Source organism: Stegastes partitus, unplaced genomic scaffold, assembly GCF_000690725.1.
Source record: "Stegastes partitus isolate 25-593 unplaced genomic scaffold, Stegastes_partitus-1.0.2 Scaffold9, whole genome shotgun sequence".
NCBI classification, from domain to species: Eukaryota; Metazoa; Chordata; class Actinopteri; family Pomacentridae; genus Stegastes; species Stegastes partitus.
The window spans coordinates 1,281,642-1,335,551 of NW_007577740.1; the positions used below are offsets into that span (position 1 = coordinate 1,281,642).

At 40.7% G+C, this 53,910-nt stretch overlaps 3 protein-coding genes across 3 annotated transcripts; 1 reads left to right on the forward strand and 2 right to left on the reverse strand.

The window, feature by feature from the left end:
- Positions 1 to 2,859: 2,859 nt before the first annotated feature.
- Positions 2,860 to 9,763, forward strand: slc10a1 (solute carrier family 10 member 1). The gene is made up of 7 exons (XM_008285071.1): positions 2,860 to 3,072; positions 3,175 to 3,261; positions 4,561 to 4,673; positions 6,878 to 7,082; positions 7,490 to 7,668; positions 7,805 to 8,004; positions 9,702 to 9,763. The coding sequence occupies exons 1-7, from the start codon at positions 2,860 to 2,862 to the stop codon at positions 9,761 to 9,763; spliced, it is 1,059 nt and encodes a 352-aa protein (XP_008283293.1).
- A 270-nt stretch (positions 9,764 to 10,033) lies between these two features.
- On the reverse strand, positions 10,034 to 16,330 carry srsf5b (serine and arginine rich splicing factor 5b). Its single transcript, XM_008284772.1, has 8 exons — positions 16,224 to 16,330; positions 15,789 to 15,937; positions 14,562 to 14,632; positions 14,366 to 14,479; positions 13,939 to 14,011; positions 12,511 to 12,584; positions 12,225 to 12,332; positions 10,034 to 11,556 (listed from the first exon to the last, which is right to left on the reverse strand). Exons 2-8 carry the CDS (start codon positions 15,912 to 15,914, stop codon positions 11,247 to 11,249), a joined length of 876 nt encoding a protein of 291 aa, XP_008282994.1. The 5' UTR covers positions 15,915 to 15,937; positions 16,224 to 16,330; the 3' UTR covers positions 10,034 to 11,246.
- A 3,649-nt stretch (positions 16,331 to 19,979) lies between these two features.
- On the reverse strand, positions 19,980 to 50,275 carry susd6 (sushi domain containing 6). The gene is made up of 7 exons (XM_008284761.1): positions 50,043 to 50,275; positions 43,983 to 44,171; positions 23,698 to 23,892; positions 22,485 to 22,679; positions 22,231 to 22,369; positions 20,729 to 21,201; positions 19,980 to 20,506 (listed from the first exon to the last, which is right to left on the reverse strand). Exons 2-7 carry the CDS (start codon positions 44,128 to 44,130, stop codon positions 20,481 to 20,483), a joined length of 1,176 nt encoding a protein of 391 aa, XP_008282983.1. The 5' UTR covers positions 44,131 to 44,171; positions 50,043 to 50,275; the 3' UTR covers positions 19,980 to 20,480.
- Positions 50,276 to 53,910: the final 3,635 nt, after the last annotated feature.

Consider the following 53,910-nt stretch of genomic DNA (forward strand, 5'->3'; position numbering starts at 1 on the left):
CAGTGATAAGTGTTTGTTTCTGGGGAATCCACCTGAGAGTTTTCTTTCTCTCTGCACAAAGTGACCTAATGATAGGTGTGCAATTCTCACCTTCAGCTCAGCCAAGAAGTCAGTCTGTTCTGGAGCTCCGCCATGCTGTAGTGTTCATACATGTGCTTCTTTTTCTGAGTGGAAAATAGACATGTGAAATCCTGTGAAAGTAATTTGTCTGCACTCAGCATGTGAGCATGCCAGTAGGGAGGATGTGGTTGTCAACTATGGAGATGGGTGTTGACTTGGCACTGAAGCACCACAGAGCATGAAGGAAGCAAATGTTTTTGTTTCTCAGCAATTTACAGATTAACCAGATTTAAGTGGCTTTTAAAACAGAAATTTGGTTTGTTTACATTATTATTAGCACCTCATGTCTCCTAGTTTTAGGTTAAATATAAAGCCAAGGATTCCCCGTACATGCCCTGAAATCATAAAATAAGAAGGGAAAAAAAGAAAGAAAAGAAAAATAACATAAGTAAGTGAACTGATTAACATTTGTTCCTTTTTTTTGGGAAACAACCCATATGACTTCAACGCCGTAGCCTTGTTAGTGAAATTGATTAAAACTTGCAGTAGTTCTGCCTGGCCATTTTAATCTGATTTATGTAAATGCTTTCATGTTGTAAGCCTTACATTTGTAGAGTGGTTTTAGCTAGTCTTGTATTCATCAAGATGAGGAGCAAGTGCACTGAAAAGATGAGTTCATAACACAATGTGTGCAGTTTATAGTCCTGTGTGTATGCGCCACAAAAACAGTGTTAGATATAAGACATACAGTCGTCCTCAAATGTATTCATACCCTCCCATTAAAGAAGGGAAAAAAGAAAAAAAAACTTCATCCAAATGCCTTAACTGATGGCACAAAACAAGCTCTATGAATGAGTTTCAGACTCTGACACTATGCAGCACATGTGACTGCAGGTGAAAGACTCACGGACCATGTAGTGTGTACTATGGACTGAAAGCTCCCTCTTATCGCAGATCTTGTCTGATGAACGGCTCTGCTTGTCGGCAGTCAGCTGCAGAAGCAGGGAACAGGAAAACAACACAGACAGCATGGATAGGAACATACATCACAACTCTTCATTTACACATTAATGACAAGTATTCAACTCACATGTTCACATAAGGAAAAAAAATATTGTTGTAAATATAATGCCTTTGAAGATTTTCGACAAGTACCCTTTTAAAATTTTCCCCTATCTTTTATTAAAGAGTCTTCATAAAAATGTAACAGTTTTGGCATCATTATTCATAACATATGCTGTTATGGGGCCAAAAATATAATCAACAATGCAAATGAACCCTTAATTGATCTGTAGATGTGCTTAGACAGTGTGGCTATATGCAGAACTTCTTCACCAAACTAGTGATGTGAAATTACATTTTCCTAAAAAGTATCAGGACAAGGGAACTGGACTGTTTTGCTCATTTCTCTCTATATCTTGAAATTGAATTTCCCTTCTGGGATAAATAAAGTATTTTTCATGTCATTTCATTTCATATCAATGAGCAAAAATGGGCTTTGCAGAGTTAAACAATTGCACCAGGTTTATCCTCAGTCAGACAGGTACCCTGAAACATATTTGAAACACAATGAGTGTGTCTGCAGACATAAGCAGGGGTATGTAGCAGGTCATCCATTGTGGCCAATCTTAACTTGGAGAAAGTGAAAAGCACTGTGCTCTTTGAAGGGAACAACACCCAGCCACTGGTTCAGATGTGTGGACAACACCTGGTTCAAGAATCAAAACCTAAGACGTAGAAGCCTTCACAGATCATGTCAACTTGGTGGACAAAGGCACCGGATTCACAGGAAGGATGTCAGGGAAAATAAAGTGCCCGTTTTGGGACTGTGCTGTGCAACACTGATGCCTACAGGAAGTCTACACACACACAGACTAATGCCTGCTGTTTGACTCCCACCACCCACTGGAACATAAGCAGGGGATTATCAGAACCTTACAGCACCGGGCTGAGACCGTCCCTACCAAGACTAAAGGAGAAGAAAAGGAGCACACGCATATTAAGAAGCGCTTACAATCTGTGGCTATCCCAACTAGGCCTTTGTGAGGTCAGCAATGACACCTAAAAAAAAAGAAAAAGAAAAAGGAAGAGCCCAACATCAAACAGACTAGAAGAATAAGCGGAACAACATTGTCATCTGCAGTTGCTGTGCTTGAGAAATTTACAGTTTTCTCCAAACACAACATCCCGATGCACCTCAAACCCTGCAGCACCCTGAAACAAAACCTGGTTCACAGGTTAAAACAGTCAAACACCAGCTGAGCAGTGTCGTATATGAGGTGTGCACACATCTGCTAGGGAGGGCAAGGGTCAATGCTAGAGAGCAGTTCCTCAAGACATGAATCAGCAATCCACCTGCATCTGAAGGACAAGTGACATTCAAAACACAGTTTGACAGAGGATTAAATAAAAAAGAACAGCCATCTCTAAACAGAGGAGGTACTTAACAGTTACTTAGAGTGCAGTCCTGAGACTCCTCACCTGCAGTTTCACAAATGTTTTTTTGGGTCTTGGGTCAATGAGTGATGAGAGGAATTTGATTTGGGTGTAAAAAAGAATAAATACCAGGTACTCCCCACCAGTTAGTTTTTTGAGCGATGAGAGAGAGAGAGAGAAGCATCTTCAAGATCTAAAAAGTCCAGTTGTCCACTGAAGTACTCAGGACTGTCGTAACCTCGTTGACTAAGAATCTACGCAGATGTATTCTCTCACTTGCTTCTCCTCTGTCCTACTTTGTGTCTAAGCTTGTTCCTGTTTGTATTTTCAGGTATAATTCAGGACTTCAGCTGCTGCTCCCACATGGAAGGCACCAAGGACTACACAGTACCTCTGTCTTCTGATCCAGATTTGTGGCAAAATGGCAGCTTCTTGTTCAACTTGACGAACACCAGCTCCGTTCACACTGCTGTTATGCCACCAGCAATGGACAAATCTATCAGTATGATTTTAATAATCGTCGTATTCTTCACCATGGTTTCAGTGGGATGCACTATGGAGGTGTCCAAGATCAAGGTGACTTCAGCAACACTCTGTTCATAGAAATCTGTCTGTTTGATGTGCTCTGTCGATGGTTGTTTTTATGATCATATTTATTTGTGAACTTTTTCTTTGCAGCATCACATAATGAAACCTAAGGGGGTGGCCATTTCCCTGCTGGCCCAGTATGGCATCATGCCTCTCACAGCTTTTTGCTTAGCTAAGGTTGGTACTACTGTAAACCTCCATACAAACGATTATAAACACTTTATTTTAACATGCAGGGAGCATGCAGGGTCTCCTGCAGTCGAGAAACTGCACCTGATACAAACAATGTCATGAATATGTTTGCTTTTATATTTTGTTTTCGTTTGTATCATGTGTGTATTTGTCACAATTTATTTTGGATGTGTTTAGTTTTTTTTTAAAGAGTTAATTCTAATTTAAATTTGTGCTGAAGTGAACAGCAGATCAGACAACAGACAGAAAAACAAAAACTAGTTTAAGTCACTTCTCAAAGAAAAAACTTCTGAAATCTGAGAATCTGCTACTATCCATGTTTTATGTTATTTTAGAAAAGATCCATCCATCCATCCATTATCTATACACCGCTCACTAGGGTCGCGGGAAGGGGGGGGCTGGAGTCCATCTAGCTGCCTTAGGGTGAAGGTCACCAGTCTATCACAGGGCCACACTTAGAGACAGACAACCAAGCTCACTCACATTCACACCTACGGACAATTTAGAATCACCAATTAACCTCAACATGTCTTTAAGAAGGAAGCCAGAGAACCTGGAGAGAACCCACACTGCACGGGGAGAACATGCAAACTCCATGCAGAAAGATCCCGGGTGTCCTCAACAGGACGCGAACCGGCGACTTTCTTGCTGCGAGGCGACGGTGCTAACCACCGCTCCACCTTGCAGCCCTTAGAAAAGATCATATTGTTATATCTCATATTATTCTAAAATCAACAGTTGGGCTATTGGTCAACAAAACAAAAATGTCACTATCTACATGCTGCTTAAAACAAGTATTTATAGATTTACCAAAACATCCAAAACAACCAAAAAGAAGTGCATTTTGCAGCTCAAACGGCGGGGGCATTAAAGAGACAAAAACAACAACAACAAAACACTATCTTCTTCAAATGGCTAAGTATTGGTTGCACAAACAACACTGTCAGCTTCCAAAGTACTAATGTGATTATGATTGGGAAAGAAGACTTGTAAATGATCACATATTGTTTGTAGCTAATCTATTATTTTATGTGCTTGATAGATATTTTTATATGGTTTTTGTATTTCCTATTATTATGGCATTACAAGAATTATTACAGGAACCCTTTCTTTTTTTCTTTTTTCTAGTATAACAATTTCCCCGAGGTTTTACCCCAAAGGGATCAATAAAGTTTTCTTCTCTTCTCTTCTCTTCTCTTCTCTTCTCTTCTCTTCTCTTCTCTTGTTATGAGTATCAGTTGTTGCCAGTACACTGTGTGAGGTTATTCTCGTTGGGTTTTACAGGCGTTCCAGCTGACTGAAATAACGGCTGTAGTGGTTCTGATCTGTGGCTGCTGTCCTGGAGGGGCTCTCTCCAATTTTCTGGCTCTGGCTCTGCAGGGTGACATGAACCTCAGGTACACACAAACTGTTTGTCGTGACATATTTGCGTTGACCAACAAACATCCTCCAAAAACTATAATCTGAGTTGGTTGAGGTTCAAGTGAACTCTGGAGGTGAGCCTCTTGTTAGCACAGTAGCAGATCAGGAAAAGTTTATGAAGTCACATTGCATTGTAAGAACATGAAATCACCAAACATCACATTAATATAATGCACTTGATGAACAATCTGTCACAACATCAGAGGTGCTCTTGAGTAGGTTAAATATATTAGCATGCAAAAAAAATAGAAGCTTTTTAGGATATAGAACAATATTTGCAACAATGACTGTGACCCAGAATTTTGCTGACATAGAGCTCAGTGTGTGGATATACTGGTGTGTGAGTGTGAAGGCACTGATTGACCAGGTGTGAACTGGCTGTCACATGACCCTGCAGTTACAGGAACACTGTGACCCTGAAAAAACACACTGAGCCTCAGTGTGTGACAATAGAATCTTACTGATTTCAAAGTCTGATTTATTTCCTATCTGTTAGTTACTTTGCAAATAAACTAGTTGTTACACAGTTATCATCATCTTAGTGCTGGTAAAACTGTACAGAAATCATAACCCTCCTACTGCAAGTGGTGTCCAGCCGTGTTGATTTTGCCAAGATTTTAGGATATCTGCTTCTGAGGGATCTGCTGTCACTAAATTATGGAGATGAACTGAATGTCATATAGCTACAACAGATATTGTGTCTATCGGAGCACATCCTGTCTTGTTACTTCCCGGGGGAACACATTGTTATAGTTGAATCACCTGTAGGACATCACCAGTCTGTTCATAGAAGATACCAAAACCCTTTTACTTTTAACCACTCGGACATTGACTCCACTAAATCTTTCCTTCATAAGGGAAACAGGTGCGTCCATGGTTCCAGCTCTATCTCATGCTGAGGGTCTTATCTCACCTTCATCTCTCAAGTATGTTGTGACATAACGGCCTGAGACATTAACGAAGGCAATAAAACAGACTACCGTACTTCAAAAGATTGTTTCAGCAACAAGAATTTTGCATCATTTTACAAAATACCTTAAAGAGTAAGGACAAATCCTTGAAAATAGCCCAGCTTTAACATATATAACCTCACCAGGTTCTCTGTAGATGAGGTGGTTAGCTTTGTTTTGACACTAGAAAATCACCACAGCTCATATTTACAGGTAAAAACACAATATTTCTGAGCAAATGTATATGGAGTCAGAATCAGTGTCACATTTTAGAGTTGCCGTTCTTCAAACATGGAGGTAAAGGAATATTATGTCATGGGACAATATAAGGAGCATAAACCTTGCAACACGTAGCTGACAGGCAGGTCTGATGCAGATATTCCTGCAATTAGCAAGTCCCACTGGTGTCCCCTGGAGGCTTCACTGCACATTACATCTCTCAATGTGAAAGTAGTTGCAAAATACTGTTTCAAAAAAAAAAGTCTAACTTTATAATATTCATGGAGAGCCTCCAGCCAAACAGGCTCATGTAGGAGCAAAAAGAGCATAAATGTACTGAAAACTAAATATAGTTGCTCGCCTCTGGAACAGCCTCCCACAAAGTCAAATTTTGCAGTTTTTACAGCCTCCGAGTGTTTATGTAACGTCTCCACTATATCTCTCTCTGCTATTTTCTTTATCTGAACAGCAAAGAGTGATGCTGTTCTCAACAGGGGCAGACTGGAAACAAAAAGAAGCCCCAGTTTGATCAACTTAATATAAACTGACTAAATGTTTATCAAAAAATGATTAATTAATTTAAAAAGAACATAATCTAAAGATTACTGAACTATGTTCATCAAATCTCAGCACACTTTTCCACTTTGTTTGGTACTCTCTCTGCAGGTTTTCTCTTTCTATCCATGTTTCAGCAGCAAAGATAGATATCATGATACAGGCATACTTCTTGTTCACAACAAAATGTGCTGATCAAGGTGGTCACCAGGATACATTTAGATTCATTAACATCCTCAGTGCATTTAACAGGACGACTGTCAACACTGTGATGCTACAAACAGTGCCCAGACGTCAGCAATAGAATCCACAGATCATAAACTACCTGCAAACTCTAAGTTACCCCATCTCAGTGGCAAACCACACTGTTGTACAGTCGGCCTAAATAACTTGCAACTATCTGGACTAAATGATGTGAAAGTCGGTAAAGAGTCCATCCCTGTGTTTTGGCGCAGCATTGTGATGACGTCGTGCTCCACGCTGCTGGCTCTGGGGATGATGCCGCTCCTGCTCTACATCTATTGTCAGGGCTTCTCCAACCTGCAGAGCGCCGTGCCTTATGTTGACATCATCAAATCGCTCATCATGATCCTGCTGCCCTGTGGTATCGGCATCCTCATCAACCACTACAGGCCGCAGTACTCTAAGACCATCACCAAGGTAAAGGCAAAAATACTGAGGTGATCAGAAGGTCAGATATACACCTGTACAGCCAAAACAGTAATACAATGACAACAAGTAAACCATTTTGATAAGTTATCATTTTAGCTATTGATCGAACAAAAATACTAAAAAACCTGCTTCTCAGATGTTAGGATTTGTTTGTTTTTCTGTGAGTCCTAAGGAGTATTTATGGAAAACTACAGTGTAAATTGACTTGTCACAGAGAAAAAGGACCTCAGTAGTTGGTATAAAAGTGAATTCATCGCTGTTTTTGATCATTTCTCTTTGATAGGCAGAAAAATATAGAATATCATCAAACATACGCCTTAATAATAGTTTAGAACAATCATTTAAAAGTGAAATAAGTCTCCAGTCTGATTTGTTTTTTGTGCTGTTGTTTGCAGGTAGGAGTCGTTCTATTCATCATTGCCATTGTGGCGCTGAGTGTCATTACCTGCGTTGGACTTGGAGGTTCCATGCTGACTGTGCTGTCTCCTCCACTCATGGCCATCGCTGCTCTCATGCCCTTCATAGGCTACTCCTCCGGTTATATCATCTCTTCGCTCTTCAGACTCAGCCAGCCGTAAGTCATGCTTATTTTTGGTTTAATTTAACCTCTTATGGATGTTGTGAGCATCAGTCATATGAGGGACGGACGAATCAGAAGCCTTCTTCTATGTGTATATACATGACTTATGAATAAGTGCGTCTCCTCTCAGGGAGCGGAGGACGGTTGCTATGGAAACAGGCTGTCAGAACATCCAGGTGTGCTCCACCATCCTGAAGTTAGCCTTCTCCTCAGCAGTGATGGGCCCTCTGTTTCTGTTCCCCTTGCTCTACGGGCTCTTTCAGGGGATGGAGGCGCTGGTACTCATCCTGCTGTTCAGGTGTCACCAAAGATTCACGAGAAAAAAGAAAGGTAAGACTTCGGGAAGGGATGCAGGTTAACACAGGCTTTGGACTCATCACGCAGGGGTTTATACTTCAACTATGTCTGCGTTACCAGTGAAATTATCAACTGAGTATCAGATGATTCAATGCCAGTGACTTTAATGGTTGGATAACTAATTAAATACAATGTAGTTAGAGAGAGATTTTCTCATTCCCTCTGTTTGTCGTTACTAAAGGGACTATACATTAAGAATGTACAATAGAAGAAGTCCTTTTTGCCTTGGGTTCAGAGAAGTTGGGATTTCTAGAACATCAAAATCAACGACATTTTTACACAAAATGATTAACTGTTAATAACAAGCCTTCAAAAAAGAATGAGCTAATAAATATAATTGAAGAGAAGTCATTAACCTGCATGAGACTGAAGCTCCAGTAGTAAGAGGTGGTGAGGGAAGTATGACCACGACCTTATTGGTGGTGGTGGACCAAATATCAACATGACAGAATTAACATAGTTATGAAGACTTAGGGCTGGAACCTTTTTCATTAATAATCTTTTTTTCAATTTAGTCTAAATATCTGAAAGCCAAAGTAAGTAAATCCCCTGAAAATGACCGATGTGTTATCATGAGAAAAAGAAAAGTAACAAATCTACACATGGAGGAGGCTGAAACTAGTTCCTGTTGAGCATTTTCTGCTTGAAAATGAATGGAAGATTAGCGTTCCTTCACTACATGGAGGGTTTGAAACGTTAGTGGTCGTCATACTAGCCAGCTGCTACAGGGGTGAACGGTTAAACCTTTGTCACAGCAGACATTCCTCCCCCTTCTTATTTTGCAGTTTGTATATCCTTGATTCCTTTCCTCGACTCCTCATGACAGAAAAGAGTACTACACAAATAAGGAGTGACACATATTATAACTGAGCAACATACGCACACATTTGTCAGTCCTGCACTTAGATTGGTTTATTCATACCCTTCCATTAAAGAAAAGGCAAAATTCACAAGTCATTAAAATAATGAGAAACTGAAAAAAGTAATAATAAATAAAAGTTTGCTAAATTCTAATTTAGTGAAATAAGACATTGCTTTTGAATTGTGGTTAAAAAATAATATATATAAAAAAAAAAAAAAAAAAAACTGTCCTGGACAAATGAGAGCACTTTGTGAGCCAAAATCAAAATACCTGTCAACAGGTGCAGAAGTCTGACTGAGAGTTACAGAGGGCGGGGGAGGCGGGAGTCTATCCCAGCTGACTTAGGGTCTATCACAGGGCTACACTTAGAGACAGACAACCAAGCACACTCACATTCACACCTACGGACAATTTAGAATCACCAATTAACCTCAACATGTTTTTGGACATGTGAGAGGAAGTCGGAGAACCTGGAGAGAACCCACACTGCACGGGGAGAACCTGCAAACTCCACGCAGAAAGATCCCGGGTGTCCTCCTCGGGATGCAAACCGGTGACCTTCTTGCAGCGAGGCAACGGTGCTAACCACTGCTCCACTGTACTAACCCTGTGCTAACATGTGTATAATTAGCCAATAACATAATTATTGTGTCATTGGCCAAATAGTGTCAAAAAAACCTTTATAGAAAAACCGCAACAGTATGTTGTTCAGAAAGATGAATCATCTAAAAACCTTGATAGTAACTAAACCAGATGGGGAGAAACTTCTACGTCAGATATGTGATGCATCTGTCTGTCTAACCCACAGAGACGTACAAGCTGGCAACCACTGAAGACTGCCTCAAAGATTCTTCTGCAAGGACTCTATGATGGACGGGCCTCAAACACAGCTCATATATTTTCTACTACAAAACTTAAGTCAGAATGTTTCAAAGACTCCAGATCAGTAGAAAACCAAGCAGTTGACTGTGAGGTCACCCGAGCTATGTCAAGCAAACGAAGACGGTGTGAATCCCTTGGTTTTCATGTCATTCTTGAGACTGTGACTCTTAATATATATTCAGAAAGGAAACTTACACATTCATTTGTAATATATGTCCCTATGAAGAACTAATGAACACAAGATTGATGGAATCAGGGTTTAGTTAAAATTGTTTTATTGGTTAAGTCTACTGTCTTCCTACATCATACAAACATCCATCATATTTTTAACTGAAAATAAAATCCTCAAGTACAAAAATGTATTTTTCCAAACTCTTGTTTACATGTTCATTTGAACCACAGTAACATCAGTCACAGTACCAACAAGTATTCTTGGAATTACATTTAAACAGAAGTCTGCAATCAGTACACAAAGTCCTAAATAAAATAAAATCTCAAAAAAAAAAAAACATTATGATGCTGGAATAAACTGCAGTCTGTAGGAAAAACCGTTGCAAAATAGTGAACTTGAATTTATTTTCAAATGTGTTACATCTCTCAATAACGTAAAAGTTTACCGGTCACTGCATGAATGTAGCGTACATGTAATAAAATGACTGTACAGCTGGTGGAACCATGTGTTTTATTGTCCACAAATGTTGTTGATAAAAGAAGCTGCCAATACAAAAAAAAAAAAAAAAAAAAAATGGTGGTTCGTATTTGGGTTTGAAGCACAAATAAAATGTGTTCAATAATAAGATGCTAAATTTCAATCAGTAAAAAGCCCATGCAAGCATCCTAAGTGATACACACGCACCAGCCGTGGTAGGTACAGTAGAACACAGAAAAGGTGAAAAGGTTTGGAAAACGTGGGCGATAAGGACAAAAACATGGCAAGTGACTAGAAATTCTCCCACCGACAAGAAAAAGTATCACAGAAAGAGTAAAGAAAGTGGTCACACTATTTATCAAAATCGTCCGAGTACAGAATCCCTGTTCAAAGTTTTTCAGAGTGCAGAGATTAACCTACAGGCCCAGCGACAGTGATCCAGGCGCTGCTTCGCTCGGCCATTTTGTGAGAAGAAACATTGGTGCTGCGTTGCTGCACCTGAAACCTAGCAGGATGAATTAACTGGGAGTTATCGAAGGAAAGTATTTAAATGCCCCCCCCCTGAAAAAAAAATACTGGACTAAACATCACTGTCTGATGATGTATTTGCGTAGATGTAAAAAAAAAACAAAACGTAAAAACAGTCACAAGGAAAATCCAAACAGGAAAAAAAACAAACTGTACTCTGGGAGAACTTTTGTCTCAGCTTTCAGTGGAGGTCACAGGAGGATGGGAGCTCCAGCGTGCCAACTCCTCAAAGCTGATTCTACTGATGAAACAAGCTGCTTCTACTGTTCATTCCCAATAAGTTAAACGCAGCTGTTAGCGCTGGCTGTCGGTAGAAGGAGAGCGAGAGCGGGACCGCGAACGAGAGCGCGAACGAGACACGGAGGCTCTCTGAGCAGGTGGAGGGGACGGAGGGGTGGCGGACTTGCTCGTCTTGGAGGAGCGTTTGACGGGCTCCTTTGATTTGGGGGAGGAGGCCCCACCGGCAGGCGAGCCGCTGCGGGAGCGAGACCGGTTGTGGGCCTTGGCGGGGCTACGGGAGCGTCTAGGGGAGCGAGATGGAGATCGACCACGGGAACGGGACCGCGAGCGGGAAGAGCTCTCAGATCGCGAACGACTTCTTGACCTGGGGGGAAAAAGAAAAGAATTAGGACACCTACATTTCTATATTTACACAAGAGCTCAGGCAACTACTTGATTTGTCAATAGATAGAAAATTAACTGGCCTACAAGCAACCATTTAGGTCATGTTTCAAGCAAAAACACGAAATACTTCGCTGGCTGTGGCTTCATAAATGTGAGTTTATGTTTTTCAGGTTTCTGAAAAACTCATCTTGGATTTTGGGAATTTAAATGAGCTTCTTAATTATTTTATTGAGATCAATTATCTGAGGAAAAACAAAAATAATCTGCAGTTTGATTTCTTTCAAATATCTGTCCAACAATTTCCACATTTATTACATGACACCGTAATAAAAAATCTACACCATTTTATATTTCTGCTTATGCATTAACAGTGCAGAGCTACAACTGAAGAGCACATTTTAAACTGTACCAAATCTGTGATGGTACAGTTATAAACATCTGTGCCTTGACATACTTCAGAAGTTGAATTCATGACAGTTAAGTCTTCTAAAATGATCCTGCCACTTCTCATCCAGCTAATGCACTTGGAACGCAGCATGAATCAGGTAATATTGAATGAATGTATTCTTAACAGCATGCTCTTTTTTTGGAAAAAATGTTGTTATTGATGTTATGTGTGGTGAATGGAGCTTCCCGCAGTCAACACACCTCTTCTTGGCTGCTTCAATGAGCTTGATTTTCCTGCCATTGATTTCCTTTCCAGACAGTTTGTCAAGGGCATTTTTCAGATCACTATAAGAGGCAAACTCAACCACCCTAGAAAAACACAACATCAGATCGAATCTTGGTTATGCTTCTTTTTTTTTTTTGTCATAAATTGGATGGTAATTTTGTTCAAGTTACAAATACAGACTTAATACAGTACTGAAAAAAAACATGCTTCATGCTGAGATAATGATCAAGCAGTTAATGCTAACAGAGACAGTGATCTTACCCTTCATTGAGCTTGGGACGATGTGCGTCTGCGAATGTCACCTCTCCAGCTTGTCTCATGAAATCTTTCAGGTCCTACATACGCAAACTTCGGTCAATTTATGGAGAGGCTCGGAAAACAAGCACAGGCTGAGACATAAAAAGGACTGATTTACCCAAAAAGAGAGATGGTTAGATTCTCTGAGAGGACTACATAGACTACTGCAGATAAGGAGAATGAGTCCAAGAACCTCAAAATCTGTTCTACCAGCCAGTTCCTTAACAAGCTGTTTTATTTAAAAAATTAAAAAAAAAAAAAAAACAATTTAAAAAAAGACAAAACCTTAGAAAAAAGGCACAATGTTTTTCAATTTAGATATGAACCAATTCTGAAAGGTGCTATTTCTAAAGCAGAGTCCTCACAACAGTTTTGAGATCCTTGGACACACTGCTCGTTACAACTACAGAGAGATGAACACCATCTGCATGAACTGAACTGCAGAGGCACCGCCTGGGCAGCATTTGGCACTCAGAGCCCCATTTTCCCTGGCAAGGAGGGCACAGGGCTCCGCGCCGGGACCGCCCCTGCCTCGGCACCCCACCTCAGTAAAGAGAGTGAACAGGGTGGAAGAGAGGAAACTACTACCTGAGAGCGAAAACCTTTGGGGTGGGCCGCAGGCTCTCCGAGCCCACCATAACCGGGATAACAGCAGATTATATCCATGGGCACCTGGGAGGAATTCACACTCTCTCGCTCACGATGTGCGGGAACACCAGAGGGGGGAAGGGAGGGGGGATATCGATCGATCGAAGCCCCTCAAATTAACGAACCATCGATCAATACGCCACCACCATCACCATCGACTCTCGCTCTTTCCTCTGCTTTCTCTCTGCCAACTCTCTGTTTCCTCTCTCTCGCTCTCAACCACACATCAGGCGTTGCGAGCGAGCGAAGGGGCCGCCAGCGCCTCTAGTGTGGAGCGAGCGCTCACATGACCAGCAGGCATCAACTAGGAGTAGGACAGACTGGCTGACACCACAGGCTCAACCCAGACAGAAGGACCCAGAAGGGGTTAACTCCACCATAAGCGAGCTCTTCCATATGACACAACAGTCAGGCTGGCAAATAAAGGGGTGAAGAATTGGTTAAAATTTGAAAACAGGAACAAATTAAGTGTTTTGTTGTTGTTACTGCTCGTTGAGTTATTAATTAACTGCATGAAATGCAGAATAAAAAGAGCAATGACTTTTAAAGAACAATTTGGGCTAATTATTGATACATAATAATGAGAAAAGTCTAGTTACTGATGACTAGATTTCAGATTAATTTTTAGCTTCAATTCAACAACTGTATGTGTATATTGGTGGTAGACAGCTGGACGTAACATTTGTGATATTGCAGCTTTTTGAGGCTTATTGTGTAAAGAAAAAAACATGTGGCAATACTAACCTGCCAGCTGACACGAGAGGATAAGTTTTCCACAATCAGACGATTCTCAGTTCGCATCGGAGGAGGGTTTCGACTGACAAAAAAATTAAAAATGCCTCAGTCAAATGAGCAACAACACTGTGGAGCTGAGATACAGACTTTGGCTTGGAGCACTAGATCTTTACAATGGAATTAACACTCTGTGTTGCATTTTAGGTAAGAAGGAAAACATCTCAAGTTGCAAGGAATTGAACACATCATAAGTAAATTGGGTAAGACACCCACGATGACTGTGATCAACGTAATACTGAGCTGCTAATAGAATGTGCCTGTAGAGCTAATAATTTGCATTTGTTCCTTCTGTGTTAAATTGAAGTCGAATAAAACTTAGATGCCATCATAAAACCAGTGAACTGCTACCAATCTAATGGTGATGTGAAACGTTTACCTCCGACTGTTCTGGGAGCCTCGGCCATAGCGGTCAGAGAAACGTCCTCCTCCACCGCCACCACCTCTGCCGCGACCACCTCGCAGACGTACGCGAGCATGCTCAATGGTCACCCTGATATCACAGAGAACAAGTGGACGTTTTCACAAATCTGATTTACTGGGAATCACATTTATCACAATTGAAAATCCCATACCTTTCATTGCACAGCTCTTTGCCATCGAGCTCATATACAGCATCTTCAGCATCTCTTGGGTCATCAAACTCCTACAGCAAAGCAAACATACAAAAGCTTTTACATATAATTTTTCTCCAAATACCAGTCTTGTTATTTTATTTTACTAATTTCCAACTTGAGCAATGTCCTGCCCACACCAGGATCTGACTGGAGTATTGTCAAATAATAACCTAATAGCAACACTTAATACTGAAATGCTTTTTCTTTTTTTAATATTTTACACGTGTATAATTACAGAAGGGCTTTTCACCAAAGATATGTGTCGGAATTTGTGTTATTCCAAATTTCCAATTTTAGTAAAAGTGTATATTTCCTAATTTCCAAATACCTCCTGGGACATTTTATAGATATTTCAATCAACGCGCTTATCAACGCAACTGAGCTCAATTTGTGAGCGACTGTTGTAGAAAGGGTCAGAATATTTCGGTAAATTAGATCATTCATTCATCATTATTCATTTGGTGACCTTGATGAGCGTGAAGCTTAAAAAAAGGGGGGGGGAGTAAATTTAATTCTGCTTTTACTCAATCTACAAGACAATAATGGGTGAAAAAACAGTATGCATGTATGTATTTTCACCGTAAATTAATTTGCTGGTCATTTTTGTCAATACTTTCTTGATTACTCAGTCATTTGGTTTATAAATGTCAGAAAATGGGGAAAAATGTCGATCAGTGTTTCTCTAAGGCCGAGAAAATGTCCTTCAACATCTCATTTTGTTCACAACCCAAAGACAATCAGTTTACAATCACCGAGGAGGAAAGAAACCACAAAAATATTTACATTTAAGACACCGGAAACTGAGAATCATACCTTTAATATCTTTACTTAAATAGCTAACTAAAAAAAAACAAAAAAACGTTGCAGTTCTAGGATGTACCATGTAATTCTGATAGCTATATTGGTGAATTTGGTATACAGAAATCCCTCTTAGTAGCACTTCAGTTCATCCTTTCTGGATGTTGCACCAGATTTCTTCTCAGTTCCTGCCCACCTCTTGTTTGCTGACACTCCCACAAATACACGAGGTAGGCAGGGACTGAAGACAAACCTGGTGTCTTTAGTGGGCATACGTGAACATGGGCAGAACATTTTGCTCTATATTTGAATGCACAGCTGCACAACCTTCTCAGCATATTAAAGTGTCATTGAACGTGTCGACCTATTTCCACTGACGGGACTCACCACAAAACCGAAGCCTCTCTTGAGGTCAATATCTCGGATGCGGCCGTATCCTTTGAAGAACCTCTCCACATCCTTCTCTCTGGCCGAGGGGCTCAGCCGGCCGATGAAAATACGACATCCACTCATGGTGATGGTGGGGGATTAATCAGCTGCAAATAAACAATGGCATTATTCTCACAGATTGAGCTAACACGGCCTACAAATATGCATCATTTATGTAACTTGGCCTATCTGCCGTTTTGTAAACGGTAGGTTTGTAGGTAGGTAGCTAGCTAGCGAGCCAGTCAGCTATGGGGCCTGGATAGCGAATATAACTAAGCCGTGCTACAAGCTAATTTAAACAAATTATACCTGTACACCATAGATAGCGCCAATTTTAAAAATGCTAAACGTGCACAGTGAGACAATAAGTAATGTAAATCCCTACGTACATACCGTTGAGGGTCTGTAGTGGTAATTTTTCTTGCAGGCTGTCGACAGCACCCACAAACTCCAGAATCGAACAAAATGGAGCCTGCGCTGTGTCTCGGGGAGGGGGCTTGAAACCCGCCCATGTGACGTATGACGGGCCGACACTGCAGAAGCCGAGAAAAGCCGAAGGTTTCCGAAGGCAACGTCATCAGTCCGCCGAAGCTTTGATTTTGGCAGTTTCTAAATATGACCACTAGGTGTCGCTCAGACACTAAAGAGAAAATACGATATAGCCTGCCTATGCAATGTGTACAGTAGTTAGAACAGAGGGCCAGTGGCTGTCAGTTTATATATATGTATTAGTTTATATTTATTTATTTATTTTCCAGTGAATCGCTGTGGGTCAGATAATCATTTTCTTGTTTTATGACATATAACTGGTTACATAAAAAAACAAGCTTATTATACTATGTATGAGTTCTCATGTACTTCTACAGACTGGTGTGAGTGACAATTACAGTTTAATGACATAAGATAAGTGCATGTAAGACACATTGTTATTGTGTTTGTGTGGATCCAGCTTTTAGTTTCTGTTTTGGCTGTAGGTTCTTGGTCAGTCTTGCATTGTTGAGTTCGAACCACTTGTCTCTTCAAAGTAGGTAAGAGGCTAAACAAGAGATTCAACAAAATCCACAGCCAAGCCTAAATCATACACACTTTGATGAAGAAAAACATGTACAGCTTATTTACATAGAAAAACAGATACATTTTCATGCTGTCTATACACCTCTCAATTGTAATATTATGAAGTCTTTGAGTTGCTATAAAATCATTGTAAACATTTCCGGGTTGGTCAGAACTATGTAGCTGTATGTGGTTGAATGGGGTGTGGTTGCACTGTTAAAATGCACCTGTATGGGAACAATAGCTGTAGAGAAATGGTTCCGCAAAAAAATTCTGCCAGGATTTTTTTGTTACTGGATGGAAGTCCAGTTCTTAAAGCATGCTCTAACAAGGCTTCACTACAGGTTGTAGTGGGGGGTCTGGTGACTTTGGTCTGGGGTGGCCGTTCCAGCCCTGCAAAGGACATAATAGTAATCTGAAAATTGAGCCAGAAGCAATAATTTTTTGCACAACTCAGGTATACAAAATAGATTTTAAGTGTTATTTCAAAAAATAATTCAGCTTTTAAGGGGGTAGGTTTTTCAGGCTGGCCATTTTGCAGTGTCATCAAACACTGTGACTCAATTCAGGAAACTGTTACGAAGCAGTTGTAAAACAAAATAACTATGACGACCTGTGACCTAGAATATACACACTTCTATTTAGGATTAGCAAATGTTTGACTTTTGAGTTTTTAATTGATGAGGCAGACGTAGTTGTACCTAACACAGGTGTTTGATAGTGACCACAACTTTGGTACGCTACAAGTAACTTTATAAATATTACCTTGAATACTTGCTAGACAGTTCCAGGCAGTATGATTGTGCAATCATTTAAACTGAAGTAGGATAACCATGTGCAAAACAAAGTTCAGGCCCTTGGGTATCTAATCCACAGGAAAATGATTCATATTCTCTTGACTAACACAAGCGGATACACATTGTCATGGTTGGCAGGCACAGCAAATGTCTTGACATGAAAATGTGTATCAGTACGATCAATATTTTCCTAGAATTACACGGTAACAGGGAGGAGTACCAGTACAACACAGTCTTGAAAAAAATGACACATCATCTTCCACATTCAAAAGAAAGCTTTAATTAGAAAGTTATATACACACTGTAAAATTAAATTAAACTTTATACAAATATTAAATTACTATCTCCACACCCACTGCCATGTACAGAGGAAAAACCGAAGCTGAAAGCATTGAAACTAAGAATCGAGATGTGTACTTTGTAACCTGTTTTTTTTTTTCTTTCAGGGAAGCAACACCGTACAACAGTGCTTTTGAAATTAATTTCTTTTTTTTTTATATTCCATTGTATTTTAATGCCTTGTAGTAAAAGAGAAGCCAAGGATTAGTGAAATATAGGTGCTTATAGGTTCATCATCATTATCATCATAATCATCATCATCATCATCATCATCACAGTAGCTGGAAAAGCTAGGGGAGGACAGAGGGATGGACATTCGTTTAGTCGTGTCCACAACAAAAGTAAACTCATTGATAAATACACAAAGACCATTTTATGCATAGAATAGAAAAAAATAGAGTAAGGCCATTGGGAAAACAGAACATGTTGCAATATTGTCAAGCAACCAATGCAGAGGCTTAAGATTATACATCAAAAACAAAACAAAACAAAAAAACAAGTCTAAGGCAACATGTTGTTTGTGTTAATAATGTAGCTGTTGACAATGACAGACCACAAATGCCAAATCAAATTGAGAGCAGAAATTTAGACAGGTTGTTGTGTGTGTGTGTGTTCTTTTTCCCCTAAGCAATAAAGCTTAAAAAGTAATTCTCAGGATCCTTCCGAGTCATGCTGTTTCCAGGGTGACCAGCTCAACCAGCAAAGCTTTTCAAGTGGCAATGAAAACAGAGGATGACTTCAAACAGAATAACATGATTCTCTCTTAGATTTGCACTAGGCATTAGAGGGGTGAGTGAGTGTATGTGACAGGGGTAGGGTGCTTTATAACAAAACCTTTAGTATTTCACTGCAACCAGTTGCAGTTTGTGTCAATAATGCACAAAAGTGGAGAGTTTTCAGCTCATTGTGAAGCTGAACTTAAGCCAGTTCCTCTAAGGAGACTTGTGTTATACAGCCATTCAGCAGAAAATAATAAGTATTCTAGCTTGAGAGCAGATGACTAATACGCATGTTGTGTAATGGATTCGATGTCTGAAGTGACGCTGATTTGCTCGTGTGACCTTCTTAGAGCTGGGAGGGCTATTTTCCTATGGTGACAGACTGGGACATTGTGAAGCCAGCCTCTGATCAGAAGACAGGCAAATCAGGAAATGGCTGTATCAAGGCCTACCATATGAGAACACGTCCTCTCCTGCCTTGCTCACACACAAAGATACACGCACGCACGCACACACATGCACTCAGATTCAGAAATTCAAAGCAAACTGAGCCTCACACCAAACAATAAATACAGTGGGAAGAAAACGGAATTTAAACAACCTTAAATTTTAGCCATGTGCCCAATCATGTTCAACAGCAACTCTCTCTTCAGGTCAGACAAAATGTGACATTATGTCTCCCTTTCCTCATTCAGTTACGATGTGTAGCACAGTCTTGGAACCAAAACACCAATCAATCCCACTCATGCAACAAAACGAGCATCTTCCAGATACTGGGTGCAGCTGGCAACAGAAAAGAAAGAAGCAGGTCTTTTTATAGTCGTGACATGGTGCTTCGTAAAATGCTGCACTCTGCTTTTAGCTTTTGTGAAGTGGTTGTCACTCCTGCTAATCCATACGCTAGACCGCCAACCGGATACACAGATAGCTAGAGATAGAGAGAGAGAGAGAAAGAGATAGAGAGAGAAAGAAAGAAAGAGAGAGAGAGAGAGAGAGAGAGAGAGAGAGAGAGAGTGAGAGAGAGAGAGGAGGCTTCATGNAAAGAAAGAAAGAAAGAAAGAGAGGAGGCTTCATGCTTCATTCAGAGTGGGCCACCGTGCTGTGACAGCAATAACTGAAAACAACATGCAGCATTCACAGAGGGCCGCAAAAACTCAGGTGTCACTCACAACTTTTCAAGTACAGTGGGAAGACAATTCTGATTCTGAGCGCCACAGCATCAGGAGCAAAATTCACAAGTGTTTTTTTTTGTTTGTTTTTCTTTTTCAGTGATCCCAGACAGAGTCAGTGTGTCTAGACTCCTATAGCATTCTCCAAAGAAGCCTCTGTGAGCAATGTTAATATAGAAGACTACACCTGGGTAGAGGCAAGTGTATGGTAATACATAGCCTATAGTACACAACCTTGACTCAGTACATTTTACTCATATACACAGGATCTACAGGATTTATGTTGAGCTGGCACCACCTTGTCTGCCTTGTCTTCAGTTTAATCCAGTAGCTAGGTCCTGTGGTGCTCCATCATTGCTTATGGTGCTGTATTGGTTGTTGGCTTTGCTCTGCATGGGTAGCAATGGCAGAGGAAGTTGCAATGGGAAATGGGCATAGTTCTAGTCTTTTCTCCGCTGGCTGCTGGGGGATAGTCGGGGGAAATAGGTTGACAGCCACAGTCAGTTCTGGACAGCAGCGAGAGATAGACACAGAGGGGCGATGCTGCTGATGCTGATAGCAGGTCAGCAGGTTTCATGCTTCCTTCAACAGAGGAATATCTGCAGGAGAACAGAAGAGTCATATTAGATAGGTGCAATGGCTTCATTCTTGGTGCAGCTCATAACCCACAAGTCACGCAATTCATTACATTCTATATACACTGATCTTATATGTCAAATAAATATAATTTAAAGATATGTACTAGGGAGGCTACCATAAGTCAGTTCTTTAGTCTTGTAATAAGGCAAGTTCATGGATCAATAGAGACTGTCTCCTCTTACCATCAGAAAACTCATCTGTAGAGGTGACAGAAAGCAGACTGTGCTGGTCGCTGCTCTCAGAGTCTCTACGGAGAGGGAGAGGGCCTGCGCATGCACCCCCAGGGTGCTCTCTTGCCCATGATGATGAAGAAGAGGAGGAAGAGGAAGAGGGGGCCTGATGAACCAGCACCGTCTCTGCATGATGGCGGGAGGAGAAGGATGAGGAGGTGGATGGGAGACAGAAGTCTAAGTCTCTGTGGTGGCGGGTTCTGCTGGAGCCTTGGCCTCCTGTGGCCCCCTGAGGAAGCCCCTCAGAAAGCACGATTGGGACTCGAGACTCTGGAGGAGCTGGAGGAGGTGGTGGAGAAAGAGGAGGACCAGAAGCACCACAGGGTCCACTGCTTCCATATACAGCCTCTTCATACGAGGGCAGTGTCACCTGGACACCCTCCACCATGATGGAGCTGGACTGGCCTGACACTCCTTGCTCCCTCCTGATGAACGGAGAGACAAACAAACCAGCTTTAGATTTAGTTCGAAAGTCGTGTGTTGCGTGCTGCTGCAAAACCTTTAAGTGGAGGTGATTAGTGTTGACTGTACAATCCTTTTATAGCAGGTTGCGCTAGGGTGCTGGCCCACTACAATCAACAAGAGTGCCAATGGGCGTTAGGTTGAATCATCCTGGCCTTGTTTTTTTGCTCAGAGCCATCAGAGTGGCTGGTAGTGACTGGATGACATGAATTAGTTTTCATACAATTACTTTTGATTCTCAGGTATTCAAGAAATGCCAACTTGCCAAACAGGTCATACATGAACAACTTTACATAACTGCAGTCGACTAAAACCTCTGAAGAATAGGTGTGTCCATGGCTAAATTATTTGTGTTGTATTGTGACATAGTCAGAAGCAAAGAGTTTCTGCATGAAAGAAAACAAAACAAACACAGAGTAGCATGGACAATGAAGGGTCTGGATCAGGTAGCTGCCTGCAAATAAAAAATTCTCTTCATGACAAAATAAAAGGAAAATGTGTTGTCAGAAAATTATACGTCATTGACCTATTTATTGATGTGGTCTGAGGAAGGGGGAAATCCCATAAGAACAACTTTACAATGAAGTCCATTTGGGCAAGCAGACAAGCAGTAACAGGATCAGAGATGTTCTGCAAGCTGGACTCCAGTTTTGTTATCTGGCTCCAAAAATACACTCTTCAATTTTAAACACATATCTAAAATGGCCATGCAACAGCAATTTGCTGTATGTAAATGCAACTCAAACTTATTGCAGTAAGTACATAATTGTGTAAAGATGGAATAAGTAGACGTCTTCAACATTAACTCTAATAACTCTTGGCATAGGCAGAAGCTACCAATTGTGTCAGCACTAGTCATACTTGTGATAGTAACACCACGTTTTTAGCCATTATTTTGATGATTTAAATAAACTTCATGGTCTGGAGTTAGAATTTGAATGCAGATGATTTACCATATAATGTGAGACTAGAGTAATGTGTGTATATCTTACCTGTTGTGATGGAAGGACTTGAGTTTTGGCTGTACAAGGACAAACAACACCACTAAAAGCAGGATGAGTGCCACAGAACTAGCTGTAGATGCCACAATAGACAGAGCTGGTATACCCAGCGGAGAGCTTGGCTCCTTGTCTGAGGGACACAGAAGACAGAGAGGGAGTGAGAGTGTGGTTCACCAATTCTACATTTCATGCATGAAGTTGTATCTGCTCGCAAAGTCATAATGCATCGAGGGTAGATGACAAACCTTGTGTGAGTCGGCAGCTGATCTGCATAGGACCGTCCCACTCGCCGTTTTGGCAGGTGAGGAACTTGTAGTCTCCCTTCAGTGCATAACCCTCATCACAGAAATACTCGATTACTGTCTTCTGGGTGAGACGGTGGCAGGGAGATGGGTGACAGCGGTAGCCCCCATTCTCTGGTTCAGTAGGGGGTGAACACACTGGAGGAAACAGAAGCAATAGAGATTTTATAGTTGTTGTTGTGTACAAAGGATGTGTTTGGTGTTATTTCTACCTGTGGGCAGATTTAACCCCTGTGGTTCGAATGCTGAGTCTTTAGCTGAAATTTTGTAGTTTTATCTGATAGCGCTCAAGGACAACCTCTGTCACACAATAAATGGCACAGATGTGATATATTGGTTAATACACATCACTGGTGCAGTCATGTGTGTTATGTGAACATGCTCAGCCTCACAAGTCCATAAGGTGACATCGTCAAGGTCATTACTAAAGTGTTTTTAGCACCATGAAGCAATGAAATGTAATCTTTTCTGAAAGAGCTTTACTAAGCTTTAATCATTTTAAGTCAGACAAACAAATTAGGCTTGCATATGAGCATAATCAACTGAGAATAACCAATTTACCAAATTTCACTGCCCATTTACTACTTAAAATTGTATTTAGGTCAGTCTCTTGTCATAGAATAAAGCCCTACAAACTCAACTCAGTGTATCTAAGTCACATATATAGAAGTTTATCTTTCATGAAACCAATCTCATCCTATCCTAAATTGGCTTAGTTGTAACAATACACTGTTGTTTCCTCTAGAATGTACAAATGTATAAAGTCCCATCCTTTTGTCCATGCACCCCGTCCCTCGCTGCTGCTTGAACTCACCAGCTCACCTATGACTCTGCCTAAACTGTAAAGCTATTCTTTGCTACATAATAGTTGACAAAAATATTGGAGTAACTCAGCCTAACATGTTCAAACCAGAAGCTAGGGTTTGCTATGTACAAAGCCCCAAAAGTCAGAATCTGTGTTTTTGAGAGCTTTAAAGTGATAATGCTCAGCCACAGAGCTTACTTTGCTCATATTGTGTCCTCTAGCATATAAAAAACAAAGTATAGACTTTTTAACATATGAACATGATTTTCACCAACAGGGGGTCTTTAAAAAAACAAAGTAAGATGTTTTCAGGGTTTGCTAAATCGTGTTGTATTTTTGAACCTTTCCCACCATTGCTTCTGATGCAGCGTGGCGGTGGATGGGACCAGACTCCATTACTGGTACAGATGATGGTGGTTGGTCCATCTGCGGTGTATCCGAGCTCACAGTCATATGTTAGCAGGGCACCAGGAGGAAAAGATCCCCGGTTGGATTCGGTCTGGTTCAGCAGGTCCCCGTGCTGCACGCCGGGTGGTCGCGCACAACCTAAAGACACAGAAACAAGTGAAGGGCATAATTATTAGTTGGCTGATTAAAATCCTAAATGATGGAGGGCTACTTCTGAACAGGACACAAATAGGAACTGAAGCCTCTTCCTCTCCCTCATGTAGGGAACTACCAGAAGAAGAATTGCCAGAAGGCAATTCGGGATCATGAGCCACATTTTAATAATGTAGGGTACCAAAGTAATTATAGCGTATGTAAGTAAATGTAGTAGAATTGACACTGCCGCTAGACAGGATATGTGTCTTAATTTTCAATTTGTGCAAGGATTTCCTCATATAGGTCAACAAGAACTGTTCGCTTCATATGTGGCTTGGTTCTTTGAAGAATAATGTAATAATGAGTATTTGCAATCACCAACTGCATGTGTTACATCTTGCTCCATTAACGTTTAATAGAGAACCCTGATAAGAGTTTTCCAGTGACTTTACATTTCTTTTAGTCATACATTCAAGTGGTGTTGCAGGAATACTGTGCTGTACTTTCATTACGCTGACATAAACTGTCTACTGGTCTCCTCCTTAGACAGCTGCCACTGGGTCAAACAACATTTCACAGGGAAACTCTGTCAAGTTGACAGGTTGAGCTGATAATTAAAGCTCAGTGGTATTGTTACTTGAAACTAGGCTGCTTTTTACACCAGCAAGAGAGAACCACTGTATCAACATGACAAGTTAGGTGGTGTAGCACGGAGGACACCTCAAATGCCTACACTGGATTAAAATGTCAGAAGGAGCTTCATATAGATCTAATTTCTCTCGATTATCTCCTGCTCATTAAACTGTCTTCATCCTACGCTGCCATTGCTTCTTTCTGTCTGGCGGAGAGACAGAATCTTTAGCGAGGCTCATTTGCTTTGCGCTAATGACAGACTTGAAGCTCTAAGCCAGCCAATAAACATAGGATGAGGCAGAAGACCTGAAGTTAATCGTGCTTTGATCCACCTTTCCATGCTCCATCTATAATATTGCAGTGCCACACCAGCTACTTCTGTCTGTGCAAGCGTTTCATCACAGTATGAGAGTAAAATCTCTATCTGAATTTGTGATGCACTCTCAAAGTGCCCAACAATGTCCACGCACATGCTCTTGTTAGTATACACAGACATTTGGAGCTGCAATCTGGTGTGAGCAGAGCATCTAAATCCAGCAGATCTGACATAACATTGACGCACCTGTGTAAATTGAGACTCGACAGCAGGAGGCTACTTTACTGTCAGTAAGACTAATCTTAAGGACTGAAACAAGCTCTGTGGAAATCAGATACAGACATACCAATTTTATTACCACTGATTAAGCTCATCTGTGACATGATTATGTAAGAATCAGTGGAAGCCAAGCATTTTTCAAATGCCAACTTTAAACACTTAAAAACCCTTCTGGCCATTATAAAAAAATAATCCCCTCATACTAAGCAAGGGATTTCCAGTGTTTTTATCGGCACATCTCATCTGTTTGAGTTAAATAGAATTATACAATACGCAGTAGTTTTTCTCATGACAAGTGAAATTAAAACACTCTCTTTATATACTCTCTATAAAAGCCTTAATACAGCTATCAACGCTGATGACCATATGGCTCATTATTTAATCCTTGGTCTGAGTATTTATAAAATCATATTAGCCATGGTCTATTGCAGTGCTTTATCACTTGGCTGACATAAACAAACACACCAACATCGCAAACAGCCACTTTGTCCTGCGTGTGGGTTTAGAGATTGAAAGAGAGACTATTTCCACAGCGGTGCCTCTAACATCCTCTAATCTCTAGAGAGAAACGTCGCTCTAAGCTGGCAGCACAAGATTAAATGAAAACACTCAAATGTGTGAGCGCCTACTCACACACAAAAACAAAGTCAACACCCACAAACAAAGACACGCCCAGGGCTACGTCGCATGGCACCAAAGGGTGTCTTACTGAATTCTGCTGGGGACAGTGCAAAAAAACTTGTAGTTATTACAGAATTATTATAGAAATGATATAAAACCACGACTGCAAATATTAAAGCTAGCTCGTAGCCCCCCTAAAATTCCATACTTTTGAATCAGAAGATATTTTGTCATACAGATGTAAGTAACTATTGCTTTCATCATTGATTATTCTTTTAAATACTAATATTTTCTTGAAAAAGCAATTATAATTTGGGTACATAAATGACAGGAAGTGGAGAAAATGCTCAATAACTTTCCCTAAAGTCAAGACGGCATCATTAAATTACCTGATGTGCACATTCAATTATCCAAAACCAAAATATATTGGATTAACTATGACATAACACAAAGACATGTGGGAGAATGTCACTTTAAAGAGGCTAAATTAACCACAAAAAGTTTGCCATTTTTGCTTTAAAATTATTTAAATAAACAATTAACATTTAAACAGCCAGATTATTTTTTTGCTGATTGGCCAATTAATCAAATAATAATTATTTAATATATCAAAACGTAATCAAATCTGAATCTCCCATCAAACAAAAAAAAGATTACAGGAACTATTTGAATTAAGTTGTAATTAAAAAGCCCTGCAAACACAAAATTGTGTATGTTAGCTGTAATACACACAAAGATTCCACTTGATGCATCACTGAAAGTGATTAGTAATAACCAGACCCTAAACATGAACTGAAGGTTTATCGTACACACATAAACACTGTCTTCACACCCACAGTTCAGGATGCCATTTGACACCATGGCTTTGGCAGTACTTCCCTGAACTGCTTCAGGGCGACTAAAGGCCCTCTGAGGAGAAGGTGGTGGTAATGGAGGTGGTAAAGGTGATGAATTGATGACCTCTGGCTAGAAAGCAGCATGGGGACAAAAAGGCCTTAGGGAGCAGTTTAGGGCAACAGCCTTTAGCCATTGTTGATGATCTTTTGTGGTACACTGCCAGGCAGTCAATAGAACTATAGAAGACAGATGAGTGTTAATGGCATTCAGCATTTTTTCCTTCTTATCTGCAGGATTGTCAAAGAGATCCAAATGTATGGGCATATTAATAAATGGTTAGCTATTGTATGCATTAACAAAGAAATTGAAAAACCCAAACTGCATAGTGCATACCACAGCACATACCTTTGCCAACCTTAAATGTAACAGTGACATAGCGTCCTTCCACACTCTTTCTGTAGTCTATTTTGATTAGATTAGGGTACATACTGTATGTAAATGTACTGCTTGACAAAAAATAATAATAATCAGGGAAAAACACTGAAGAGACCAGAGAATGAGTTTCACGAGGAAGTCCATGAAACTAAAAAGGAAGGGATGTGTCTGTGATTTATCTTTGCTTCTCAACAACTACTACTTCAATCTGCTTCATGCTTGGCAGTTGTGCTTCTGGGGACTGAAGCAAGTTCAGTGTCGAATGTGAGGTCATTTAAAGGTGGTCCTCATATTTTGGGCAAAAGCGGTTTTCTGTCATGCTTTCACAACACATATTTTTCAGTGGCATCCTCCCTTCATCATCAGCGTGCATTGACAGCCTGCAGGACACTGACTGCAGCTGAGTGGCCCAGTGCCAATCCCTAGGTTCATAGACTCAAACTTTGAGGTGTGTCCCTGCCAAGAGTGTGAAGGCTCAGGGCTATCCCACTGTCAAATCATCAAGTGCAAAAGGGCTCTGATGTGGACTTTTCTATGTCAATATTAACCCTTTCAGCGAGTCGGCATATCTGCAGCATTTGCTGTGTGACTTGCCCATAGTTCATCGTGAAATTGGTGGCATGGCTGGCATGCCTCCTACAAAATGTACACAAACTAACCATGGATGCTGCAGGAAAGAAATCCGCTTTAAGACAGCATCTGGCTACTCGCTGTTGTGGTTATTTATTGCACATTTGTAGAGTTGCTTTGATTTTCAGTCAAACGTCTGCGTAGGATTTAAAGATCTTCATGGCTTTCTATGGCTACAGTCATATACATACTGTTGGTGTGACTTTCTTTTGTCTTTTTTAAATGATGATGCCTTGTTTCCAAGCAACATACTCACACATAGTGTGTCCCACTCCTCCTATTCATACCATTTAAATGTCATTGCCTGGTGATTAGGGCTGGTCCGCATAGCAATTTGTGATCTCTGGACATTCGGCCCAATTAATGATGAATATCCTGAATATTCGGGGGTGCCGTGTGGGTATTTCTTCCGGGGGGGGGAACACAGCAAACGAATAGTCGGCTATTCGGGTTCAGCCCTACTGCTGATTAAGCCTTAGGGTGGGGATTGGGATTGGGCCATTAACACTTTCGCTCAATACAATGAGCAAGGTCTTCTTTACTTCCCCTGGAGTCAGTGAGTACAAACCTGACAAACTATAGACACAACTTCCACTGTGTACGTTTTGCATTTTGTTTCACAAATGGTACACAATCGCCATATGTAAAGTTTTCTTGTGTGTTAACATTAGTTACTATCAGTTGTCCCACTTTACATTTTATCCCCATGGTATCCTGAGTAGGAATGGTTTGAACAGATCCTGTACTAGTACAGCATGAACTTGCATGAGCATGCCTTTATCTCAGAGAGACAATGCCTCACTTCACACAACAGTTTAAAATACACAACGGACAAGCTGGTTTTTCTTGTAACTTTAAGCAAATCCACAGTTTTTCATGTTGTTGGGAAGTTGACAGGGTACCTCCTAGGATTATCATGGGATTGGTTGATAAAGAGCTAAGAAATGGTTACAGTATTAAGGTTAAGTCTTTCACAGAGATCAGGTCACTGAGGTCACTGAAGTCAAGCCTGTCTGAGCAAACCCTTGAGCTTTCAGAAATGCGAGTCCATTTTGGAACTTGTGGTCCTTTCAGTATCCCAACAAAACAAAATCTGTGTAATGTCACATGTGTGAACTCGCACTGAGTTCCATTATGTGAATCTTTCAAATGTCATAAAAAAAAAGTAAAAGATCAGATAAAAGGTCAATTTCACAACCAGAAAATTCTTAACAGTAAAAAAAAAAAAAAGAGAGAAATCTGGACTTGTGCCAATATTATCTTTCAATGGTGATACTAGCTAAGAGACAGAACACCAATATTTACCACTGTGCCCACTCCATATGCCAACCTCTCTAAAAAATGTCAACAAAATTGAACAGTACAATTGAACAATGTAGACTGACTATGACTGAAATACACTTGGACACACATCTTCCTTACTTACTACATCCCTTGGGAATGGAGAAACTCAAACCTATGACAGCTGAAGTAAAAATAAATTTTATAAAAATACCGAAAAAAAACAAAATGTCTTTTGTGGCATACAAAAGTAGCATTATGCTTTTTCAGGGAAGTCACTGCCTACCTTAGAGACAAATAAATAATTTTATTCAATTTTAAAAAATTTTGCTCAGATGAAAAAAAAAAGAGAGAGAGATGAGGTTAGGAAGTGATGTGGAGAGTAACTGAGAACCAGAGAAGAGAGAAAAATACTGACAGGAAAATGTACTCATCATCAAATAAACAGACAGAAAGAGGGGGAGGGGAGAAAGAGAGAGAAAGGGAGGGAGCGCAGAAAAATAGAGCACAATGGCCCTGAGCAATTGCAAGCCAAAAGGAGACGTGTTGTGGCAGGTTAGTGTCGACCAGTAGGCTCATGTGTGAGGGAGAGGCTTTGCACAAAAACAATGGGAAGACGAGGCAGCAGTCAGCCACAGTACATACCACCGTGGGCTGGTCTAGTACAAATGGAGAGACACTGTTAAAGTAAAGAATAAATCCGAAGATGGTGCAGTGGTGAAGATATAACCTTGGTGTTTCTCCCTTTTCCATCACCCTCTCAGCCTGGCTTTGAAAACACACACAGGACAAAAATGATTAAAGCACTAAGCAATGCCAGAGTGGATTTCAGCACACCATGTTTTGTGCTTATGAGGAGAAGAATGAGTCACTGCTAAACACAAGCTGTTCTCCCACTAGTCTGATGTTAGGAGTTTGCTCAGGAGAGCAATTTTTTTATTTTTTCAGAAATGTCAAAAAACAATAATGAATAAAACAGAGTCACAAGTGCCTAATGAAAGCTAGCAGAAATAGGGGGTGTAAAAAAATAAATTAAATAAAATACATGAATACGGAATGTCCAGTACAATTGTGTTTAAAGATATAGCAGACAGATCATCCCACATTTGCTTTTAATATCCACCATCGACTCAAAGCGTAATTAAGCTCTGGCATTTGCCATATTGAGTTAAATGAAGTGGATATATGAAAGGTTAAACTATTAGAAATCTTCTGGGCACACAACTGTAAGCTGGTCAAAGAGCTTAGTTGCTAAAAGGTTGGAAGAACCCTTCATGCAGTGGAAAGACTGGGCCAGGGCAGAGCACCCATGAGGCTGATTGTTAATCCTAACATCCAGCGCCTTAAGGCTGTGCCGCAGGAGACTCAGACCATGGGGGGTGTTAATATCCCCTGTGAATATCTCCCTTTTCCCATCTGTTACTGATGGCACTTGCCGTCGAGTAGGGGGGGGTGGGGGGTGGGGGAATTGAGGGAAATACGGATGGGGGAAAGACAAGGGTTTTAGCCTTCTTTGCCCAGGCAATTTAAATTTCTAATTATCTTCTATTACAAGCTGGGAGCACTCTAAAGCAAATCAGATACTGATGACTTCTACAGCCAGCTGTTTGGTTGCTCTACACAACAATAGGTCATAAAAGAGGGTGTGTTTTCCAGAGTGTTTGGGTGTGTGTGTTTAAGTGTGTCGGAGAGCAGGGGAATTTGAGTGCATGAATACATGCTATGGGGGCTGTGCATTGGATTAAGCTCAAATCTGAGGGGATGATGATGCTCTCTTTGGCCTAGTAAATATATTTTTGTCCTTTGTTGGCCTCTCTCCAAGTCCTCTGTTGTTGTTTTTGATGATGTAGCTGTCATTTTTGGGACATGGGTGTTTTTGTTTTTTGCCACGTTCCCCTGTCTCTCCCACTAATCCATACGATTTTTAGCCAAGCTGTTGTTATTAGAGTGCAGCACAGTGCAGCAGAGCCCAGGGTGGGGTAGTGTTAGTGTTACAATTAATCATTTCTGCCAATAGAAGATATGGTCTGTCTTAAATGTCTGACAGGGAAGAAAATTGAGGGGTGTATTGTTAAGTATATCTTTGGTCCCAAAATTGTCGAAGTAAGTATAACAAAACTGAAATGATTAGAGAAAATGTTTCACTTTTAGCGAAAATGGCAAATGTCTACTGTTTCCAGCTTCTCAAGTGTGAATACGTTATGGTCTTCATAGTCTCTGAAAGTAAATCATCAGGTTTAGGGTAATAGTCAGGCAACTGCTGATCTAACAGTAATGTTACCACAGTGCAGCGCCCAACCAAAACAAGACTATTTGGAACAGGCCGATTGCATGGTGTATAGTATTGCTCATTAAAGCTTTCCTAGTTTCAACAACAAGCACTCATCCAAACTAATTCACACCTTGGTAATTATCACCAGTACTATTTCTTTATTTAATTATTAAAAGATTTTTTTTAAATTACTTGACTGATATACTATTTATAAAACATGTAATATTTTACCCAAAATAAATATTAAAAACCCATTAACATTTCATCAAATCATCCAAATATTGTCATCTAATTTCTACGTCATTCCTGCGTCACAATGTTCATTTTATTATGTCACATGCCTGATCAGAAAAAAAAAACCTGAACCTCAAATTCAAAAGAACACACAGATTGGTTTAATCATTGTATGGCATAACAACTCTTTCCCTTAACTGGAAAATCAGCAGTTTAACTGCAGTACTTAAAAAAAATTAAAAACAGGTATCACATGATCTCACTTCTTCACTAGAGTAATAGGCAGTTAAGACAATCACTTGCTTTTATATTTCATTCTAAAACCATTGGGAGCCACTAGAAGACCAATTCTGGAGTAATGTAGCTTCTGTACCCTTTTTTCTTTGTTACAGAGAGTTGTCTAGCATTGTCATGTTTGGACTGGTGTACTTAATGAGATAAAAATGTGAAGACTGGTAAAGTACTCCTTAACTTTCAGACAGTCACTATTTCAAACATAAACTGGCAAAGTAGGTAAGTCATAGTAGATCTGTAAAATGTGATATGATGTGGTGCATTTATTGTCCTGCGCTCACTTTTATTGTGTCATACATACACAAATATCCCAGATAAACTTTCAGTGAGAGACACCTCACACAGTATAAAGTGACATAATGGATACACTGACCGAGGTGGGTGATATGAAACTGCAACATAGGATGCTTATTGTTTGAGTGACTGATACTATCAGTGTCATGTTCAGCTGAGAGCAAGTTGGGGGTTGTCATGCTGTTACATTGACACACAGTCCTCTTCATTTCTGCTTTTATATTCTGTCTGCTCATAACATTTGGGCTCAGACTCAAAGAGTAAGGTAGAAAGAGAACTAACGCACAGCTTACTGAGCAACGGGGAAAAGTTATGGGGGATAAAAATTGGAAATAAACAGAAAAACCTACAATAAAAGGTAGACACATTACTGCCAGGCAGACAGAATGCAGAAATGGTAAATGGTCTGCACTTATATGATGTCTTTCTACCTCAGAGGTACTCAAAGCGCGTGCATGTGTTTTTCATTCATCCATTCACACACCAACGGCAACAGGTCTGCCTGCACGGTGCCTGTCTGGCATTAGGAGCATGTTTCGGGTTCAGTGTCTTGTCCAAGAACACTTAGACATAGGCAGGGGCTGGAGAATGGTCAACCTTGCGATTAGAGGACAACCTTTGAAGACAATCTAAGTCAGGAAGGACGGAGGAGTGGGAGTATAAAGAACAGGGAGGCAGTGTGAGGGAGGTGCCATCACTTCTATACAAAAGCCTGAGTACACATAGACACAGGCGGACAGTTTACTCACAATGCAAGTGTAGGTTGCAGGTGTCCCAAGGTGCCTCAGCAAACAGCAGGTTTGTGTTGCTTACTGACATCCTATCTAGGTTGAGTGTGTGAATAGTTAGGGGTGTCAGTCAGAGCTGTGGGCACTTACTTCATCACCATGCATTCTATAAAAAGGTCAGATAATGTTGGTAATCTACACAGATGCCAATGCTAACAATGAAATTTCTATGATCAACAGGAAATCTCCCAAAAAACATGAGTCAAACAGCTGTTGGCCTCCAAAGGAGAATTTCCACAACACTTCACCATCAACTTGCCCCATCTCCTCCTGCAGCTGCACCACAAACAAACAAACATGCACACCACATGCAGCCAGGGTGAACGAAGGCTCTAAACAGGTAGAAACATCCTCTCTCTCTACACCCACTTGCCCCCTGCCGTTGCAATGCATTTAGCAAGCCACGTGTGCTGCCACTACACCCCATTGTCCCTGCTCACTGAGGGACGGGGCACAATGACAGATTTAAGCAGCGTGCCTCCAAGAGGACAACAGACAACTTTGCATTTGAAGGGTTAAATATGCATGAGAGGCCAAAGCAAGGGATGGCAGGGGTGGGGGGAGTACCACCATTGTGTGACCCCCACATACAGGCATACACACACTTTCAGCCTGCATGTAACAGATGGGAGGATGTTAGAGGAGGAGAACAGTGATCTCCCCCTTCTCTCTTCCATTACCCTCACTGTTAAGGACAGCTGGGAGGCAGACATTCCTTCTTCTCAGCTTTCAGAGGAAAACAAAAGAGTGTGTGGGACCCCTCCTACACACACGTGCATGTGTTCAGACACACACACACAACCCCCTCACCAAAAAAACTGTCAATGCAACTGTGGGCCGATCATATTTCAGCAGCTTGAGCCTGCCAGCTAGAAGAGGTATGAGTGCTGAGCCTGGAACATTTGTTGAAGGTGAAAGTCAGGGAGATAATCCCAACCCTGCTTACCAGAGCTGGCACGCTGATGTGTTAGTAGTTAGGAGAGAGCTACTGGTGAGGCCAGTGTAAAAGATGAAACAGTATGGAAATGTTTTAAAACCAGCGCTAAGACAAAAGCTAAATCTGCATCTGACTGTTCTTTTCTGGCAAATTTATACCCATTATCCTGCATGAGGTGTTTGGTGAACAGGTTCACTGCAAAAGCACCACAATGTACCACAGGCAACAGATTGGCCAAAGTAAAAGCACCATTAAATGGAGCGGTCCTATAAGACCACAATAACTGTTTACTTCATTATGTTAATGTCGTAGATCACTGGATTATGGTAAGACATCCATGTCAGAACAAAAAGGCAGCAAAGACAGTTCTGAAATTGTATTCTGATTTGCAATTCTTTTCAACAATGCAGTCACTGTTGCAGTCCTATGACTGTGAAAAAAGTCCAACTGGACTCTGATAGGGAAACTGCTCAAGCCACCAAGTCGGTCACCAAACACAGGGCTCCAGACTGCGACCATTTTGGTCGCATTTATGACCATTTCTTGAAAATCTGCAAGTTGAAATTTCAAGTGGTCGCATTCGTACGAGCACACGACGATCATTAAGCTGTTTTGGTGTCACTGCAACTGGCACAGGAAGCTACTGTGTTAACCACAGGGATGGAAAGCAGCACTTTCATAACTTTGGTGGAGTGTGGTATTCACACTTACAAATGTGTTCATGAAATGTGGAACCCACCTGCAATTGCTGTTTTCTATGAGCGGAACAACACATGTAGGTGTGCTCCACATATCAAGCAAGCCAACCATGCCCCTTGCCCCGCAAAATTTTGACGATTTTTTAAAAATTCAGTATTGATTTATTTTCAGATTGGCCACCTGATCTCTGGATTTGACTATGAAAACTAATAAGAAAAAAATCCTGAGCTGTAGGAATGCAGTATTTCGTGATCTGTGATCACTTCTTTTCCAATTCAAGTCTATGGGAGCCAGGGCTTTTTGGAGCCAGCAGCTAGCGGACGTAGTGGCATTGCAGGTTTTTGACACTTCTGGGTTGGCTTCATTTTTCAGGGCCGGTTGCTACATCCACCTTTTATACAGTCTATGATAGCAACAGAGGATAAATAAATACACTCAAATATAAGAATACAGACAGTTGAGCACACAAAATAAGTCAACAGCAACCAGTAATTTAAACGCACAGATCAGTGTGCAATGACAAAATATTAACTGTTCAGTGTGTCAGAGGCTAAACATTAAATAATTGGATGTGGACCAGGAACATCGCCATCCACTAGTATTACTCTGTCTACCCTACTGAAAAGAGCAATAAGCTAGGATTAGATTACCTGTACTTGTCAGAGACAACAACACATTCTAAAAAAATATCAAGCTCTTGAAAAACTCTTAATAAGCTCTAAGTATAGGTGAAAAGGTTTAAAAAGAAAGTTTTTTACTTAAAATACTGAAAAAAAAACTGCTCTAATATAATCATCTAGCCTCAAGTCATATACGTCACAAGTTTCAGGTTATTTTCAAATCTGTTACTTATTGCACAAAAAGGGGTTATTGTAAAATGATTATTTGTGCTTTAGATGGTGGTTAGACAAAGCCAGCAATTAAAAGAGATTTCTGCAGTCTGATAGCTTGAAATGACCATTTGGCATTGTTTTTAAACACCTATATAAATAGATATGTAAATAAATCTAGAGTGCATAAATCCTAACACAATTATCCAAATGGATTCTAGGGTGGCCTATACAAAGACCTTTGCCATGTGGCTGCTGTTTGTTACAGAGAGCTGTTTACAGATGATGTAATAAGGACAGAGAGCATTAGAGTGGAGCTAAGCCAACTGGCCACTAAATATCTCAACGCTCTATCTAATGGACTGTTTACAGTCTGCGGCATGGGACTTGACAGAAGAAAACAAAAAACAAGAAATAATGAGTATTAGATAGGAAACACTGAATGTTCATTAAGACATCCTGATGGGAAAAATAAGACCAAAGCATGGACCACATATTCGCAGTAAAAGCTGAATTTTAGCTGTGTAAAGAAGATGTAGAAACAATGAAGACACGCTTTAGGTGATGACCCAGACTAAGGCCTGCAAATCAGCAACCAGGGACAATACTGAAGTGTCTTTGAGGGCTTCAAAGATGTGGTTCTGAATCGAAGTCTGTGTGCTGCTGACTTCTCTTTGGAGGGAGATCAGCGGGGAGTCGTGAATTATGGTGTGTCATCCTCTCTCTCTGCCCCTTATTTACAATCTCTATTTAATATCTATTGAAGCAAAAATGGTTTAAAAATAAGACAGCAATGATGTAGCCGTTTGTAGCTGAAATGCAGTCACTTAAAGAGAAACAGCTGTACACCACCTCCACCCATGACAACAAGCTGCACACATGCGGCAGGATAGCACATGTATAGCCCAGCCCTTCCCCTCAGCTCATTATCAGCAAGTATGTCAGACCAACTTCATTCTGCTGTCCATTTGCTGCCTTAGACTGACTGTGTTTGAGTAGCCAGTATCCAGTCTGGAAAAGTTACTAAGCAAGTAAACAACCACAGTTTTTAATGAACGCTTCTGACGAAGCTAAAGCTGCAGTAAAGCTAAAAGCTGAATCAACAGGAAGGGCTTGTGTGGGAAGCAGTTCAGTATTGCCCCATTTCCACTGTCTCACTACAGCTTTGCGTGTTGAGGCTTGAACGTATACATATCCGCTCTGTACTTCCCTAAAGCAGGTTATAACTATCCTGACAATATTTTGGTCCAAACATGATAGTTGCCACCCCTGAATGAGCTGCTGTTGTGGTAAACCCACTAAAAAAATCTTGTGTAACCATAGAATTTCGATGATTTAGAGTTAAAATTGCTGTTTTAAGTTACTGCTAATGTAAATAAAACATTTAGTGCTGCTGCTTCACATTGAAAGCCTTCTGATGGCAAACCACTGGATAGTTTCACTGCTTTATTTGTCACTAATTCCAGTGAACAACAATGGTAACATTCAAATTAAACTGGTACAGAAAACCGTGCCGTACCCACATCATGAGCGCTGGTCATGGCTGCTCACAGTCTCGCACAGCTTGGATGTCTCAACCACTGGCACATTCAGCATATGTGTGTGGGATGATCAGTGCCTTATGTGTAAGCTGATGAACTTGTTTGAACAGGATGCTGCTGTTGACTAACGGTGTGACAAAAAAACAGCCCACACTGTTTCAGTGGGCCTGAAAAACACACATCAAAGAGGAGGTGGAACACGAGGGGGAAGAGACAACACAGAAACAGGGAGACCAAACAGTTTTAAGAAAAAAAAAAGTCAAAGAAGAAAAAGAAAGGGATTAACATGAATATCTACTTTGGTGTGATTTGGAGGCAACAGCTTGACAATGCAAATACAAAAAAATACAAAACATGACAAAGATGGTCAAAAACATAGGATTATTAAGTGAAGAAAACATTTTAAAAAGAAAAAGAGTGAATAAATGACTGAAGGAAAAAGCAGAAGGATAAGCAACAGAAGACAGGAGAGGCTGGGGGATATATTTAGCAGCTCATTAGTCAGAGATGTCCTCTACTCAGCGGGCTGGTCCCTCAGATGAGGCCCTTTGGAAATCATTATGACTGCCTGCTGCTTCAGACAACCACACGCATTTCACTGGAAAACAATTTACAAACTGCCGCTCCTCTCCCCAGCCTTAATGTTGCTTCAAAATTATCCTCAATTTCCAAAGACAGGTCCATAACCAAAGCTTTAAACAATGCAAAGTGACATGTTTTATAATAACTGCATAGGTTTTATGACTACAGCTACTGCACTAGCCTAAAGAGAAACCAGCAAGAGCTAGGCTATTAAGTAGGGCCAAACTATGAATTGTTTTCAAAGCAAAATTACAATTTGAGACTAAGAAATCAGCAAATTGCAAAAGCTGCAATTTTGGATATTTGGGTATGTATAGCTATTATATAATGAGACTACTGTCGAAAATTAATGTAATTTAATTTGAGCAGATAGAAGCTTGCTTCAGATGTTGTTTATGCCACTCATTGATCAATGTATACTATGTGGTTCAGGTATGCATGCTGTGGTTTAACGGACACAAGCCAAGTCCCATTATTTAATAGCCATTGTACATTTTGTAGAACATCTGACCCAGGGTCCAAACTGTTGTGTTATGCCGTTCTTGTGTGACAGTCAAGCTTTGGATGCTGTCTCATGTGGCACTGCTACATCAGAAAATTTAAACCTATCCTATTAAAAAGTACCAACTGAATTGAATCAGGACTTTACCTCAGATCAAACCGCAATATGTGCTACAAGTTAGAATTAATTAGAAATGTTTTGTCCAAACCATTCAGCCCTCATAAAGGCAGTTCCATGCAGCAGCTAGTCTGAGTCCAAGGATGTAGACTTCAGATGTAAGCTTGACATTTTCAAAATGCATTTCAAGAGGCGTTTTTCCTCCACTTCCACTATCTGCGTGTGACTAACCTTTTTTTTTTTTTTAAATCCCCATTGCTACAGGAAACCTCAACAGCAACCTATATGCTGTGAATGGCAAGCTTTGCAGAGGATCTGGATCATACAATAAGGCAGGCATTCTTGGTTCTTTTGATTAATTATACATACTAATTTGCAGGGTCACGGCTGCTGCATCCTGGGCTTAGCAGCACCTAAGATGATTGGGACTGATTTACAGAAATATAAACAAGTCAGTGTGTTTTTTTCCCCTTTAGTAGAATGATATGGAGGTGCAGCTGAACCAATCTCTAGACAGGCCTGGCTTTGCAAAACTATGTATCAGTGTCTGTTATCAGATTTGGCCATTGGTGTGCCAGGTGCTGCCAGTGCCATCATTTCCTGCTTCGACATTTATTAACCATTGTTAAGTTGCACCTGCTATCAGTCAAGGGCTCACACATTCAACTAGTCAAATAATGGACGACCCAATAACTGCATACTCCCTGAGCAGTGACTACCTGTTATGATTGCCAGCTAGCCAATCCATTTGCTGCATGCCATTTACCTACTCCTTTTCCTCAAAATGTGTAAAAAGAAAAAAAAAATCCAACCAACAACAATTCACATGCACAAAACTAAATGCATTAGGAGTACAATCTCAAAAACAGACACCCTAAAATCAGAGAGTCAAATAATGGAAATCACACACAATGCTAAACTTAGTATCAGCAAGCTGGGTGGCAGCACTGTGTTCACTAACAATCATCCTGGCCATCTGGGATCTTCCCCAGAAATGGAACTGTCTGGTCAACACTTTAAAATGAATGAAATGGTCTTGCGTCGCCTGTCCGCACTGCAGTATCTGTTTTCATGGAGTATTTCTTTGCCTGGTGAGGCGTTTAAAGTTTCCCTTTAGGGCTTGATTGGTTGGGAGAGCTGTTAAATGACACAGGGTGAGAGCAGAGAGTGATGGCTCAAGTGATAAACACACAGGTAATGAAAGAGAGAGGCTGATAGATTTGACCAGACTGCTGCTAATGGGCTCCAGTCTCACCTGGCTAATGGCTGGAGTCTAAGAGAGAAAGAGAAGGAGAGAAGGAGAGAGAAGGAGCGAGAAGGGGAGAGAAGGAGAGAAAAGGGGAGAGGGAGAGAGAGAGAGAGAAGGGGAGTGGAAAAAAAGAACAGAGACATCATAGAAAAGGGGCTGTACTGTGCTCAATACACTCCATCACGTGCACATACAGAGTGGGTTAGCAGGCCTAATTGCTGACTGGTGATCTAGTGGAGCTGCAGCTTGCTGTGGTTTGGGCTGTAGCCTCCAACACTCCCTAAAAGCCCTCTTTGTTCTCACATTTCAGAAAGCAGGCAGTAGCCAATGTGTTGCTTTCCTCCTGCCTGCCTGCCTGCAAACCGCCTTGCTAACAGGACTTCAGGGGACTATTCTGAAAAGTTAATTGCAGTGGAACTATTGTTCCCCCCCTCCCTTGGGCTGCACTGTTTGTAAACCTAGCCTATCCAGCAAACTTTCTGCGAAGGCTGGAAACCAATCGTGCGCCGGCAGACTCACACACTGTGGCTTCTTTGGTAATCACACACCATTTTGTTTCTACAGAAAGCAACAAGTTTCAAAGTCTACAGCTGTTTGAAGATGCCAGAAGTAGGGCATGGCTCATTCAGATATTTTCCTCTGTGGTCAGAGCAATGACGCTATGCTAGCCACTAGAGTCTACTCTGTTATTATAGAGAAAGAAGAGTTGTCAAGTCTTGTTCCTTGAGACTCAAAACTTAGCTTTTGAGAAAAAAATCCTTATATCCACAGATTGGTCCTGCACACTGATTCATGGCTTGCCAAAACAAAAGGATCTGTCTGTGCAACAACTCTTGATCGGGCAGAAAAAAAATGCATTCCACTGTATCTATAAATGGTGAACAATCAGCTGTCAGAAACAAACACAAACTGTAAAGGATATTATAAAGACAGGCCTCTGTTCCCTAGCTTGCTCTCCTCCCCTTTCTCTCTGCTATTTTCTTTATCCTATGACTCCACTTTTTCAGGCCCAGGAAAAACCATTTCCCGTTCTCACACATGAACATACATTAACGTCACCACCACACAGAGTACACAGCAGGCCTGTTTGTTGGAGACTTCGGGTTCTTGCTCGCACTTTCATGTAAAGCTTTAACTCAACTTCAGATGAGAATGTTGTTTTAGAGGGCAACATTTATCTATTTAACTGGACCCGAAGGATGGCTTAAGCCTTTCTGCGTCCTGACATAAAACAAAGTTAGAGCAGACAACACACAGTGTGATCATGTGAATAGACCCTTTGGTGTTGTTCCCATCTTTATTCTTACAGTGACTCACTGTCTGGGCCCACTTCCTCTGAAACAAACCACAAAGGCTTACTGTTAGGAATTGACACCATATTAGGAATTGAGTTCTATGTAGCCAACATAAGTGGGATGTCAGATAGACTCAAAAAAGACATTAAACAAGCAACATTTGCACTGTGCACCGAAAATCCTCCAGACTGATGCCATTTATCCTTTGCATATACAAAAGCCAAGGTGCTGCTTTGTAGCTGTGTTTGTTTACTGGCACCCTGCTTCAATGAACAGGATGTTTTGCTTAGCATGTTGCTACTTTTGGAGGAATGTCCTGAATCATAAACACAAAAGTAATCATGCGCAGTAATCACAAACACAAATCCGAGTGAGCCATTTACATTAACACAGCATGTACCCTGCTGGTAATCTAATTGACAATGAACAGCTGAACAACAGACAAAAAAGACACGACTTGGACTGTGATTGGATCTAAAAATACCTTTCTCCAATGCCTTTGTAACTACTTCCTAACGGACAAATTAACAGTTGCAAGAAATTGTTGTCCTGACCTTTCTAAAGGGAATGTGAACCCAGCAATACCAAAGCTTAAAGCTTTTCCTTTCTTTGTTAAAGGAAAATGGTGAGAAGAACCCCAATCTTTACTGTCAATCATTCTGTCACTCAATCCTATTTCCCATCATTGAAAACCAATATTTCCTCAAAGATTAATATCCACATAAGTGGCTCATAAACCTCCAAAGACCAAAAATACAGGTTTGATGCTGCTCTGTGATGTGTTCCTCTCTCTGGTGTTTGTTTTTGCTCTAGTATGCAAATAAAGTACAGTATATTTTTTTAGTATCCATTTCTATTCATACAGCCCACTGCTATTTGTATGAGTCTGGAATAGGCCTGTCAGCTGTGATGAAATTTTATATTCATGAAATTTCCACAGCAATCTCCATCTTTGGAACACGTCAAGGGATTACCTATGTGAATTATGTATGGTGAGCAGGACAGGGAGAGAGAGAGAGAGAGAGAGAGAAAGGGGGGCCAGTGAATGCAACAACTAACAATGACTTTAAAGCTTTAAAATGAGCACCTCACCTTTATGTTAATACGTGTAATTATAGATTTCATTTCATACTTTAAACTGTAAATACAAAAAAATCTTCTCGCTATTCTTTAGTTACTTTTCTTATTAAGGAGCCAAGGCTCTAAATGTTTCATTCTTCAATATCGGTGTCTTGTGCTGCTTGATCAAATTAATGCTATAGTGCCTAAACTGAAAATACTCATTCAACATTAACAGGTTAAGTAAGAGTACAACTGGCCTAGCAATTTATGGAAATGCCATTCACTGGTGTTATATGTTAGTAGCTTACACCAATTTCAAAGAGACAGAACTTTAGAGCTGTGAATCAGCATAAATACTAGCTACAAGAACAGCTAACACTGTGGCTACACAGAACACATAACGTAAGCAGACCTTTTGTGGAACGGATGTGCTCAGGGATGTTTCTACAACTGCAGGGCATGTATGCCATAATACTGTGACAAAACAACTTTCGTTTTGGGACCGTTGCATCTTCAGTTTCTAGACACAACACAGTGCTCTGAAACTTCAGGTTTGTCATGAGATGGTATTGTATAGGTAGGTGAATATCTAGAGAGACTACAGTAGTAATAAAGTTACTAAGCAATCGCCAGCTGGTATTGGCAAATAAATACTGACAGGGTGATAAATTGGAGGTCCTGTTTGACACAATTTGGCAGTTAAAAAAAAAAATACATTTTTAAAAAGATACTTTATAAACCATTTCAGTGTACACCTCACAAACAACTGGCAGATTTTCACGTTCACGTGGGGATCTTAAGTGACGCTCTCATGTCTGGTTTGGAAATAAAATAATGCTCATAAAAAATAAAAAAGTTAAGGTAAATGGGTGTGTGGTCCATGTAAATTCCTTCAAGCAGCTAATGAGATATTAGGTCTGGAACACTTTAGACCTTAGGCCTTGTGGTGGAGTCTAGAGAACTCTGTGTCCTTTTCCAGCAGTTGACTGGCAGTCTTAAAGGGACAGGTGCATCATGAGTATTGGAAAGAATTCTTCAGGTGCATGTTTCCCTATGTAATGTACCAACGGGTCAGAATATGGTCAATACAGGATATATATTTTACTCAGAACACTTGAGTACAGCCCATTAGGATGCATAACAAAGCACAGTGTGTAAGTCAATCAGAAAAACAGGATTGCGCAAAGAGACATGTACAGTACCCAGAGCACGTGGGCTGGGGATTTAAGGACACATTTTTGTTGGCATTGGTAGACAGTGTATGTGTGTGAGTGTGTTGGACGCAGAACGTGAGCGTGATACCAGCCCCTCTGGGCTCCACATGAATCATGTGTGTTACATAAGACAGACAGAGAGAGAGATGATACACTGGGGATCAGCAGTGCTCTCCTTCCTTGCTCATCGGCCCATCTCTCACTTTATATTCCTTTTGTTTCTCACACTCATAAAGAGATCTATCTATTTAAGGCATTAAGGAAAGAAAATCAATTATTGCTTATAAACATCAAGCAGCCTTAAATCACTCCTCACACACATTTACTTATTCACACATGCAGTCTACTTGCTCTCTGTGGCAAGGACATCTGGCACATTTCACAAGCCGGCTGTATATGGAGAGCGCATGCGAGTGTGTGTGGGTAGTGCATGTGAAGAGGTAGTGTGTGTTTGTATGTGGGGGGAGGGGCCTGGAAAATCGTAAGGCTGGAATGAAAGGAAAGCTGGCACAAGTGAAAGGGTTCAGTGAGTTCACACCATCAGCATTGTTTTACTTTAGAAGAAATAAAAGACATGAACTCTCTAGGTCCTGTAGTGCTTGATAGATACTTGTTTACTTTAAGATCCACGTGTCAACCACATTTCTCTCCATTTGACAACAATCAGTTCAATCTGAAACCTGACACTGCACATTAAACGATAATATTCTAAGACCCAAGGCTAAAATACAAATTCTGATCTGAAGGTTGTTGTGGGGTGAAAAACCAAAGTTGGCTAGCTGTGCTAAAAGCTCTCAGAGGACACTAATGTCATGGTTGATTAAAACCTTATGACAGCAATGTGACCGCAGACAACATCATCTCTCTGTTTCACTCAATAGCGGAGGAAAACTGTTGTGACTCATTAGGACAGTGAATGGATTCACGGAGTGTGTGGGATTGAGCTCTCAGCTGCTGCTCTGAGGCAGAGCAACCTGACCGACCCAAGGGTAAAGGAAGCCAATTTAATCTAACTGACCTGCAAGACGAGGGGAAAATAACCTCAATCAATTCACAGGAGACAGGCAAAGATGGCGGTTTATTCGATGTGTATCATGTGGGAGCACACACAGAGATAAAAATGTGTGTGTGTGTTTGTGTGTGTGGCTTACCTGATGCGTGACCATGGGGGAGCAGGACGAAGAGGAGGAGAAGTGCGGAGGCAGCCAGCCTGTGGGCTAGAGAGGAGGAGGTAGAGGAAGAGGATGAAAAATAGGAGGACGGAGCTCTCGTCTGAAACGCTACCATTCCATCGCACATCTTTTCCTCCAACAACCAGGGAGAGTCCTCTACGGCTTAACCTGTCCAGGCCACATTGAGGGGAAGGGATAGAGAGGGAGGGGGAGGGAGAACACGGATTACTATCAACATTCAGCAAGGATTACGTAACCAGAAGCAACACAGAGAGACAGGAGGGAATAAAGAGAGATAGTTATATAGACAGGAAGAGAAGCAGTGAGTTACAGAGAAAAGGCCTATTCTGCACGTCATTAAGTAGAATTGGTTTGCTGATAACAATAACTGCATGAATAACTCTAAGTGCATTTCCTCTTCTCATACATTAATTCTACGAATAGCACCCTCCAACAGCAGCATCAGCAGAAGCTAGAGTGTTCCTCTGATCTTCCCTCAATCCGTACTCCTGGCTCTGCCACAAGATCTAACTAAATAAACCAGCCATTACACTCTGTTGTAGATGATGTAACAAGGAAACAGATCACTGCTGCTGATGCGGTAGCAACATCAGGGGAGAGAGGCTAAAAATGTGAGATGGAGAGAGTCAGCACAAAATTTGATAGTAATTACAACTGCAGGTTTTGCAAAAATCCTGATGGTCAGAAAAGAAGGAGCTTGTCGAAGAGGCTGCATTTTACTGTAGCTTTATGGTAAAACAACTGCAATTTCCATACGGTAATGAGTCAGTCAGCTTTGTATTATTAAGGCAGTCAGCATGAGCAAAATGTATTTGTTAGATTATTTTAAAAAACACTGAAACAGTTTTACTGCTGGGACCCCTAAAATGTATAGGTATGATAAGGAGGTTACACTGCTTTACAGTTTAATAATCAGTTGTCATACTATGCTCTAAATGTCAGCTCAGTCATGATGCTACTCATCCATATGCTGCAGACTATCTTTCGCAACTGATATTAGGAGATAAATTATTCCAAAATAATAGTATTATTTAATGCATTCTGAAATTTCTACTGTATTTTCAAGCACTAATATGGCCAACATAATGGAAAGTATCTTTACTAGCCAATATTGGCTCTCTTAGCGTAAAAAGCTTAGGTTTTTTTTCTTGCACCACTTATTATGGGCAGTAGACAATGTCTTTCCATTTGGTTTCTTTTTCTGTAAGCAGAGTGTACGTGGTGCTGAAAAAGGAAAACATCTAACATGCAAACGTTATGAAAGTAGAAAGTTAAACACCTGGTTCTCAGAACAGTTAGACAGGAAAGGGATCAAGATTTACAGCGAGATACCTTTAACCAGCATAAGTGGTACAAAAAAGTAAAGCAATATACACACAGACAACACCCCCATCCTCTCTCCATGATACCATCGAAACAAACTTCCGAAAAGCATTTGTTGGTTGATTAGGAAGGATACAATAAGACATACACTATCATTACATAAATTAGATGCAGGTGCGCATAGCTTTGGTTATGTAGAGATTGGGACCAAATAGCAGTGGCTGCAGTTTGTGAGGAACTAGCCGGCTGGCAGGCAGGATTCTCAAGAGAAGGCAGAGGGCCCATTACAGTTCCAAAAGGCTGCTGAGCTAATGGCTACAGTAATGGCATGACTGCACTTAGAGAGCCACAAATTTGATTGCAGATCTGCAGCATGGCCACTGGCACTGCCACAGACAATCCTGACAGTGATGAAAGAACTAACTGTAAACACATATGCACACATAGCTGTTGTTTGCATACACACTGCATGCTGTAAGGATGAATTCTATGTGTGGCATCAGAAAAACACAGGCCATATGAGGCTGATCAGGTATATGCCATAGACTTGACAGATCAAAGAAAATACAGCTTCTTTCTCAATATTTCTCAAAGAAGGTGATAAGAATTACTGTGTACTGTAGTCTGTTTTCTGTACTGGAGCAAGAAATATATGGTAATTCAATTTCAGCACATTTTATGCAAAGCTTCCATATTTGAGTGCCCTGGACTGGGCTGTACCAATGATCAAGATCATAAACTGGCATAAAATTCCCAACACACACAAGCAGCAGCACCCCACTGCCTGCCACCTTTCTGATGTCCCTAAAATGGATGAAGAGAGAGACATACCTGCATGTGGCTAAGGCCAGTGGGAGAGAGTGACGTAAGTCAGCTTTGGCAGGACAGTCTGGGTACGGCATTAAGCCAAAGGACAGCTAGTCAAAAGCACATGCAGGGGACCTGTGCCAGCCATTTGATCCATAGATGCTTTCTCATTTGCCCATGCCGGGATCAGAGCACAAAGACTGCTCAGGGCAAGAGCTGCGTTATATAGACACTTCGTTATCGTAGAAGGTGTCCTCAACGGATAAACGTCTTAGAAATATCAAGGACAAACAAAAGTCAAAGGCAGGGCAAAAAATGCACTTGTTGGGGTGTAAATAACTGCTTGGGATGGCATTTATAATGCAGGACTGACCTCCTGAAAGAGCTGAGGGCAGAGTATTGACCAGCCAGTACATCTGCAAAGTGAAAACTTAAGCAGAATTAGCTTAATTGCTTTCACACAAGAGAGTCTGAGAAAGGGGGATGTCATTAACTCTGTGCTAAGGTACCCTACAAAATACAGCATCCAATTAGCTACAACAAGATATCTCTGAGCCTTAAAGGAATTTTTGCAGATTGTTCAATGTGCTGACTTTATGTTCATGCATTTAATTGATTAATAACACAGCAGGCTGTCTGACAGCAAAAGCACAGGAATACTTGAAGATTAGATGTCACCTAACTTGCAACTGTGTGGGCTTCCTGTCAGACGCCAGCAAAGATGTTGAGCTTGACACAAGACATTAAAGAATGTGGTGCTATTTTAAACTTCAAGACATTTAGTTTCCTGGAACAGTGTTCTGCATCAAACCACACAAACAAACACTTCATACCAGGAGCTACATGTAGCCAGCTAACGTTAGCATGAAGTTCTAATGTCAACACTGTATAGCACTGTGCTAGGATGGGTACTGTATGTTCAATTTGGTCATTTCACTTTGCTCCTAAACCATACAGACACAGCATTCTGTGCCACAAGGGCATGAAGAGGCAAGACGAGACATTCAATTATCCAATAAAACTGGTGTTGCCAGTTCTATCTGGTGGTTCAGATGCTATATCGTACAAAGTTTCGAAATTTCAAGCTAACTGTCAGAATAACAGGACAGTGGGAAATGTACCTTGTTGAGCTATTTGGCAATTGTGTTGATTCTCATGATCAATATAATTACTAAAAAGCATTTATCAAGCAAAAAAATTCAAACAAGCTAAATCTAGCTTCTTCAGTGTGGGAATTTGCATCTCTACTCTGTTTTATATCACAGTGAAGTGAGTATCTTTGGGCTTTAACAGTTGGTTGGAAAAACAAGCAAAGTGAAAACATCACATAATCTAAAAAATATTTGCTAAAGAACATGATTGTTAGTTGTAGCTTTAAACAATATTGTGAAATATAGCTATGCTATTTGTCGCATCTGTAGGCCATACTTTTGGCTAGTGCAGTAAAGAAGTAGATGTTTGAAAAGCATAGATACATAGTTGTGTCCCTCAGTTGAGGAAAAAACTATGCAACTCTCCACTTCAGACACAAGTGAGACAACCAGCCAGCCAGCAGGCTGCTACTGCAGTTTTTCAGCTGCCTGGGGCTCCTGGAATGCAAAGGGAGCCAGGCAGAGCAGCAGCGCAGGCATGTGTCCGGGAACAGAGAGCACTCAGTGTGCCAAAGAAACAGCCGAGAGGAGATTTCCACCCGATAGACCCCAGTGCTACTGCTGCTGGTAGAGCCTGCATGGGCCTGTGGAGGGAGCCCAGAGATGAGGCTCTGCATGGGAGCACAGAAAGGACCCTTTGTTATGAAGTATTATGGTAGTGTTAAGCCCCACAGTGCCTCAGCATCCCTCTGTACTGCCGCAAGGACGGGGGCAGAAAGATGGAGGAGAGCTAAACAGAGTAGGAAGAAGGAAAGAACATAAGGAAATAGAAGTAAGATGAAACAAGAGAATAAAAGGGAAAACACACTAAAAATGACGAAAACACTGTCATGCTATGTTGACAGTGGTGAAAGCTAGGGAAATCTGACAATAGGACTGAAGCCTAATGCGGTGTTCTTCTCCTTACAATATGTTTTCTCTAGTTATACTGTAAAACAAAAACACCTAAAACAGAGGTTGTTCAATGCTGGACAGGGAGTGCTAAAAAATTTCACTGCAGTTACACAACATCCTTTAAACAATCAAAGTTGCACTTTGTATATCTGCCAGTAATTCTGTGAACTCCAGAGTTTGTACAATACATAAAACAAAAGTATTTAAACAATGAGAGTCAAGTGAGTGGTTGTGATACTTAAAAAAAAACTACTTATCAGTTCATCAAAGAAAAACATGTTCATCTGAAGCCAAAACGTTGTCTAACAACTCTATCCAGTCAAACAAGCTCTAACAATCAGACTCAAACGTTGGGATTGTTGGACACCTTTTATACACTGTTTCTACAACACACAAGTGTGATAGTTTTACAAAATGTCAAGGAACTAAGTTAGCCCATCAAGTCACTGGTGTTATTGCAGTGTCACCTCAAAAAATAAGAGCTGTCAACAGAAAGGGCTGAGTGCAAACAAAATTCTCTTTGGTCAATGAACACTGTCCTGCTTGAAAACACTAACTGGCAGCAGGTTGTATACTTGTCGGGTGAGAATTAATTTACAAGATTGTCTGTTTGGCTAATTCTGTAAAATTCAAATGAAAGCCCGATATTACAATGAAGCAGGGGGCGGCCACATAAATGGATACACCACATAAAGGACTAGTTATCACTGTATATGACCATATATCACTATATGACCATATTACATTGTCTCACTGTATACATTATCATAAAGTTAGCCCCATAACAACGGCTCGGATTTAACCAAACATTGATCATCCATGTAATAATCAACATTCAATGTGCTGCATCTATATTAGACACAGCACATCAAACTATTTTCATGTAAGGAACTTTGGCCCCAGAAAGTTCCCCGACCTGTTCTGTTCTCCAATATAAATATATAACAGCAGTTCATATCTGGACTTCCCTGATCTTTGCTATAGCAAGTGTCATATCTTACCCTGCCCTGCTAGCAGGAAACGACTCAAAACTTTTACTGGAACAAAGGCGAGGGGGTGGGAAATTACACTGTTGGGAATATTACAGGGAAGAGATCCTCCAAACTCAATAACACATCCCTGCTGCAACTCTATCAAACACGGTCAACTGCCTTCGTAGCCGTCCTAAAGCAGAGTCACACGCTTCGACACGTGCAACTGTACAGCGAGCTATTTAAACAAAGAGTGTGGTGGGCTGCCAACAGTACACACACACACACACACACACATAAACATAGAGAAAACCAAACCAACCCTGTTCAAACTAAGTAACATAACTAGAAATACAACTGTCAGAGCCTTGTTTCACATAGTCCTTCGTATACGTACTATAAAAACAGTCAGACATTATGCGACAGCGGCAGCCCTTTTGCTTCCTTGTACCTATTATTGTTCACAAGACCAAATAACAATACAGTAACGCTACAGCTGTTAACAGATGGGACTAACTAGCTAGTGTTTTGGTTTTGCTGTATTTTTTTTAGCACTTTGTCAGGGTGGTATATGGCCACTAATTGAAACTTAAAACTAACTGAATGCGGCCGTCCTGTCAGAAAGTAAATACGGCATTTAACCAAACGCGAACTACGTTTATCACACATCACGGCTAGCTTAAAACACGTTAGTTGACGAACACAAAATTGACAATTACTTCTTCTCGTTGACAAGTTATTCAACGCCGCTCGATATTTGGCGACGTTTTATCCTGTATGCTATTATATAATCAACGAATAAAGACGGAGAGAGAGTCGGAGATCTCGTAGTGGCCTATGTGTGCTTAGCTTGCGAAAAAAACCCGACTCACCAACGTAAAGGTTACCAGCAGCGAGCCCTCCTCTCTCCGTTTCACATTCGAGGCATTAAAATGGAAATGGAGACACCCAAACCAGAATGTGATTTAAAAAAAAAAAAAAATGATGACAAAATACAATGTTTTCGTCGTGTAGCTCCGTAAGTCCTGCTCGGTGTTTCCTTGTCTTCGACTCGCCAGCTCTTTATTTTAGGTGCGCGGAAACACTCGCTGTGAGAACTCTACAGGGCTGCCTCGCTCTCGCGCGGTCTCCATGGCTACCTCGGTAAAAGGGCGGGGCCAATCTGTCAAGCCAACCACAGTTCGATTTCACAATAAAAGCACAGCATCTGCGGTGGAGACAAAAGAAATCAACAAAAAGAAAAACACACTACGATCCCAAACAATAAAACTTAAACTACTTACAAAATGCTAACATTGTGGGTTTTTTATGTCATGTGTGTCATATTGGAGATTACACCGAGTGGTGACCTGCAGATTTAGGCTAGTGAATGTCTGAGATGTCAATTAAAGTCCACCACTCGATGATCTTACGTTTATATGGCAAATAATTATTCTAAAGGTACAGAATGCTTTCTGTTGCTGTATGTCAGTGACTTGCTACTGGAAGTGAAGTGTTAATTGCTGTGGCAAAAGTCTATTTTTTTGTAATCAAACGCATTTCCAATTTAATATTTGACCAAACCAAAAAACAGAAAAGTAAAAGACAAAGACTATACATTTGGATAGATGAGTTAGATCAAAACCTGTTTTACCACAGAACTTAAGATATAAAAAATGGAAAAAAACAACCATGGTCTATAATGGACTGCAAATATTGTCACAGAGAGATAGAAAAAAAAGGAGAAGACAAGTGAGACCTCTCATAGTGCAAATTAAAATTGAATGTGCAAAGTTCCTCAGAAGATAAGTTTTCTCTCCATGCACAGACAGAGGTCATTGTACATACAGGTGCAGCTCCAAAATTAAAGTATGAAAAAAAAAAAAAAAAAAAAGTAATTTTGTAATTTAATTAAAATTCAAACTAAGCATTTCTATATTATGAATTAGTGTTATAGAAAATTATATTATATTGCAAGCCTTTTTGCTAAAATATTGATCACTATGGCTCATGTAAATCAAAATCCAGAATCTCAAATTATTAGAATATTTCTCAAGATCAATCAGAAAAGGATTTGTAATATGGAAATTTCCAACTTCTAAAACTGGAGGCAATGAGCCTGCGGCCCTGCTGAGATGTTACTAAAGCCCAGGTTGCCTTCATAGTAGCCTTCAGTGCATTTCTGGGTCAGATGTTTCTCAACTTCCTTATGACAATATCCTTCATGGGGTTCTATGGACTTCAGGTCAGATGAGTAGGCTGGCCAGTCAAGCACAGTAATATCATGGTCAGCAAACCATTTAGGCTTGGCACTGTAGGCAGATGCTATGTCGTGCTAGAAAGGGAAATCAAGTTCTTGATTGAAGACTGTGGTCATCCCTGTTGCTTGTGCATGTTTTCCTGCAATATTTTACCATTCCAGGCAACTTTCCATTGATATGCTTCAACAGCCAGTCTTTTCAGCAGTGACCTTCTGTGTTCTTCCCTTCTTGTGGAGGGGGTAGATGATCATCTTCTGGACAACTGCCCAGTCAGCAGTCTTCTCCAAACCTCTCAGATGCGTGTAGTGAACTCGACTGAGAGATACACAGTATTTATAAAGTTTGAATAGTAGTTTACTACAACTTGAAATGAAATATTCTAATTTGACATGCTGCGTTTTGTTTCTCATTAGCAATAAACCATAATCACCAAAATAATTCAATTTTGATTATATAATTCATATAATTTAAAACAAAAAAGGCTTGAAATATTTCAGTTTGTTTAATGAATATAGAATATATGAAAGTTTACCTTTTTGAATTAAATTATGTTAAAATAAAAATGATATTTGCATCTTCAAAAATAACATACAGCCATTACCTTAAGAGTGTGACATACATGTTTGATACTTTTTTGCAATGTCTTCCTTCCTGAGAAAGAAATAATCTGTTGTTCCGTTTTTTAATAAGTCATGCTTAACGACAGATATTTAATGCCTGTGTTGGTCATTGACAAAGCCTAATATCCACCCATCCATTATCTACACACCACTTAATCCTCACTAGGGTCGCAGGGGGGCTGGAGCCTTAGGGCAAAGGCAGGGGACACCCTGGACAGATCGCCAGTCTGAAAGCCTAATATGCTGTAGTTTACAAATCTTTAAGAACATTGTCAAAACCTAGTTTTCATTGGATGTGTACCAAATTATTTCTTCTGAAATGTTTTTTCTTCATAGCTATTGGAGAAAGTGCATTGCATTGTCACAGTGTGCATAGACATGCGACCTATGAGTAGTTGCTAAAACCAAGCAGTTTTAAACAAATAGACATATGATCTTATTGTGCGTATGAAGTACGTACAGTATATTACATTATCAAATGTACATTATTGTTGCATTTGTACACAATGTGTTGGGAGTGAGTGAATAGACATTTTGTTTAGATCGCTCATCACACCTAAATGCACTTTTAATTTTTACTGTAATCTTTCAATAACAACAACAACAACAACAACAACAACAATAATAATTAAAGCCGCAAGCAGCATTGGTTGGGTCCTTGCTTCTCGCTGGAGTGCGACTGAGACAGTTGGTGCTTGGCAGCAATTTACCCTTTTGTGCATCCCGACCTGCTACACATGCCCACCGAATCTTGTAGGTGTAGATGAAACGGCCTTCTGACTGCATCCCGTTGAATGTGGAAAAAACCAAAAAAGTGGCCAAAATGGCCATTGATCAAAATTGGACGGGCCGCCATTTCCAAACCGGGCCTCATCTGTGGAGCGTTTTGATAACTTTTAATCACCATGTCGTGTAGTTTGTGCTGGCCAAATTTCAGGTGTGTACGACTTACCCCGTAGAGGAGGCAAATTTTGAAAATCGGCCAATTTAAAGTGGCGAGCCGCCATTTTTTTCAAAATGGCCGACTTCCTGTTGAGTTTCGGGTATGTGTTCTTGAGGCTTTTTTGTGCGTCTCAAGTTGTTACATGTGTGTGCCAAATTTTGTGGCTGTACGTGAAAGTGTGTTCAGGGGCCCATTTTTTGTAATTTTGAAGGGGGCGCTGTTGAGCCATTTTGCTATTGAGGTGAGTATTTCCCCCTAATTAGAAAATTTTTTGCCAGGTTTGATGTGTGTGGCAAGTTTGGTGAGAGTGTGATTACGTTGTGTACCTCAAAAACGAGTTTCATTGTCATGAAGAAATAATAATAAACTCTAGCAGTTCCAATAGGCTCTTCGCACCCTCTTTGGGTGCTCGGACCCTAATGAAAGCCGCAAGCAGCATTGGACGGGTCCTCGCCCGACGCTTGTCGGCCGTCGCGCTTGTCGGGGTGTTGCGGCGGAGCGCTGAGTCAGCGTGTCAAGTTTGGGGCAGACTGGAGCCTCACAGCTGTGAACATGTAGGATGTGTAGGGTGTGTCTGCACTCTCAGGACCGCAGCTTCTTCTACAGCTGCACGCTGAGAGGCTTTTATTCAGGACAGCGCCACCTACCACAATGAATGATCAGTGTCCTGTTTGAGATCTACAGAGCACAGAGGCCACAGCAGCAGAGTCCATTACTATTCCACCTGTTAATAAGTGTGTTAATTACTTGGTTTGTCCAAATGCCAGCCTCAGCAACCAGTTAATATCGTCATAAGTAGTATTTTGGTGGAATACACCTTTCCAAGCTCAACTTGTTGGTTTAAAAGCATTATTTGGATGGAAAAAAACTTTAAAATTATCAGTACTTGGACATGAAGCAGGACTTTGTGTGGAACGGTCCTTGGATCAACCTTATA

Coding starts and splice junctions, on each gene's coding strand:
- srsf5b (XM_008284772.1), bottom strand. CDS start 15,914: ATGAGTGGATGTCGTATTTTCATCGGCCGGCTGAGCCCCTCGGCCAGA. Junction 14,633..15,788: donor AGAGAGGCTTCGGTTTTGTG/GTGAGTCCCGTC, acceptor GCTTTGCTGTAG/GAGTTTGATGACCCAAGAGA. Junction 14,012..14,365: donor GGCTCCCAGAACAGTCGGAG/GTAAACGTTTCA, acceptor TTTTTTTGTCAG/TCGAAACCCTCCTCCGATGC.
- susd6 (XM_008284761.1), bottom strand. CDS start 44,130: ATGTGCGATGGAATGGTAGCGTTTCAGACGAGAGCTCCGTCCTCCTAT. Junction 23,893..43,982: donor CCCCCATGGTCACGCATCAG/GTAAGCCACACA, acceptor CTGTGTCTTTAG/GTTGTGCGCGACCACCCGGC. Junction 21,202..22,230: donor AAGTCCTTCCATCACAACAG/GTAAGATATACA, acceptor TCCGTTCATCAG/GAGGGAGCAAGGAGTGTCAG.
- slc10a1 (XM_008285071.1), top strand. CDS start 2,860: ATGGAAGGCACCAAGGACTACACAGTACCTCTGTCTTCTGATCCAGAT. Junction 3,073..3,174: donor TGGAGGTGTCCAAGATCAAG/GTGACTTCAGCA, acceptor TTTTCTTTGCAG/CATCACATAATGAAACCTAA. Junction 7,083..7,489: donor ACTCTAAGACCATCACCAAG/GTAAAGGCAAAA, acceptor TGTTGTTTGCAG/GTAGGAGTCGTTCTATTCAT.